This window comes from Acipenser ruthenus, chromosome 26 (genome assembly GCF_902713425.1).
Source record: "Acipenser ruthenus chromosome 26, fAciRut3.2 maternal haplotype, whole genome shotgun sequence".
Classification (NCBI taxonomy): domain Eukaryota; kingdom Metazoa; phylum Chordata; class Actinopteri; order Acipenseriformes; family Acipenseridae; genus Acipenser; species Acipenser ruthenus.
Genome location: NC_081214.1, coordinates 14,732,226 through 14,793,173, shown reverse-complemented (window position 1 = coordinate 14,793,173; position 60,948 = coordinate 14,732,226). Strand labels below are relative to the sequence as shown.

General features: G+C 39.5%; 3 protein-coding genes across 5 annotated transcripts; all 3 read left to right on the top strand.

Annotated features, from left to right (window-relative positions):
- The first annotated feature begins 3,669 nt into the window (after positions 1 to 3,669).
- On the top strand, positions 3,670 to 16,712 carry LOC117430712 (transmembrane protein 185A). Of its 2 annotated transcripts, none has more exons than XM_059000778.1 (7): positions 3,670 to 3,872; positions 9,123 to 9,299; positions 9,922 to 10,129; positions 12,714 to 12,797; positions 13,073 to 13,249; positions 13,363 to 13,486; positions 13,976 to 16,712. In XM_059000778.1, exons 2-7 carry the CDS (start codon positions 9,241 to 9,243, stop codon positions 14,218 to 14,220), a joined length of 897 nt encoding a protein of 298 aa, XP_058856761.1. In that variant the 5' UTR covers positions 3,670 to 3,872; positions 9,123 to 9,240; the 3' UTR covers positions 14,221 to 16,712. The 2 variants fall into 2 exon arrangements, with proteins under 2 accessions (XP_058856761.1, XP_033906973.1); XM_034051082.3 differs by having other exon boundaries at positions 3,670 to 4,042.
- Positions 16,713 to 19,937: 3,225 nt separating this feature from the next.
- Positions 19,938 to 22,209, top strand: LOC117430713 (protein EOLA1-like). Of its 2 annotated transcripts, none has more exons than XM_034051085.3 (3): positions 19,938 to 20,094; positions 20,403 to 20,743; positions 20,920 to 22,209. In XM_034051085.3, exons 2-3 carry the CDS (start codon positions 20,491 to 20,493, stop codon positions 21,141 to 21,143), a joined length of 477 nt encoding a protein of 158 aa, XP_033906976.1. In that variant the 5' UTR covers positions 19,938 to 20,094; positions 20,403 to 20,490; the 3' UTR covers positions 21,144 to 22,209. The 2 variants fall into 2 exon arrangements, with proteins under 2 accessions (XP_033906976.1, XP_033906975.1); XM_034051084.3 differs by having other exon boundaries at positions 19,938 to 20,099.
- Positions 22,210 to 29,001: 6,792 nt separating this feature from the next.
- Positions 29,002 to 30,582, top strand: LOC117430161 (heat shock transcription factor, Y-linked-like). Its single transcript, XM_034049957.1, has 2 exons — positions 29,002 to 29,598; positions 29,824 to 30,582. Exons 1-2 carry the CDS (start codon positions 29,002 to 29,004, stop codon positions 30,580 to 30,582), a joined length of 1,356 nt encoding a protein of 451 aa, XP_033905848.1.
- Positions 30,583 to 60,948: the final 30,366 nt, after the last annotated feature.

Below are 60,948 nucleotides of genomic sequence, written 5' to 3'. Positions count from 1 at the left end.
AAACACTTTTCTCTTGACTTTTTGTTTTTTTGTGTCACAGTTTTGCATAAAATAAACTTGAAAATATCGCACCTCTTATGTCGCATAGCTAATTGATCCAGTTCAGGTTTTAAGATGTGCTGAGGTGTTGATTTGATCACCATAGAACCTGACCAGGTTTTCTTTAGAGCATTTTCCAGTCCTGGGTAGCACTTCTCTGTGTCGAAATAAACTTGAAGTAAAAAGGGTTCTGCCCAAACTCCCAATTGACACAGATTCAGAAACCCCAAATTGTTCAGCTTTATGGCACACTCTGCATGTGCTGGCTGTATTTGACTAATGTGATCTCTGGTTGTAAAAACATGTTCTGCACTGAAGTTAGACTGACAAGCTGGTTATGATAGTTTTCAGCTAGAAAGTCCAAAAGACTGTAATGCACCTTACATGTGTTCACGAGAAGACATTTACAACAGCAGTGGAGTGGTTTCTATGTATTTACATTTCAATTTACAACAGCAATGGAGTGGTTTCTATGTATTTACATATTTTCATGTAGAATAAACTTCACAGCAAATTGGCCAGTGTTAAATTGGAGTCAAATCTAACACTTTTCCAGTGTACATATAGCTCCACACTCCACAGTGTAAAACTTACACTTTTGAAAATGTTTTTAAAAAAATAACACTTCCATAGTGTAAAACATTTAACACTATGGGAGTTAAATTTAGATCTCTCTCAGTGTATAACTAGCACCCCTTTATTGTAAAACTACCTAAGTGTTGGACATTAACACAGCTGTAATGACAAGTATTCTCTCTGTATATAAACTATGCACACTAGCTAGCATAAATTAATAACTTCGTAACTTGACAAATACTGTTTCATTGTCACAAAACTAAATGTTGTAGCGAGCAGGGGAATAATTGCACACACACACCAAGGCTCACAGGTACTACGTTGTTTATTTCGGTAACCAACATCCAAATCAGCACCACGTGCACACGCGACCACATTCAGAAGAGTGCCCTTTCCCCGACTCGCCTCTCAAAGTGACATTGTGACATTCCCATATTACATAAAACAACACAGGACGGTCTCAACAGTTACAGGGTATGGCAAAATAACTAATAGGGGCACTTAAAATAATCACAACATTTATAACAACAATAACAACACAATCTGTAGTATAAATAGTAGTATAAATACAGGGGCCTTAAGCCCATCAGTTCAGTTTAGTTCCAGCTGCCTAAGTGGATACATATCTGCATTTTTCTGAGATGGCATCAAGAGGCTGCAAGCATCCGGCAGACGCATTTTGCTATGTCTGCGGCCAATTTATCAAGACAAGAGCGAAAAAGTACTCTGTGGAAGCATCTGCTAAGATGTGTGAGGCCTACAAGGCATATTTCGGCATGCCTGTTGGGGATCAAGACAAACCCAGGGCACCTCATTTCACCTGCGAGCACTGCAAAAAAACTCTGGAAGGTAAGATGGACAATTGTTGCTCGGAATTTTATGTTATAAAATTTGTTAAAATTTTTAAAATTGTAAAAGTTTTTAATTTTAAAATGTTTTACAATTTTCAATGTTATTGAAAAAATATACCATATATGAAAAATTTTGCGAGAATCTCTTACACATTAGTCATGGGTGAAATAAATGTATTTTTGTAGGATGGTACAGAGGGGAAAAGAGAACCATGAAGTTCGCTATCCCAAGAATTTGGCGGGAACCCACTGACCACTCAAGCAACTGCTACTTCTGCATGGTGGACCCTTCCAAACGTCGGACTGGCAAGAATGCACCTGCTATCACGTATCCGGACCTTCCTTCATCCATCGCCCTGGTGCCACACTGCCATGAGCTCCCCGTACCCACTCCTCCGGAGAGAGAGCAGCCGTCTTTAGAAGAGAGCAGCAAGTCAGAGAGCGAGGAAGACGTTGTAGATCCAGATGACAATTTCAGAGGTGGAGCTGAGGAGAGAAACCCATACTACCCCAACCAAAAAGACCTCAACGACTTGATTAGAGATCTTGGTCTCACCAAGTCCAATGCCGAGCTTTTGATGTCTAGGCTCAAGCAGTGGAACTTGTTGGATGAAAGTGTGCAAGTCGCAGATCAGAGGAAGCGTCACCAACCTTTTTCCAGCTTCTTCACCCGTCAAGATGGGCTCTGCTTCTGCCACAATGTGACCAGTCTGTTCGAGGCAATCGGAATCGCCTGTAACCAGAATGAGTGGCGCCTCTTCATTGACAGCTCATCCAGGAGCCTCAAAGCCGTGCTGCTCCATAATGCTAACAAATACCCGTCTCTTCCCCTGGCTCAGTGCACCTCAAAGAGGATTACAACAGCATCAGGACCTTGCTGGACGCCTTGAAGTACGATGAGTACGGCTGGGAGGTCATAGGAGACTTCAAAATGGTGGCATTCCTGATGGGTCTCCAAGGCGGTTTTACCAAGTTTCCCTGCTATCTTTGCCTTTGGGACAGCAGGGACACCAAGGCGCACTACCACAGGCGGGACTGGCCACAGCGGACCGAGTTCTCTGTGGGGAGGAACAACGTCAAGTGGGAGCCACTGGTGAACCCCCGGAAGGTGCTGATGCCACCACTGCACATCAAATTGGGCCTTATGAAACAATTTGTCAGAGCTCTAGATAAGGAGTCGGCAGCCTTCAAGTACCTTCAAGACTTCTTCCCTAAGCTGTCTGAGGCAAAGGTCAAAGCCGGTGTCTTCGTCAGACCACAGATAAAGAAGATCCTGTCGCAGTGGTTCGGGGCTTCCTGGGCAATCACAAGGCCGAAAACTATGTGGAGCTGGTTGAGACTCTGGTGAAGAACTACGGCACAATGGGCTGTAGGATGTCCCTCAAAGTCCATATCCTTGATGCTCATCTTGATAAATTCAAGGAGAACATGGGAGCGTACTCGGAGGAGCAAGGCGAGCGCTTCCACCAGGATATACTGGACTTTGAACGCCGCTACCAAGGACAGTATAACGAGAACATGATGGGAGACTACATTTGGGGGCTGATTCGTGAAAGTGATTTACAGTATAATCGTAAATCTCGAAAAACTACTCACTTCTAAATCTTTTGTAGTCATTTTTGTATAACTTTAGTATAAATACATGTTAATTTGGATTCATATGTTGTTTTTTTCTGACTTTATGTGAACGAAAAGACACAAATTCGCCCGTTTTCTCATTGGAAATAGGTACATTTCAAAATATCACTGTCCTGGTCACAAAAGCAAAGTTTGTGGGGAATAATAGCCATTTTCTATACTTTTGAGGCATAAGCAATTAGGAAATAACACTTACTACCCAGGAACAAAAATTGTGTTACATAGTGTTATTACTCTGGATTAGTGTACTTAATTTTACATTGTGAAATATACCTTGTTTAGGATATGAAACAACACCACGTGCTGTCAAAATGAAAATGTAACACCCAAAAGCAACACTAAGTAAAATTTAAAAAAATGAGTGTTTTCAGAATAATTTTCTAATCATTTTCATAATTTTTTGGTCCTTCAATAGTTGAATGGCCCGACCCCCCCCCTGAAGCCCATCAACATTAACATGAACCCCCCTCCCCCAAATTTCTGACCTCCCCCTAAAAAAACAACCCCCTAAATTGTGTTCCAATTTAAAACACTTGCCAGCGCATGGTCACTTACTTTGATTTACAGCACGGGGTTGATTTGGGTGTTTATGGCAGATGCATAAGTGTTTGTTTTTACTTGTGTTTACATTAAAATTCGTTTGCTGTTCCGTCTGTAAACCATTCCCCCACCTCATTGGATGCGTTGAGAACTGCGTCCCGACGAACCATAGAATCGTGTGCTGAGGAGTGTTTCCGACAGAGAAGATTGAGCAGAGAGCACAACGCGGTAGGCGGCCAGTAGGAGGTGAACTGTTGGGGAGCTGTGGTACTGGGGACTATAGCGGAAAGGAAGTGCTTTCAGAAGTTTGTAACGTAATAATTGTATTTATAAAATATGAGATAGAAATATTATTCAATCATGAATCTGAGGGGGCTATTCCAGGACTTCAACCCAAGGTGAATCAAATTAAAAACGATTTATTGTCTGGTTTCGTCTGTAGTAATGAAGGCCCAGTATGTATTCGTCAGTTCAGCTAAGCAAGTTACTTAATTTAAGTGTCACGGGCATTTTATTTATGTATGCCATATATTTTGCGTATTTGTTAAAGAATTGTCTCTGTGTGTGTTTTTAATGTTTTGCTTGAAAGCTTAGATAGAGTGGTGTGGGGCTGTGTGCCGTAAGCCTCGGACTAAAATTGAAGTGGATCCCAAAGAATGTGTTAGGAATGTGGGTAGCGAATCAGTGTTGTTGCGGGTGGGTTAAGCATATTTTCATATTACAATCTTCCACTTGCTATCTAGCATCAGTATGCAAATATTATAAATAAATTATAAGTGCAATTATTTACTAATACGAAACAGTTTACAGATATGGTGTATTAAATTAGATATAGTTGTAATATGTTTTAATGTCGTTGTTTTGTTATGAATGTCACAGGAAAGTACAGTTAACTTTACTTATTTAGACTATTTATAAACATTTGGTTCGGGCCACAGAATGAATTGGTGTATTTACTGTTTGTGCTGCGTGATCCGTTGCAGGGAATTGCACGAACAAACGCAGTGCAACAGTACACAGACCCTGCAATGTTATCCTTCGGGTGCCATCACAGACCGATAAAACAACCTTTCGAGGTATGACACAGGCCCGGTTTTTGGGATGGAACCGCATAACAGTCTCGCGTTTTGATTGGTCCATCACACGAGTGGAAACGCTTCTGTGGTGGTGTACTTTTTTCTTTCAAGTAGCATATATCTATAATCGTTTTTGCGATATATTTTAATATAAAATGTATACACTATTGCAGTTTTGTTAGAGGATATATTAGTTTATCTCTTATGTAATCTGCTTACGATTGTAAGTCGCCCTGGATAAGGGCGTCTGCTAAGAAATAAATAATAATAATAATAATAATAATAATAATAATAATCATAGTTTTACATATAGACTGCCCCTGTGTTTATTTACGTCGCAAATTCTGGGCCGCTTTGCTTTTCAGATAACGTCCCAAATTCTGGGCCGCTTTGGTTTTCAGAAAACGTCCCAAATTCTGGGCCGCTTTGCATTTTCGAATTCAGCCCAGTTTTGGGGACTCAGCTGACAGCCGAGTTTCTAAGTCATCCATGCAGTTTACCATAAACTGGATCGTGAATTCATTTGAGAGTAACCCTTAGTACATGAATCAAAGTTAATGTATTTTTTACTCTGCCCAGAATTTTTTTTTTTTTTTTTTTTTTTTTTTTTTTTTTTAATGAAAAAACAGAAATAAAATGTAAATTAAAAAAAACAAAAACGTATTTCTTATTACATGAAGAAACTACATTGCACTGAAATAGATACATGAAAATTAATTTAAGCAGTCGTTTTCCTTTATTAAAGGCTAATATTAAAACACATTTTTGGGAAGGAACATGGTATTCCGAAAAAAGGACATCTCATTTTCTTATGTAACGTCCATCAATATATTGTAGTGTTTCAGGTTCTTTTTGAACAAAAAATGAGACTGCAACTGTGAGTAGATGAAGGCCGTTTATTTTGACAATAATTAAATAATCACAAAATAAAATCATAAAGTGAGGGAAAGGAGACTGGGAGTCGACAGTGAAAATAAATGATTGTAGTAATTTTTCTTTTACCCTACCCTTCCCAGTCTTTTCCCCGCCCCTCTTTTGCGCAAAACCTGAACTCCATTTCCCCTCCACACACGTGTACCACCATGCAACCCTGGCACGCACACACCACCATGCAACCCCTGCACGCATACACCCACTATGCAACCCCTGCACGCACACACCACCATAAGACCCCTGAACACACACACCACCATGCAACCCCTACATGTATACACCCACCATGCCACCCCTGCACGCACACACCACCATGCAACCCCTACATGCACACACCAATATGCAACCCCTGCACGCACACACCACCATGCAACCCCTGCACGCACACACCACCATGCAACCCCTGCACGCACACACCACCATGCAACCCCTGCACGCACACACCACCATGCAACCCCTGCACGCACACACCACCATGCAACCCCTGCACGCACACACCACCATGCAACCCCTGCACGCACACACCACCATGCAACCCCTGCACGCACACACCACCATGCAACCCCTACACGCACACACCAATATGCAATCCCTGCATGCACACCACCATGCAACCCCTGCACGCATACACCCACCGTAGCAATTCTTTGCAAAATATATTTTCGGGTATTCAGCCCCATTCATGTCTATGGCAGTGTTAAAAAAACACATTTTCAGTCATATCTCTCGAACCAGAGCACCTACATCCACCGTTCGAAGGGTTCTAGACCAGCCTGAATGTAATATGCCCAGTTTCGTAGCAATTCTGTGCAGAAAATATTTTCAGGGCGTTCAGCCGCATTCATGTCTATGGCAGGGTTGAAAAACACATTTCAGGCATATCTCTTGATCCCGAGCACGTAGAACCACCATTCAAAGTGATATAGACTCAGGGTAGCACCCCAAACCATCCCCTAAAACTGTGTGGTGGTTCACCCAAAAACTCATGTCATGATGAAAAAATTCACTTTGCCAAGCCGTCCTGGCATCTAAACCGGGTTGAACTTCCTAGGGTCATGTCTGGGGGCCCTCTTTCACAGAGAACCATTTGTTTTCAAATGCTACATTTTCAACAAATTTACACATTTTCAGCATGATGGCATGTCAAGGTTGCATTTCCAATAGCTTTTGAGCTCCAGGTTGGCAAAAAAAGTCTCGGGGGACCCCCGGAACCCTGTGCAAATTTGAGGAACGCAACCACTTAGCAACTTGCAAATTGGTACTGCAATTTAAAGGCCTGTAGTGTCAGACTGGTAGTCCCTAACTGATTCAAGTGTTTTATGAATGATTCCTGCAAACACTGATTTATAAGATAAAAGAGAGATTGACAAACATTTTGCTTTATATGCAGAAATGGGCAACTACAAGAGGGTGTCAAACAAGCTGTGAATGTCCTAGGAGGCTACAGAGTACCTCTGGGTATGAATCCAGATGCTCGCAGTACCTGTTCTTAGATGTCCGAAACCACTGTATCGCTGTATACCCTATAAATATCACTTTTTATTGTGTATTTGAGAAACACAACCAATTACAAACTCCATTTGAATTGTTGTGCTATCAGAATATCAGTGTATAACTTTGCTGGGTATTGCAGTGTATGCTGGGTATCAAAAGGCCTTCACTTTTACAAAAGGCTGTCAAAATTTAAAAAAGGCAGTCAGAGTTACAAAAAATAGGTGTGCTCCTAACCCAATACTTGTCGTTTTAATTCTGTGCATCCAGAATTAAGCCTACTGTTTGTTGTTCTGACCTAAACCAGCAGTTTGTCACCCGAATTTATTAAATAAATGGGGGGGGGGGGGGGGGGGTCATCAGATTATTCTCCTTTTTATTGTAACTGAGGTACCATTCAGTTGAGTGAAAATTGTAAAGGGGTACTCGAGCTGAAACCTCCAGATTGAAGGGGTACAGTTTCAAAAAAAGGTTGAAAACCCCTGACCTACAGTATAAACTATCAGGAATAGATAAGGGAAATGTTGACTAATGCAATACAATAGGATTTATTTGAAGTTGTTGAAGGGCACTGGTCTTTTAAACCCAGAAGTTCTGATAAACCCCATCAGAGCGGCCCAGAATTTGGGAGGTTATCTGCAAACCAAATCAGCCCAGAATTTGGGACGTTATCTAAAAACCAAAGCGGCCCAGAATTTGGGACGTTATCTCCAAACCAAATCGGCCCAGAATTTGGGACATTATCTGAAAAGCAAAGCGGCCCAGAATTTGCGACGTAAATGAAAACAGGGGCAGTCTATATGTAAAACTGTGATTACATTAGAGGTAAACTAATGTATCCTCTAACAAAACTGCAATAGTGTATACATTTTATATTAAAATATATCGCAAAAACGATTATAGATATATGCTACTTGAAAGAAAAAAGTACACCACCACAGAAAGTCAATTCTTACATTCGTGCATAACATGATAATTTATATAAAGTAATCACCCATAGTTTGTTATATCAGTACAGCGTAACACCACATTATATTTTAATGGAAAGGCTGTGGAAAGCAGATCACTCTCTCACTCTCTCTCTGATCACAATGTTAAATACCTGCAAGCTTTTCCACTCGTGTGACGACATATTCATGTGACAGACATGGACCAATCAAAACGCGAGACTGTTATGCGGTTCCATCCCAAAAACCGGGCCTGTGTCATACCTCAACCTTTCTGTGTTGTTTTGAGAATTCAAAGACTGACCTGTTCATATTGACTGTCATGTTGGAGGTAAATTCCTGTTTGTTTTTTTAATTCTGTTTCCATTTCAAAATCAATTTCCAATTCCAATTTTTTCGAAAGGATTGGAATTTATATTTTAGAGACATAATTATGATTGTTCAATTGCTTTTATCTTGAAGCCTATTGGATTGTCTAATAGTGACTAATTGCAAATGTGATCAGTATGTGTTGGAATTGATTAAAGGGAATGGGAATTGTAATTGAAAAACAGGAATTGACCCGCACTGTGGTGGCGGTGTTTTTTACACTATTGGTTTATCACCCCCTAAAGTACAGAACGGACGCTATTTAGCTTAGTCATTTATTTATTATCTGTACCATAACAAAAATGCTTTGGCTGTCCTTTCTTTGATTTAAAGTTAAGGATAAATCAGTAATACCCTTTGAATAAAAATATAAACAGCTGTAAATGTTTTTAAACACTTATAATACAATTACTATATTGAAGTTTGAATTCTACAGCTGCTATCAGCATGCATTTTATTCTGATAGCTAGGTTTGGATTATTGATTAATTCTTTAGATTATATGAGAACAACATATTTTTAAATGACAGATGTTGGGGAAACAGTGTGTTAAATTCTCTGGACTGCGAATTTGTAAATCCTTACTCCCATCCTTGATATATTTATGGTGTTTTTATTATTTTATGTATATTAATTGTATTGAATGGGTGTGTTTTGTTTCAGTAAATTCCTCATCTATGCCTCCCTGCTCCTGTTCTCAGTCCTCCTCTCACTGCGCTTGGATGGCATTATCCATTGGAGTTACTGGGCAGTCTTTGCCCCCATCTGGCTGTGGAAGCTGATGGTGGTTATTGGAGCCTCGGTGGGGACTGGTGTGTGGGCTCGCAACCCTCAGTACAGGTAAGGAGATGCTACTGTAACTAGAGGTCATACAGGTGCTTCAAAGCCATCAAACCCAGTTCTGGAAAACTACTGTATTTAGTTTTTCTCTTTTAATAGGACATGATTTATTTATTTGTTTGTCATGCAGATTAATCATAGATTTGTTCTGTCAGCTGGTTAGTGTTGTGTAGTTTTACACTAACATATGTCCTGGGTTTCAGGGTGGCAGTACAGCCAAAGAAATGACTGAAGCCACGAAAACATTTGTGTTAATTTCCTAATACAGTCTGTGTTGCTTTATCGGGACGCCCAGATAACTTCCAACTACACCCTTCTACCTGAAAAAGATCATGGAAATGAAAAAGATTGAAAAAGATCATGGAAATGATCATGGGAGAATCAATAGCACCTGATTTTAATGGTTGAAAAATCATGTCATTGTCATTTGATGACATAGCACCCAACAGGTAGCCCCAATTTACAGTGATAATCCTGGTAATTTCAGATAACTCAATAAATACTTATTTTTTTAAAAAGGAGGACTAGGTGAGTTTCCAACTCTGCACAAGACTTTTTCACAATTGTTTTAGATCATTACTTTTTATTTATCTTTGATTTCTTTTCTTCTGTCTTCACCCAGGGCTGAAGGTGAAACGTGTGTGGAGTTCAAGGCCATGCTGATCGCAGTAGGGATTCACCTGCTGCTTCTCATGTTTGAAGTCCTGGTGTGTGACAGGATTGAGCGAGGAAACCATTTTTGGCTCCTGGTTTTCATGCCCCTGTTCTTCGTATCGCCAGTGTCTGTGGCTGCCTGTGTCTGGGGGTTCAGACACGACCGCTCCCTGGAGGTTAGTACAGTATTGAGGTCATGAAACATTTTTGATTTCTGATGTAGATTAAACTGTATGTATTTTCTTCCTATTTGGTTCATATACAGTGGTTTGCAGAAGTATTCACCCCCTACCAATAATGTCACATTTTGTTGAATTACAAATAATTGTTGAAGCCTTGTATCTCCCAGGTAGTGACTGAATATTTGCAGGGTTAAGTAAACTGCAAGCTGAATGTGTAGTGATGTTGAGAGGGGTACACAGCTGTATTCTGTGATTCTTTCAGGCAAAATACATTAGTGGTGTCCAGTAAAAATTCACAGTATAAATCCACGTGCAACTGTGATAGAAACCTAACATTTTTTGAACCACATATATCCGCGTATGTCATGTGTACAAACCACAGAAATGCCAATTCCCTTCCATTTTGCACCCTCTTGTTGATAGTATCAGAGTCTGTCTGAGAATCTTTCTTTTTTTTGGTTTTTAACCAAACAATACAAAGAAGAGTAAAATAAATATAGGCCTATAGAATGTAAAGTAGGACAGTGGCTTGATGTAATATGCAGACAAGCGATTTTCAAAACTCAACTAAACTCTTTGAATTTAGAACATGGACAAACTGTAAAACTCTTGTATTAAATAGTTTACAGTACACTGTCATTTAATCTCTTAGCATGAATGGCTAAGGGGTTTGGACTGTGCTCGGGTTTCGCTGTCGCTCGTCACTCTCGTAATTTGCGAATGTTTTTTGAAAGTGACAACAAAAAAAAATGTGGAATCGTCACTAGTGACGATCGTTTCTGTTTGTACTATAAAAAAAAATCCCTTTTGTTAATGTCACACACAACGTCTTGCATTGAGAAAACACCACTGGAATCGGAATAAAGGAAATTATTATGTAATACAGTTCACGTGCAGCATGGTTTTGCTAAGTAGCATTTTCAAAACCATATCATTATGTGCAGTATTAAAATAATGGCAGTATTAAGGACAACGGCATTTAAATACTACTACTATTAAACTGTATCTGTTGGTAATGTGGTTTCTTCTAGCAGTTTTCAAACTGGGGTACACGTACCCCTGGGGGTACTCGAGTAAAATTCTGAAATGGCAGACAACGCATTTTATTCTATTGCAAACTTTTGTCATGTAATCAACGTTTAATCTCCAACACCAGACTGATGTGCTGTGATAGAGCGTTCAGTGCACACATGGCTAATTTACATATTAAATATGTACATTTTAAATAAGCCCTGTTGTTTAAATGTAATATAAACAGTTGGGCGGTTACTGCAGTCTGTCTGGGATACAAAAAAAGACATTTTAAAAAACTAAACGCCTAGTCTTTAACTCGTTTTATTTCCTGTGTGCGTTCATGCCTGCAAGTCGATATTTATTTGTTTCAATGACCCGATTAAAGTTTATTGTAACTTAAGTATTATTGGTTCATTTCAAAATACAGAATGTATGGCCAGTCAGAAACCGCAGTATTGTCATGCGGTCTAGTTTGACATGCCGTTACGTCTGGTGTGAGAGTAGTAAGAGTTTTTAGCTTTCAATTCAGTGAAAAAATGTGGATTGTTTGCTCAATACTAGTACATTACTAGCAAAGGGCGATCAAGACGAAATACGATCAAAGATTAAAAACGCCAAAAATGTCTTGCGACTGAAGCTCTCTCCAATTTCCCTGCCATCATCAGTGATTTGTATGGTAACAAGCAGGGACATCCATTACACTGATACTAGGTAAGCGTTTTATTATTATTTTTTCATTAGCATCAGTACTGTACGTTTTAGTCACCAATAATTTAAAAATGCCAGTAATATGTTTTCGTATTGAGGTCAGCTGTAGAGATGCGTGGATAGTGAACTTTTCTTTGCCTTCTTTTCTATAACTTTATCATCAATATAAATAAGATTGTGGTAAACATGCGCGCGAAAAACAAAACTGTTAGCCAATACTGTAAAATGTCGCAGAAGAAAATCCATTCGTTTTTTCAGCAAGAGTGAAATAGAACAAACAGAACAACAAGTTGTAGAAGATGAAGACTTGGATTCGGAACACCAGAAAAAAAGAACAAAAAAACTCACAAGCGTCAGATAAAAGAAAAAGAAAACAAGCAGCAAAGTTTCAGCCTTATTGCAAAACTCTGTTTCCATGGGTTGTATATAATATTCTAACACTGTTTTTTTTCTTTTTATTGTAAAAAGACATACATGGTATAAGTAATTCATAATGCATTCTGTGTCTGTGTAGCTTTTCAGGGCAAATAAATCTGGTTCTTGAGTTTTAATGTTCTAAAACTTTACAGCTGTAAATTACCAATTTATTTAAACTGTAGAGCATTATTAAAAATAAATTTAATTCAATAATTGTTTTGGTCAATACAGTGCTTTAAGGTATAAAATAAAAACAGGACTCATAACACCCTTGAAAACTTGAGCTGTGCACCAGTAGTGACTACTGAATATCTGGAGTGACTAATGTTTTTAGAAAGTGTTAGTCACTAGTGACTACAAAAATCTAGAACCCAGGGGAAACCCTGACTGTGCTGAACCAGTTTGTTTAACTACACCCTGACTGTTTTTCTTTCTTCAGCTGGAAATCCTGTGCTCTGTAAATATCCTTCAGTTCATATTTATTGCCCTGCGACTGGACAAGATCATCAACTGGCCCTGGCTGGTAAGAGATACTCTGAAACTGTTGATTGCAAATATTACAAGGATTAGTAGTTTTCTGGTTATTACGTTTTTGAGTAAGTAAGCCGCCTTTGTTAATTTCTGTTCAGATATTTGGTTGACTTCAGACTGTTTGTTTTGTGACTGCATTTGGTTTGAATTGATTTGAATGAAGATGTTTCTCCAAACTGACTTGCTCTTCAGACATGTAATTCTGTGTTTTCTTCCATTAAGAGCCCTGTCTGCAAGTAACTATATTGTCTCTCTATCAATTTCTAGGTTGTCTGCGTCCCTCTCTGGATTCTGATGTCATTCCTTTGCCTGGTTGTTCTGTATTACATTGTTTGGTCTGTACTGTTCCTGCGCTCAATGGATGTGATTGCCGAGCAGAGAAGAACTCATATAACCATGGCAATAAGCTGGATGACTATTGTTGTGCCATTGCTAACATTCGAGGTATAGTCCCTTTAAAAAATAATAATGAAACCCAAGGCAAACTTGAAAAAAAAAAACTGATGATTTGAGTTGTTTTGGGGAGTATCAGTAACTTTCTTTCTTTTTTATTGTAGATTCTATTGGTTCATAAATTGGACGGCCACAACAAGTTCCCTTATGTCCCAGTTTTTATTCCTTTGTGGCTGTCTCTCATAACTCTGATGGCAACAACGTTTGGTCAGAAGGGGGGAAATCACTGTAAGTATCGTGGGAAAGAAGCCTAGTGGCTTTAGTATCCTCAAGAGTATTTTTTATAAATGATGTAGCTTTAATAACCCAACCCAAACTAACTAGAACCTCCCTCTCCCTCCTCAACGTAGTGAAGTGTGAAATGTCTAAATTGAGATCGTTCATTCGTTGGCGTTTGGTTAGCCTGCACTGTGTACTGCTGTACTTGTTTAAGTATATTCAAATATACTTTTACACTTGTTTGAAAAATGGTTCAGAAGTACACTGTAGAGGACAGATATTACAGGCAGACAAACACAGTGGAATGAGCCGTGTAAAAGGGAAATTTTCAGTTTATCAAATCACTGTTTATTATTAACTTTCATATTAAAAATATTTGTCAAGGTCTGGAATAACAGCCCCTGTAGAATGCATCATTGTAAATGTATTTGGTTCTAATGGGGGCATAACTTAACCGCTCCTGTTTTAATAATAAACTTCCAATGACCTTGTCCTCAGGGTGGTTTGGTATCCGCAAGGACTTCTGCCAGTTCCTGCTGGAACTCTTCCCTTTCCTCCGGGAGTATGGAAACATCTCCTACGACCTTCATCACGAAGACACTGAGGAGTCTGAGGACACTCCTACACCAGAGGCCCCCAAAATCGCACCCATGTTCCGCAAAAAGACTGGAGTGGTCATCACCCAGAGTCCAGGCAAATACTTTGTACCACCTGCCAAGCTTTGCATTGACATGCCCGACTAATGACTGCTTCAGTCAGACGATCAGAGAAATGAAGTGAGAGTTACCTGCGCTTGGAACTGTAATCAAAGAGGTTTTCTGTGTTTTTGGAATTGCTCTTCACTAGAACTTGGGAGCTGTTGGCTAAACAAAGACACTTCGTTCTCTTCAAAGGAGGGATTGTGGATTATTATTTTTTTTTAATATTTATTTTTACATTTATTTTGTTCTGTCAGGTACTCATCCAATGCGTAATAGATAACGAAAACCTTTTTCTTTACTTGTCTTTGTGTGACAAGTATAAGGGTATTAGCTTTGTGGTCCAGGATTAAAACCATACCCAAAAGTGAAATTGGTGTTTGGGAAGGAAAGGTTGATTTGGAACCAGTAGAACTGTGGGAAGACTTAATGAAAGACTGTCAGTAAGTGAAGCAGTTTGATGTAAGATTCAAAACTCATTCCTGTAGTTTCTACCTGTAACTGTTTAAAACCAGACATATTTTTCCTGTGGTCTTTACTAAAACGACTGAACTTTAGTACCTTGAAAATCCAGTGCAGTTTTGCATGTGTGTCCTCCTGATGATGGGGCCTTTCGTTTTAAAAAATCAATTCTTAGATTCTCTGTAATCCAATTGCTGAGAAAGTTACCTGTTTTACAGGGTTTACAGAAAATCCTAATTTGTTAAACAAAAGCAAGAGGAGTTGAGTTACTGGTAGAATACATGTTAAACCTTTGTGACAGTCTAGCCTGTTGTCTTTTGAAGATCCCTGCCTATAAATGAATAACTACAGAATAACAGACCCCAATCTTTCAAATTGCCTGTAACTCGAATATGAACGATGGGACGTATACTGTAAGCCCAAATTATTAAACATCATACCATTTTGGAAACTGACTAATTTTAGTTGAAAGAAACTGAATTCAAAGGTTTTTGGGCAGCAACTACTGTCTTGTTTGTGTGATAAATCTAGAGTTTCAGTCAGGCACTTTAAATTTGAACAAGAAATGCATTACATGAATCCCTGTACAGTTTCATAACGCACTGAACCCACAAAAAATGATTAAAATGAATAGACCAGGGATGCACCATACATAATCCATCTAAAGTGAAACTTGTGAGTCTGTAATTGCGATCATAATACAATGCATAGTAGAATTAGTGCACATATCGTTTGATTTGGTGGAGCTGGGACTCTAAACATTGTGGATTGTGTAGTATTGAAATTGGACGGAGACCAATATGCATTAATAAAAAACAAGAGAAAAGGTAGGACTCGGCAGAGGCTTTGTTTTACTAACTTTTGACTGAAGCAGCCATTAGTCTGGCATATCTTGTTTTACTAATTTCAGATGGTGTAATGAATCTCTAATTAAAAACATATGAGGTCTAGGTTGAAGAATAGTCCATGCTGCGTGTGTTTCTCTGTTGCTGTAAAAAGGTCTCTTGGCATAACCATATAACCCTTAGTGTGTGCTTTGAATGGACTTGTTGCTGTGATATTTAAGAGCTTTTCAGACTGCAGTAGTTATTTTTGATAGGCACGTTGCTTTTGAACAGATCACAATTGAGAACAATCTGGTGGGGAGATTAGAAGCAGAGTGCATGTACAAAACTACAATGTTTTATTTTAATACCCTGTTCATTTTTTAATAGAAAAGGCACTTTTCTTCATTATGCTTTTTGCCTTTTATTTAAGTTATATTTATACAATGGTTTTATTTTACTATGTTTGTTTCTGTCTTTCATCAACTCGCCAAACAGCTGTACAGTCTTCTGCTTCTGCATATAGGCTTGAGTAAGAACCTACACAGAATCAATTCCCATAACACATAGAGGCTAAAAACTTAATACCTGGGTACCATCTACCCTGTTTAATATGTAATTATGTATTTATTAAGAATTAGATTAGAGTATCGGTAGAATTTTGCAATCACGAATTAAAAACAATTGAGGGTGTGTGTCTTTAAAGGGGCCAGCGCTAAAATGTAATTACTAGTGCGATGCTTTTGTGGACCAGCAATGTTAATTGATACTAAACCTTTAGAATCGGGAGAATTTATATTGTAAAACAATTCTATATTATGTAAAAATAGTGTCGACCAAAAAAATATTATTTTTGTACTTCAGAAAAACAGTGTTAGCAGGATGGCAGTGCAGGAAAAATAATACAGTTAATCAAATTTGTGATCAGAATATGAACATTTGGTCATTATTTGCCCTGTGAGTGTGTGTGTGAGATAGATATAGATAGAGAGAGAGGTGTTTCTGTGTAGGTCAAAATATGCTGTTTTTTTTTTTTGTTGTTTTTTTAAAAGCTTTATGTATTTAACATTTTGTGATTGATGTACAGAAGGAGCTCTCTCAGCAGGTCTGAGAGGATTGCAATGAGCGAGTACCACTGCTGATGTTTAGTGGACCAATTTATTTAGTCATTTTCCATTTTGGAAATTAGTTTATTATGTACTGTTAGTATATAGCTGTGTTCTAAAAAAATAAAACGTGTTGTAATATTGATAGTTAAAATTGTGTCTTTTAATGTAGATTGCAAAGCACAACCAAAAAAAAAAACAGTACTGTACTTCATAATACATAGACAAGCACATGCATCTTCCATGGTCATTTCTCAGTTCAGTGATTCTAATTTCAATAACAGGAAACTACTGCACAAACATGCCCAAAAAATATGCCCATGTGAAAGGATATTCTCAGTACAAAACCTTTCGAAAGCTACAACAAAGGGTAACCATGGAGACATTTCCTATTCATTACCGGCAATCTCAACTTACCAACGCCACTTTCCTACATAAATACAGTCTAATGTAACAGCAGAAATGACAACGTGCTCCAAAATGTTTGTCCTTCATTCCTCTCAGCTTGTGCAATGTAAATGCTTAATAAAAGCTTTTTTCATTTTACTGTTTTGTAGTACACTGAAGAAGTCTTCTTGATATAGTTTCACACTGCTGGTTTCACAGACCATTAGCACTAGTCTTGGACTACCTTACCTAAATTAACATGAGGTACAGTAGTCTCTGTGTATAGGAACACTTCGCCTAAGGGAACACCCTTGTGGTGAAACTGATTTTTCCCATTGTAAATGCACCGGCTAAAAGAACAGGAACTTTGCTTAAAAGAACATCTTTTTTGGCACAGATAGCAATTTGTTCACAACTGATTGTCACAAAGACGGCCAGAGTGGGTTGCGTCAGACCAGAAAGGAATTCAAACACAGAGACGGTGGTTGTGATGAGCTGAGTGCAATGGCTGCACTCAGCGTTTAATAACAAATAAAAGGTTTTAAACAGTACACAAAACAGGACACGGCACTTGCGCCAAAATAAACAGACATACAAAACGACTAAACACTAAACAGACGGTGCAGGACAGACGAACAAACACGGTGAGTACAAACAAAACACTTATTATATTTCACTTTTACGATTTTACTCCTTCTCTCTCACCCGTTCTCCACTCTCTGAACACCTAACCCTGAGTGCAAGAAATGTGCGTCTATATATACTATTGTGCTGGGATTCAATTACTAATTAATTATTCACTTGAATCCCAGCACGTGAATTAATTCTGTGCAACCCCGTGCTCACATATTACATTTAACCAGCACGTGAAGTGATTTGTGCTCTCCTCGTGCCTAAATACAAATCTACACTTTTTAAATACACGTGAAACACAGACCCGTTTATATCCCGTGTACCAATGACTATACACCAACATTAACACACGCACGCAACACACAACACACAAATGCACACAGGGGCGGGGCGCATTGCCACACTGATACAGTACTGTTTTGTAACCTGATAACTCGTCATCAGACTTAATCTTCAGATGTGACTTGTCATGGCGAGAGTGTCTTGAGGCACACTGGTTTATTCAATCTTCCCAGAACCGCTGTCATATCATTGGCTTGTACTGTGATTTCCACAAACGCGCCGCTATTTCTTTTGCTACAAAAAACAGGAAATTGTTGGAGCCTGAAAAAAACCTGACTAAGACATAAGTCGCCGCATAATTTGTTGTTTTCCATTATGTGAAGTTGCTTCACCATTCTGTGAAATAATTTTGTTCATGTCTTGAACATTGCTCCTGTACAGACATTCATAATTAATCTAGAGCTGCTGCTGTATTTTTTTGCTTGCTCAACCCAGGGTTGGAACCCAGGTATGTGGTTTCACACTACACAGAATTGATACCTGGGTAGCCAGAAACCGGGTTGGGACCCGGGTAGGAGTGCCAGTGTGAAAGGGGCTTAAGGCAGCACTATCCAGAAAGTTTGTCTATCGTACTTAACCTAGTTTCTTATAGTTTTAGCTTTTACTTTTGCAGTTTACTGTGCAACTCTGCAAGGGATGTTTTACAAAATATATTAGTTACTCAAGTTATAAAATCAGATATTCAACACAAGCTCACTGTATAAATATTTGACCATACACACCATATATAACATGAACAGTGAGTCCCACAGAAATATCCGGTCCCAGGAAGCTTTTTTAAGTCTCTCTCTCTCTCTCTCTCTCTGGGAGCCAGGCCATTGCATGTGTCCATCCATTTTTTTTTTGCTCCCCTTAACAACACAGCATTTGTTATTGCCATCATTATCAATAACACCGTGTAACAAATTTTTTTTTTTTTTGGTTCCTGGGTAGTAAGTGTTATTTCCTAATTGCTTATGCCTCAAAAGTATAGAAAATGGCTATTATTCCCCACAAACTTTGCTTTTGTGACCAGGACAGTGATATTTTGAAATGTACCTATTTCCAATGAGAAAACGGGCGAATTTGTGTCTTTTCGTTCACATAAAGTCAGAAAAAAACAACATATGAATCCAAATTAACATGTATTTATACTAAAGTAATACAAAAATGACTACAAAAGATTTAGAAGTGAGTAGTTTTTCGAGATTTACGATTATACTGTAAATCACTTTCACGAATCAGCTCCCAAATGTAGTCTCCCATCATGTTCTCGTTATACTTTCCTTCATTGACGAAGCTCACTAGTAAGGAGAAAGTGGCTTGGAACAGCTTTGTCGCAGTGGTTCCGGGCTTCCTGGGCAATCACAAGGCCGAAAACTATGTGGAGCTGGTTGAGACTCTGGTGAAGAACTACGGCACAATGGGCTGTAGGATGTCCCTCAAAGTCCATATCCTTGATGCTCATCTTGATAAATTCAAGGAGAACATGGGAGCGTACTCGGAGGAGCAAGGCAAGCGCTTCCACCAGGATATACTGGACTTTGAACGCCGCTACCAAGGACAGTGTAACGAGAACATGATGGGAGACTACATTTGGGGGCTGATTCGTGAAAGTGCTTTACAGTATAATCGTAAATCTCGAAAAACTACTCACTTCTAAATCTTTTGTAGTCATTTTTGTATTACTTTAGTATAAATACATGTTAATTTGGATTCATATGTTGTTTTTTTCTGACTTTATGTGAACAAAAAGACACAAATTCACCCGTTTTCTCATTGGAAATAGGTAAATTTCAAAATAGCACTGTCCTGGTCACAAAAGCAAAGTTTGTGGGGAATAATAGCCATTTTCTATACTTTTGAGGCATAAGCAATTAGGAAATAACACTTCCTGCCCAGTAACAAAAATTGTGTTACATAGTGTAATCACAGCGAAATTTTATTTAAAGTGCACACCAGAGGGCGTAACATGAAAAAAATAGGATTTCTATATTTGAACATACGACTCTTGCAAACTAGTGGAATCTTTGTTTTTGCCAGTATCACGTGGCATTCTGTAACCAAATAACCTTTCTAGACAGATCAGAGCGTTCCGAACCAAAGAAGATATTCCATATACCTTTCTTTGAACTGCTGGTTGCTGTGGATGCAGAGAAGCTTTCTGTAAACGACACTGCGCCAATGTAAGGTACAACACGTAGTTTTTTTTTTGTTTTGTTTTAAAAAAAAATTCACATTTTGTGTTATATTACACGTATTAATGATTGCATGTAAATAATGATAGTACTAAAAGACTGTCCTTTCCAAATATTTTGATCTGACGCGTAATATCGCAGTATTAAATGTACGCAAATAAACTAAGAATTATGTGATTATTATTAGTATTATTATTATTTGTAGTGACAATGCAATGGTATTTTGTAATACCGTTGCATTTTACAGTCGGATGTAGTGATTGATTTGGCAACGTTGTTTTCTCTTTTCTTTGCAGAAAGGCGCCTTTAACCACCAAAAAAATATAAAAATGCACCAGTGAAAACCGATACAGCATAAAAGCGAGCTGAGCGCTGTACGGTACAATGCAGGTAGGCTGTCTATCATTCAGACAGCCTTATGCAGGGTTACTTCTGAATGGTATCAAAACAATCGAGACACGCTGGAGACCCCTGCTGTCTGAACATAGGAACTGCACTCTGGCGATTCACATCGCACAGCAGGACTGGGAAGACGCGGTGTGGAGAGAAATGCTCACAGACAGACTTGCGATGACAACCGAACAAGTCCAGCAACTGGTGGATCAAGGAGATAGGTTTGGCAGAGGAGTTATTGCAGGTAAAGCCTTGCTGTAGGAGAGTGCAGTACAGTATAATGTTTGCAGCAAACAGCAGAGTGAATGGATTGCAGTTGAAAGGGAGCTGCATTGACTTGTTAAACTCCACTAATGCAGTTCAGCTACGTTGTAGATTTTTCTAACTGTCCGTTAACAGTCCTTTTGCTGTTGTCTACAGGCCTGGTTGACATTGGTGAGACCTGGCAGTGTCCTGAAGAGCTGTCTGCTGAAGAGATGAGGGACCTGGAAACCAAAGCCCTCCTGAACGGCCTGGAGGAGAAGTACCTGACTTTGGTCTCCAATCCCAGGTGGTTGAGGGAGCCGCTGTACTCCAGGGGGCGCAAGGACGTGTGGACAATCGAAATTCCCGAGCGCCTGATTCCATCGCCCTGCTCAGTGTGACTCCTGCCTTAAGACAAGCGCTGTCTCCTGGAATGGGCATTGATGGAGCGCCTTTCATTCATCCAGGGAGTGCTTTAGAAACTCGCGACAGCGCTCAGCAGCCCCCATCGTTTTCAAGAACGTCTGTTTAAACTGTCATGTGCATTGTAAATGAAAAGAATACTGTTGATTTTAAATAGTGCTTGCCCATGCGTATTAAACAGAAGATTTCCTGCCATCTGAAGCCACAGTGCCGATGCTCCAATGATGTTGTCTTGAGGGTGGCTGCGGATTCCAGAATGCAGGACTCCAGTCTCTGTCATGTGCAAAGTACAGTGGTATTCAGGATACTAGAAATGGTGACACTTATATAAGCAGCCCTGTGAGGGGTTCTTGTGTAAATGTGCAATACTGACTCCACCACTAACCAAGAGTAGTCTCTGATTTTGACTGTTTTTACCTGTATATGGATCGGAGATGCATCATAGTTTAAAATGAATGGCATATTAATTTTATAAGTGGTATGATGAAACTGTATAATGTTCTTGGGGCAGGGGAGTCATTATTATTATTATTTTATATTTTTCCCAAAAACTTGTAATAAGCTCCAGGAACTAAAATCAATGGATTTTAAAAAGATCTGCTTTGAAAATGTTTTGGGGACTTGCAGCTAATAAATGAATGATCTGCTGTGCTTGTTTAAAGAACCACACTAATTGAAATAATAACAGATACATCTTAAAAAACAACAGCTTCATATGAGGTATTCAGCTTGTCACATGCTTTGTCTGTCTGGTCTCTCAGTTGCTCGAAGTAGCCTTTACAAAACAACAAGAAATCATCGTCTCTAAATGGCTAACAGGCATAACCAAAATATGTCAGAGTCTTTGTGATCTCCTGACAAGCTATTTCACAGTAAGACATTCAGATAATGAATGAATTGCTCACTTTGTCTAGCCTTGGATGGTTAAAGATGTTTTCATATTTCTGTACAGGTAAATTACAAACTGCTTGTATAGATGATGTAAATGTTGTGCACGTTTATTAAAAAAAATACTAATAAAAAGCAATACAAAAAAGAGTGAAACTGGCGTTTGTGGAATAATAGTAGTTTTTATTGAAGTCCTGACTATTCAAATAATATTCTATGGTATTACAATACTCCAGTGGCTCTTGTTGGGCCTCTAGGTTCCTGGGGGCCCCCCTGGTAGAAGGGGGCCCGCTGGGAGAGGGGCAGTTGCAATTGGTGCAGTGGTGGTGTGGCAGTGCCCGGTGGTGGTGCAACGATCCAGACATGGAGAACGCAGAGGCAGCCGCCATCATGGGCATGGAGAACCAGGGGTTGCAAAAGGGCAGCCAGCTGGCTAGGTGGGCCTGCATGGTGGCCAAGTCGGGGTACATGGAGGAGAAGCCCGGGAAACCCATCATCGTCACCCCTGGAGGTTGAAAGGGGGGCGCAGAATTATATGCAGAGGCAGAAACAGAAGTGGATGCAGAGCCAGGCTTGGAGGCATGGTTACTGGTGCACGCAGAGAAGAAATGTGTCGGAATGTTTCCAGTCATTTCCGGATCCCCAGCAGTGTTTCCTTGGGGCCTTGCTGTGTCTCCTTGTGCTACATTGCTGGTGTCTGCATTGTCGTCAGCCCCAGCCTGTGAGCCTTGATCTTGTGAAAACGTTTCTCCTGTAGAAGGTGCCTCTTGCTGGAGGCTTCGAGCAGTACAAGCTTGTTTATTGTGAGTGGTGCTGTAGGGAAACACACCTTTAATCCTGACTTTTCTCTTCACATTCCCCAGCAGATGGGGATGATCTCTTTGGAAGTCAGCGTTGTAGTAAAACTGAAAGAAAACAATGAAAAAAGAATTGTATGGTGTTTGGTGATAAAAGGGGCTCCAAACCTCACAATGACAGTATTATAAATATTTCATTTCTTGACGTTTTTTTTTCTTTTTAATCTTTTAAGCACATATCCTTTAAATCCCTTATGAGATGGAATTGTAGAAATAGTCTTTTTCATTCCAAGTAAGTTCTCAGGACAAATGCATTGATCATTTGTGATTCAAGGTGTTAATTCTATGTATGTATAATCAGTAAGACAGCACTGTACTTTTAGCAGGGAGTGAAGTGACTTCGATAGCATTCCACCTACATAACGCATAACTATAAATAAATATAAAAACATTTGGATATCAGTATATTTAATTGATCTATAAGGTGGCATTTCTAAATATGGCTGATGCTTAAACCATTAAACAAGGCCTGTCTGGTTGTTTGCATATTTTTAAAGACAGAAATATATGAGAGACAAATGCAATGGTGTGATAAACTTAATCTTTGTAGAAAGCAAGGCTTTTTAAAAGAAAGTTTCATCAAAAGAGTGCTGAGATATGTTGTTATGGGGTGATTTATCTCCTTCAAGCAATAATTTAATGATATCATTTGGATTATGGTTCAATCTGAAATAATACATTCAGAGTATTTGCTCCAGAATTTATTAACTCCTATTTTTTTTAAAAGAAAAACATCTGTTAATAAAAAAAAATAGAACCAAGTAACTATGTATTATAACCTCTTGTGACCCGGAGTACACTGGTTATTAGCGTTTCAAAACAGGTGAGCTTTGATTTATTTGGGTCTCAAGTATCAATAGTTCAAAGGGGAATGCAGTCCAATGAACAGAAGGCTTTGGGGTCTCAAAGGACGGTCTCAAGTGGTTTCAGTTTCATTAGAGTAGAAGGTGTTTTCTTTCAAGAAACAGGAGTTATTAAATAGTAATTACACAGATTGGAAACATGGCTGTGCTGTATGTTCAGATACCTGTGGGGGCTCTTCCTTCCCTGTGGCAGTCTTGTGAAAGCCTTGTCGGATTTTGGTGAAGCCGTGCAGACTGAGCTGACGAATGAATCTTTTCATGCTGTCCGTCTCAAACGCCCTGAAGGGACCGCTTGCTTCCTGGATCTCCTTCTTGAACAAGCTCTCGTCGATCATCACCAGGTTTCCTTCATGGTTCCAGGTGATGGACTTGTAGCTTGCACTCCCCGTGATTTTCCACAGTTTCAGCGGGAAGGTGAGTGACAGGAGATCACAGTCCTGGAGTCTGGGTCTCTTTGGGATGAGAGATTTGGTCAGTTCTGGTACAGTGCTGTCTTCCAGCACGGACCCTGGAGCGGTGTTGCTTTCCTGGTCTGAAGAAGGTCTGTTCTTGATGCTTAGTTTCATTGATTTATTCAATAAATCTATTGTGTTATATTGAGATGAAGAGGTGGTCATTACAACTGACAAAGAGTTAGCTTGTTCTCTGGTGGATCCTTCTTTATCATCTTGTCTCTCTTGGTTTATAGACGTTTTAGGCAATGGCACTTTCAAAACCAAAATGCTTCTAAATGTCCCTTCTGTTGATATACTACAGTTTGAGATGAGTACCAGTAGTATTTCTTCTTAGGATGGGCAGATGAGAGTGGAACTTCCGTGGATGTGTTGGATGGTTCCAAACTCTAGAATGCTGTGACATCAGATGTAATCACTGGGTGCGTTAAGTAAGTGAGCGGCTCAGAGCGGCTCAGTAAAAGAATCAACTTAACGACTCGCTCAGTTCCGCTCCCGCTGAGCCACTCAGAGCGCTTCTGAGCATTTTTCATCAGTGATCAGAGTGAGCGGACGGAATTATTATTATTATTATTTATTTCTTAGCAGACACCCTTATCCAGGGCGACTTACAATTGTTACAAGATATCACATTATTTTTTACATACAATTACATGACTTTTTTACGCTATTTTTACATACAATTACTCATTTATACAGCTGGGTTTTTACTGGAGCAATCTAGGTAAAGTACCTTGCTCAAGGGTACAGCAGCAGTGTCCCCCACCTGGGATTGAACCCATGACCCTCCAGTCAAGAGTCCAGAGCCCTAACCACTACTCCACACTGCTGCCAATGAATGGCCACCTGCAGGAAACAAGTGGAGATCACAGGCAGGATTGACAAATATGTTTGTCAAGAACGATGAACTGGTTTCGATTTATGAAGTTATGTATTAAATTGGCTAAATAAGATGGTAAAAATTGTTGTTTTCGAATTTGTATCATTTAATTTAATTTTAAATGTAGAGCTGTTTTATAGTTATGAATGTATTATTATTAGGCTTGTAGTATAAGTATTATTCATAATTTTCATTATTAACGTCGGTATTGTCGGTATTAAACACAGTCAGATATGAGGTTCAGTCCAAACAGAGCGCCGAACTCAGCAAGGTACAGCAGGGGACAGTAACTTCACACGGGGCCATTTCATCTACCATCGCCTCAGAAACACAAACAAGCAAATAATTATTACACCGTGTAACAAATTCTTTTTTTTTTTGGTACCTGGGTAGTAAGTGTTATTTCCTAATTGCTTATGCCTCAAAAGTATAGAAAATGGCTATTATTCCCCACAAACTTTGCTTTTGTGACCAGGACAGTGATATTTTGAAATTTACCTATTTTCCAGAACATTACAGATAGATTCAGTGCTGAGTAAACTTGGAGTAACTTCTAGTTTCTAGAACTTTCCAGTAATATAAATAGTAGTATAAATACAGGGGCCTTAAGCCCACCAGTTCAGTTTAGTTCCAGTTGCCTAAGTGGATACAAATCTGCATTTTTCTGAGATGGCATCAAGAGGCTGCAAGCATCCGGCAGACGCATTTTGCTATGTCTGCAGCCAATTTATCAAGACAAGAGCGAAAAAGTACTCCGTGGAAGCACCTGCTAAGATGTGTGAGGCCTACAAGGCATATTTCGGCATGCCTGTCGGGGATCAAGACAAACCCTGGGCACCTCATTTCACCTGCGAGCACTGCAAAAAAACTCTGGAAGGTAAGATGGACAATTGTTGCTTGGAATTTTATGTTATAAAATTTGTTAAAATTTTTAAAATTGTAAAAGTTTTTAATTTTAAAATGTTTTACAATTTTCAATGTTATTGAAAAAATATATCATATATGAAAAATGTTGCGAGAATCTCTTACACATTAGTCATGGGTGAAATAAATGTATTTTTGTAGGATGGTACAGAGGGGAAAAAAGAGCCATGAAGTTCACTATCCCAAGAATTTGGCGGGAACCCACTGACCACTCAAGCAACTGCTACTTCTGCATGGTGGACCCTTCCAAGCGGACCGAGTTCTCTGTGGGGAGGAACAACGTCAAGTGGGTGCTGATGCCACCACTGCACATCAAATTGGGCCTTATGAAACAATTTGTCAGAGCTCTAGATAAGGAGTCGGCAGCCTTCAAGTACCTTCAAGACTTCTTCCCTAAGCTGTCTGAGGCAAAGGTCAAAGCCGGTGTCTTCGTCGGACCACAGATAAAGAAGATCCTGGAGTGCAATGAATTCCCCAAGAAGATCACTAGTAAGGAGAAAGCGGCTTGGAACAGCCTTCAAGTACCTTCAAGACTTCTTCCCTAAGCTGTCTGAGGCAAAGGTCAAAGCCTGTGTCTTCGTCGGACCACAGATAAAGAAGATCCTGGAGTGCAATGAATTCCCCAAGAAGATCACTAGTAAGGAGAAAGCGGCTTGGAACAGCTTTGTCGCAGTGGTTCGGGGCTTCCTGGGCAATCACAAGGCCGAAAACTATGTGGAGCTGGTTGAGACTCTGGTGAAGAACTACGGCACAATGGGCTGTAGAATGTCCTTCAAAGTCCATATCCTTGAAGCTCATCTTGATAAATTCAAGGAGAACATGGGAGTGTACTTGGAGGAGCAAGGCGAGCGCTTCCACCAGGATATACTGGACTTTGAACGCCGCTACCAAGGACAGTATAACGAGAACATGATGGGAGACTACATTTGGGGGCTGATTCGTGAAAGTGATTTACAGTATAATCGTAAATCCCGAAAAACTACTCACTTCTAAATCTTTTGTAGTCATTTTTGTATTACTTTAGTATAAATACATGTTAATTTGGATTCATATGTTGTTTTTTTCTGACTTTATGTGAACGAAAAGACACAAATTCACCCGTTTTCTCATTGGAAATAGGTAAATTTCAAAATATCACTGTCCTGGTCACAAAAGCAAAGTTTGTGGGGAATAATAGCCATTTTCTATACTTTTGAGGCATAAGCAATTAGGAAATAACACTTACTACCCAGGAACAAAAACTGTGTTACATTTATTCGCCATTTTTAAAAGTCGCTCAGCGGAGCGTTAGTCATTTAAATCTGCTCAGTGTGCTTTTTGAGCGTTCTCACTCTGAGCGGCTCACTTACTTAACGCGCCCACTGTACTAACTGCTCCAACATATATTATGATGTCATACCTCATGCTTTGCAAAATAGGGATGTATTTATTATTTTATCCCTTAGGATATTTAACCAAAGTGCCTGTCTGGATGTATGTCTCCTAGAAAGTTGTAATACCCCTATCAGATTATAAATCGAAATTATAGATCTACAAATGTGTGTACTATGCATTTCTTTATACATTGTCGAATGTTGTTCAACTTAAAGAAAATTAAATAATAAGTAAAAAATACAAATCAACATTTGGAAGGGTCTCAGCACTATACAATGTACAACCGTTTCTGTAGTGATACATTTTAATGGTATCAGCTGAATATGTATATAAAATGCACAAGCTTTCCAGACCACAGAGGACTTTTATTTAGGTGAGACGTGGAAACTGCTGTAAAGAAAGTTTATCTTCCAAGTCATTTCAGCCTCCAGAAAAAAAACACACAAGTACCAAAATAATGTGCCCTGTACACATTCACTTTTATTGAAATGGGTAAGTATGTCCTGTAAACTAAACTCATATAATTCACTTTCTACATATAAGATGAAGTTCCTCATAGTAAAAGCATTGCAAAAGCAAATAAAGTACAGTTAGAGCATAGGTAAGCATTGTAAGCACCGAGAAAAACACAGTAAGCTTATATATCGATGTAAACTTTTAAACGGCTTTCATTAACATATTAAATAGCTTACTGTTTTTTTTGTTTGTTTGTTTTGTTTTGGTTTTTTTTTGGGGGGGGGGGGGGTTGTAGTGTGTTCAGAGTTTATGTTGCTATGCAAAAATTGCACTGGAATTCTATTGAGAACATAAAGTGTGTACTACATATTGCCGTTTTTTCACTTTTCTTTTTAGTCCACAGTTTATACCGGGTGATTCAAACGTCACTGGACGGAAGGGTCGGGGTATGGTTTATATAGCAGAAGGCTACAACTTTTTTGGCCCTTGAAGATTGTATTTAAAAACACACTTTCTTCAAAATAGACACCTCTAAGCTTTTAGTCCCGCAAGCAATGTTTCGAAGTATCCTGATGTAACTATCACTATTATCTGCTGTATTATTGAATTGTGGTTTGTCACACTTGAACAAAAGTTATTGTATTTCTTGCTCTCATTGTATTACTTGTATTGTAACACTTGAAATGTATTTGCTTACGATTGTAAGTCGCCCTGGATAATGGCGTCTGCTAAGAAATAAATAATAATAATAATAATAATAATAATAATAATAATAATAATAATAATAATAATAATAATAATAATAATAAATCGCTCTCGATAGAAATGTGGAAAAAATATTTTAAATGCCAGCAGTCTGTTACTGAGAAACTCATGATATAAACTATTTTAACGTGGCACATTATAGTAAGTGTGGTAACTGTATGTATTTGACTTAATATATGTTTTACCTTTTTACTTTAAGATTATTATTATGTTAATTTGTGATGATGCCATTTACCATTGTGATAGTTTGCACTATGCTGCAGTCTTCCCATTGTGACGTCTTGGAACACTGTCATTTAACACTTAGCTGCTTTCTGACTTTTAAGATGCCAGTTGCCCTTAAAATTAGTTAGAAGAAGTATCGTTTTACTAATAATATGGCAGCGACTGAGCCAACAGTGAAAATAGATAAAGAGGACATGGAGGTTGCTGACCAAAGTTCAGCAGCGGCTGTGCCTAGCACCTCTTCTCATCAGTTTGAACCTATCGATTCCAACAACAAAACAGTAGCAAAGTCGATTTTCCATTCGGTGTCTTCAATCTGCGATCAAACGGCAGCCGGTGGGGACTCCGAGCTGAGGTCGATGCTGGAGGAAAACGCGTTACAGGTGTTGACAGAAGAGACGGTTCTGAAGAAGCCGCGTCTTGCATTGTGCCACGGCGGACTGATAGTGGACGGCGAGTTTCTCTCCCTTACTTTCCCACGGAAGCTCTGGAAAATCGTGGAAAGCGAGCAGTTCAAGTCTATTAAGTGGGACCAGGAAGGGAACTGCGTGGTGATCGACGAGGAGTTCTTTAAGAAGGACGTTTTGGAAAGGAAAGGCCCCCTCAGGATTTTCGAGACCGACTGCATGAAAAGTTTCATTCGGCAGCTCAACCTTTATGGATTCAGCAAAATCCGCCAAGACTACCAAAGGTCCGCTTCATTGAGTGACTTCCTGGCTGAGGAAAAGGAAGCGGCAGTATTGACCAAGGTAAATAAAACACGAATTAAAAAAAAAAAATATTCAGATGTAACCAAAAATAGTATATGCATGGACACATTATTCTAATATAAATCAAAGCATCTTTTTTATATACAGAAATACATCTTACAAATGATGGTGAGCTACATTTAAGTCATGCCAATAGTCAAACTTGTTATTATATATGTCATTAAAAAATATTGGATATTTAAATAATGTTAAAATGTGTTTCAGTTTCAGTTTTACTACAATCCCAATTTCCGAAGAGGCTGTCCCAACCTTGTGATGAGAATGAAGCGACGGGTTGGAATTAAAAGCGCTCTTCCCATCAGTGGCTCTCAAGACCCAGAGTACAGTGGGGCTGGCCAGCTGAGAGCAGGAACTTCCATGGACCAGATCACTTTGGAGGGGCAGCAAAGTCCCCACCCCCCCTCTGCCACTGAAACAGCCCCCAATATAACAGAGGTGCCTTCAACAAGCGTGGGAGCCAAGGGGGCCAACAGAACTGCCTCCAGCAGCCTGTCTCCACTGGCCACCCCAGGAAGGGCAGGGGATCACGGGGGGAAGGCAAACCACTTACCCCAGCTTCTCCTCCCCCATCACGGCCCACCTGCCCGCTCCACTAGCCATGCCATGGAGGCGAGCAGCAGCACCACCACCGCAGCTGCATCTGTCTACCACTTCATGCCCCAGGTGCCAGCTCCTGGGTTTGGGCCGATGATGGGTTTCCCGGGCTTCTCCTCCATGTACCCCGACTTGGCCACCATGCAGGCCCACCTAGCCAGCTGGCTGCCCTTTTGCAACCCCTGGTTCTCCATGCCCATGATGGCGGCTGCCTCTGCGTTCTCCATGTCTGGATCATTGCACCACCACCGGGCACTGCCACACCACCATCACTGCACCAACTGCAACTGCACCTCTCCCAGCGGGCCCCCTTCTACCAGGGGGGCCCCCAGGAACCCAGAGTACATGGGGCCCAACAAGAACCACTAGAGTACTTTAATAGTCTATTTGTCTGACTGCCAATAAAACTGGAATTATTTCAATATCCGTTTCATTCTGTTTCTTTTAAAATATTCTTTGTTACTAATGTACTTGATATGTAAAACCTATACCCAGCAGGACTTACTGGACTTAGCTGTAAAAACTGTCAGTAACATAGGTATCCCTCACTGAGAATACCAATAAGACCTTACAGGTGTCACTGCCGTAAAAAAGTGGACCACAATGGCCTACATTCACAGCATCTAGAATAGCCTTCCAGAAAGCCCATTTATAGTTTTATCAAAAAGCAGGCAAGAGGTTTCCAAGATATAGCCTTCAGTTGTTCAGCCAGTCAGGTGTCAGTATTGTGTAAATGTATCAGAGCAAGCAATCCTGTGTCACTGCATGTCACTCGTAGTGAGGCATTGTGATGTCATTGCATTCCACCTGTAGGAACATGGTGAAGTGACATCACTGATTGAGTCTAACACAGCGGGTTTCACAGATTGAATCTCTGACACATATTCTGTATTATTATATAAAAGCTGCATCTCCCTGTTTCAAGTCAGTTTCAGCCACAATGCGCACGACGGTCAATAGAACAGATCTTTAAGAGGGCTGATAGCAGATTCAGTATGCAACACTGAATTTACGAGAAGAAAGACTCCAGATTGATCATTGAGAACAGACTTTGTTACAGATCTTGAAGAATCCTTCCAGAGCAATTTAAAGACCTTGCAGATTTGTTAAAATCAGTGCAAGTGCTTCATTTGTTTTACATCTGGATGCCATTTATTCAGCAGAAATCCGATCCCCAGCCACCTGCATGTTGATAATTAAATTCCCTTCTGTCAGAGGTACTCCACACAGTGTGAAGCCTACCTATACATCTTCTACCTAATTAAGTGTCTGAGTCATTTTCCATGCACTGAGATAAACAAATGCATAGCTCTTCTGAGAAACAGTCCAAGTCATTTATCAGTTCATGATGCCGTCAGCTCACATTGCAATAACGTTTAGCAGATTTGAATAGATGTGACATCCTAAAGTAATGGCAAAGATTCATATAATATTATTATATAAAATTAAAGGACTTATAACCAAGTCCTTTAGGCTCAAAGAGTGACCTAATTTTCAAAACATGGTAAGTAGATTATAAATGTACTCCCTTTTAGAAATGTTGAAATATAATGCCTAAATATACATGCAATGCTCTGTTTTGCAGAAATGTGATTTTCATTTTTAGTTCCTGTGCTTCAGAATAAAGCACATAAGTTTTTGCTGCAAGAACGTAAGCTTGTGTCCTTATAGTGTGAGCCAATGTATACAGACCTGACTGTCAACAAGGTCTGCATTAAGCAGTGCTCTAGAATGTAGAAGAACGTAGTAAAGAATGAATTCAGCTTATTGTAGAATTGAACATGCCTGTGTGACACTGCATCTTTAAAACACAGATTATTATTATTATTTATTTCTTAGCAGACCCTTATCCAGGGCGACTTACAGTCATAAACAAAAATACATTTCAAGAATCACAGTACAAGTAATAATACAATTAAGAGCAAGATAAATACAATGACTTTGGTTCTAGCAAGTACAAGTATGACAAAATACGATTCAATAACGGAGCAGATAACAGTGTCAGTGATAGTTACATCAGGATATACTGTAATTAAATACAAAATACTACAGATTAAATAACACTTGACAGATTACAGTACTCTAAAGTACAGGATTAAATGCAGTAAAATAGGGGGTGGATAAGAGCAAGTAAAGCGCAATTAAGGAAGAGTGTCCAGAGGGAAAAAAAGAGGAGTTCTACAGGTGCTGTCTGAAGAGGTGAGTCTTGAGGAGGCGCCAGAAGGTGTTCAGGGACTGGGCAGTCCTGACATCTGTAGGAAGGTTATTCCACCACTGCGGGGCGAGGGTGGAGAAGGAGCGGGTTCTGGAGGCAGGGGAGCGTAAAGGAGGTAGAGCCAGTCTTCTAGTGCAGGAGGAGCAGAGAGGTTGAGTGGGGGTGTAGGGAGAGATGAGGGTCTGGAGGTAGCTGGGTGCAGTCTGGTCAAGGCATCTGTAGGCTAGTACAAGAGTCTTGAACTGGATGTGAGCGGTGATCGGGAGCCAGTGGAGTGAGCGGAGCAGTGGAGTTGCGTGGGAGAAGTGAGGCAGAGAGAACACCAGACGAGCAGCAGAGTTCTGGATGAGCTGGAGCATGCTGGTTATTAAAGGAGTCTGTAATTGTTTAAAAGTCACTGCTCCAATACATTATGCATAGTTAAGTTTAGCTTAGCTAGGTGCTTTAAATATTCTGCCCTAAGTAAGTCTTTCAGGCATTATCTTTGGTGGTTTCCCATTGAGACTAGCACACACAAAGCCAAGGAAGCTAGCTGCAACACACTAACGGACTTGCCAGGAATCAAACTGCAAATGCAAAAGAATATCTGGAATGTAGTTAAGAATGAAGCAAAACAATAGCTTGTCATTGCTTTCCAAAAAAATATTCAACTTTAAGACCCTTATAAAAGTTTAGCACAGTAAATATGCACAGTCATTTTGAAGTTCTTCCATGCTTTCCTCGTGGTTATACTGCTATATTCATATAACATAGCTTACCATGATCTGCCATGTGTTTTTTTAAATGCTTTACCATACCTCTCTTTACAATGCTTACAGTCCTATGCTTTATCATGTTCCATAATGCAGCAGCATCACCTACCAAATTTCAATCCTGTGTGGCAATACCTTTTTTTTCTTAGCATTTAAAAACGGTGTAATAATATTATCATTTATAATATCATGCTGTCGCCTTTTAATTTCATGCACATGTTTGGTTAACGCTGGGGTTGTCCTAGTTTAATATTAGGTGGACTGTATTGCTGCCTCTCTGTATAGCTATGCTAAGCTGCTGGCAAGGCGTGGAGTGGTAATGTCACCACTGAGCACAGCTGAGGGGTATCACTGAAATGAGGGCAATGTAAATCACACAATTAATGATGGGTAATTTACAAACAGGATGTGCGCTCTGCACAGCATACAATACGCTGTGATCAATCCTATATTACTTCATGTTCATTTCAGTTGACAGGCTGCATTTACAATATGTACTATAGCGTGTTACTCCACTAGTGATCTGTTGAGGGATCTGTTGTAAAGCTGTTTCCATTTTGCTGTACTGTAGTGTTCTGCTGTGCACAGGTTGGGATAATTAGCCATGGCATATTGCACCCCCAGCTGATTGTACCATTAAGAAAATGAATGACTTCCATTAAAGTTAGCAAATTACTGCATACTGCAGTGTTTCATCCACTTCCTTGCCTATTATTAGCAATGCAATATTATCACTAGTGCGTGGTCCCCTGTTCTTATTTGAAAGATCTTTTCATTCTTTGTTTCTTTTAAGGTTGTTTGCATGAAAGGGCAAGTAGCTTCAGATCTGCACCCCTGTCACAGTCCCCTTAACGTTGAATGATGTTTATTATCATACTGAGTGCTTCTTGTTGCAGTAACTCAAATGCTGTGCTTTGTATTTGTTGTTCAGTCTATGTTGAGGTGCTTTCACCTGACTTCTGGAGCTGCTCTTCAGTTCCAGCTGTCAACAACAGATATATGTAACATAGACCTGATCAGTCAAAACATCTTCATAGAAGTAAGAGCCAACGCCAGTTAGTGATCTGCCATTTTGACTCAAGTCTCCTTTTGTTTTGCTTGCAATACACTACTGTGCACTAGATGGCGTTGGTGCTCACTGATGTAGAGACACTGGCTGATCTGGACTGCAAAACATAATCTATGGCTGGCAATTAGAATTGAGTAGCAGCCACTGAACTCATAGTCAAAGCCCTTTAATGCAGACTAATCAAAAAAAGTATACAATATTTGAGTAGCTGCAATTTGAACACCATAAAAGCCAAAGGAACAGTATGTGAAACTAGCCAGGTTTTAATTAATGAAATCATTGCATTACCTTATCCATCATGCTCATGCATTCACTGTATTGTACTCAGGTGCGGTTTTGAAAGAATCCAGTAACATACTTGGTTAAAGAAATAGCCTACATGTCTTACTTTCAGGTTACATGTCTTACTTTCAAGTCTCTCACACTTGCACGTCCAAGGTCATTTCACCTACACAATGTAGGAAATGTCTAACTGAAGGTAAGAAATGCAAACGGAAAGCTTTCATTTAGTAGCTGTGACAGGTATTTGAGTTTGTTGAGGTTTGGCAGGGAATGGGTTAACCCCCCTGACCCTGCTTCAAAGGAAGCTTCCCCCAAACCTCCATTCCAGCCATGTGAGAATGGGGCTGGAATGGGGGAAACTGGGACCATGATTGGTTGGTCAGTTGGCCAATCAATTATTCTATTTAGTATATTAAGGTACACCTGCAATTTAAAATATTGCAAGATGAAAAAAATTAACAATTGCAACATAATGTAAAGCACTATATGAGAAACATATTTTAAAATGTATTCTATCTTCTTCTAATATGATACCCTGCTATTTATTGATCACTTCCTCTGCTGTAGGTCAGTCTCACTCTGCACTGTGTCCCAATTGGAGCACATTGCATGCTCAGAGTAGGAAATGCATTAGAAGACGCTGTCATTTCCAACACAAGCCCTATTGAAAGCAATGTTTTGGAGGAGTGCAGGAATCCTATTTCTAAGCTCCACCCTAGTTTCTAAAGAGCCTAAAATATTGTAGTTTTCTTGCAGTTAAGATTGTTCTGTGTAGCATTGGGCTCCAAAATGCCTTTGAATAAGGCACAGTAATTAATCAGTAGACATCAGCAGTCAACATAGGAGAAATGCCTTTGATCTAAGTATGTGACCCTTGCTAGCCAGGTGAGTTTAGCCTAGCTGAACTAATGATATGACTATGAAGCTGAAGATACAGGCACTACTGTGTGCTGAGCCTGCTGAGAGTGTTCTTAAGATTCTGTCCAGGAATCACTCCCTTCAAAGCATGTATGGTCTGTTATCAGGAGCTGAAGAAGCTGCTGAACCTGAAGCAAGCCCTCCTCAGCGGTTCCTCAGGAGATATGAGAGCCGAGAGCCTCGGATTCTGGAGAACGGCCCGCTGCTCATGTCCTTCCTCTTCCACTTTCATTTCAAAGTGGTAAGTGGGGCTTTTCTACTCACTGTACAGCAGTTTAAAGTTGCAGATTAAAGGTACATTGAATGATCTGAAGCAGCCACACATGTTTAGTTCAGACTCTATTTGATTTGACAGTTTATTTATGAGGCAGCTGGTCATATCTGTCAATTACACTATTTTTGTTTCAATTTGTATGTACATTAGTTGGCAGTTGTTTGACTGGAATTTGTGTTTTAAAGTATCCGTTATGTCCAGCTGGGGAAGGCCGAAAACACAAAGGAAAATAGTTTTCTTTTTTTTTTTTCTTGTTTTATATACATTTACAATGAATGGTATTTATTATTGGTTTACAAATGCTTATCAACTGTTTTACACACACTATGTAATGCATAACATGTACTGTACCTGGGCAATACATTTCAGACAACTAAAATCAATGCAGTACAGTATTTTCAAATCTATCAAAGTGTGGTGGGGTTTAATAATGGCACGTTTCTAACAATGGGAGTTCAAAGCCATTTGAAATTAATCCAGTTTGTTCCCGTCTGCAAAGAGGGAACCGGTTTGAATTGGGACTCTGTCATGCCTGGTTAAGATTGTGGCTTGCTGGATGATATGGGATTCTCCAACCTGCTTCTCTGTTAGAAGAAGCTACCTAATGAGCATCCAGTGAGAAAGAGTTAAATTTAGGACTGCTTATAAAATGTAGCTAGAATAGAGGGCTGTGAATAGTGACATTCTCCTAGAGGTAGGAGGATTCTTTTTAAAATGCCAGCTATTGAAAGATGTGATCCTTACACTTGTCTGGTTGCAGATAGGCAGCAGCAGTTTGTTACTGGAACGAGAGGAGATTGAGTTTTACAGACTCAGTGGTCCAGGTAGGAATCATTCTGGCTTGGCCTCACGCTCTCATGTAATTACCTAAGATTTTCTTCTTGTTTTCTGCCTGGCACTCTGTCAAAGTGGTATCACAGTTAAAGGTGTATAAAGCACTACAAGTGAACTGCTGCAGCATGCAGCATAGGAGGCTATGTGGTCCAGTGGTTAAAGAAAAGGGCTTGTAACTAGGAGGTCCCCGGTTCAAATCCCACCTCAGCCATTGTGTGACCCTGAGCAAGTCACTTAACCTCCTTGTGCTCCGTCTTTCGGGTGAGACGTAGTTGTAAGTGACTCTGCAGCTGATGCATAGTTAACACACCCTAGTCTCTGTAAGTCGCCTTGGATAAAGGCACCTGCTAAATAAACAAATAATAATAATAATAATAATAATAATAATAATAATAATAATAATAATAATAATAATAATAATGAGGAGTTCATATCTGTTCACTTCATTCCAAATCACGTTTTCAAAATGTGATGATCATGCATTATGTAGGTGGTGTAGATACGGTATATAAAAAAGGCTCTGTTAAATTGGTGAACTCAATGGAGAGCTGATAAATAACTAAATCAATTATTTCCATTATATTCAGTACTGGGGAAAATGTGATCTTGGAGTATGCATTTCTGTCCTGTCTTGATGAAATGTGTAACAGTCTTGAATTGAGGCATGCTTTTTTCAGTTGATCAGATGAATTCAAGTGCTAATTACTACTTTCAGCAGGTAGGCAGGTGAGATCTCTTTGAATTTTTGTAGTCAGAAGAAAATTTTGTTAGAAAGGCCGTCAGCAAAATTGATTTCATATTTAATTACTTGAACTGAAGGAAGGAATACATTTTCTTTTGTGGCATTAACTAGTACTGAAATTGATACATTGTTTTTTTTTTTTTAAACGAAGTTTGCAGTTTATACCCACACTATATATATTATTATTATTATTTTCTTAGCAGACGCCCTTATCCAGGGTGACTTACAATTGTTACAAGACATCCCATTATTTTTACATACAATTACCCATTTATACAGTTGGGGTTTTATTGGAGCAATTTAGGTAAAGTACCTTGCTCAGGGTACAGCAGCAGTGTCCCCCCACCTGGAATTGAACCCACAACCCTCCGGTTAAGAGTCCAGATCTCTAACCACCACTACGCTGCTGCCCATGTAATGTAAGTAATCATATTTTTTAAATGTGATTGTAAACTCTTTGTATGACCGACCCCACTTGCTTCGCTTGCAGGCATGACTGCGCAAAAAAGTGTGCGAGAAATACACTCTCAATTTGATTAGAGGTATACACTGAACACTCATAAACATACAGTAGAATGTAACGTCTTGTGATTGCCCAATAATTTGTTGATGATTGTAGGGTGTGGTAACTTTATTATTTATTAGAATGAATCAGACAATTCTACTTTTATAATGATCCCAATTACATGGTTTATTGATTAATTAAAGATTATTCTTAACAGATGATATAGTCAATACATGATTACATTTGTTTACATCCATTGGTTATTCAAGATACAGAAACATCACAATTATTGCAACCCATTCTTCATTACCTTCAACCAAGAACGCCCTTTCAGAGATGTGATCAGTCCACTTCAACCCAAGCAATTCACTGAAATACAGTCTCCTTCAAGCTTATATAGTTTTGCATTTCATTTGGCTCTGAACCCGCACACTTTCACCTTAGCTGACACAGCCCTTTCACATATAATGGACTTATACAATAAAGACCATTTTACCATTCTACCCTGTACCCCTGTGGGAACATTACAATAGAAAACTTACATACCAGGCTAACATGGGACTCCTTCCAAATGCATATCTGTACACAGAATACAATATTACATGTTTATTTTAAACCTTACATGATGAGGATGAGAGGCAGGTTGAATTGTGGAGATGCTCGCTGGTTTTCCAATGCACTTTCAAGTCTGGGTATAAGAGACACAGTCTCCATATTTGTTACCAGACCTGTGTCTTTCCCATCAATGATTCCCCGCAGGAGAACAGAGGGGAGACTGTTGGGGGTAATTCACTGGAAACCTCTGTCAATATGTTACTAATCATCAGACCGTGTCTCCTGAGTGGAGTCTAGTCCAGTGCTGCTGTCTAGGAATCCTGAACCCACTGATTGTATGCTGAGCCAAGGCACATTAATAATTCAACCATGTTACAGAGTACTCAAGTGCCATAGTACTCATTTAACTCCATAGTGATGCATATGGTTTTTAATAGTTTTTATGAACAATACATGATTTTCAAAGTGTTTAAATTGTTCTGGAGGAGTAACTGCCTCGTCTAATCCCCCACAAGGGCTGAAATATGCAGCGACAGGGGTATAGCGGAGGCAGTCATATGTACATATGGTAACACTATTTACATTACAGTATATCTAGAGAACCAATTGTCATTTAACAATGCATTGCCATTGGTCACCAACTTTTTTGTCATACTGATGGCTCTAATTTTGAATTTACAGAGTGGCGGGGGATGCATGTTTCTGTCTTGCTTGTTCCATCAGAGAAGCTGTCTTGGTTTTTATTATAAGCAGCCAAGTGTTCTCCAGGATTGCTAATAGTGAAGATCTGTCTTTCCCAACGTGGCTGACACTCACTTGAAACTGGGAGATGCAGCTTTTATATAGTGCAGAATGCTGTTTACCAGACATGTGAGGGACAGACCATTTAAACAAACTGGTTTGTTGACAAGGCCTGATATCTGATCAAGAAGATTGCACAGGCTGATGTATGCAAGCATGCTGAAAACTCTTAACAACCACGTATAATCTCACAGTATGGCTAACTTTGCTCACGGAAAGTAAAACCTGGAATGGTTCAAGCTGCTTTGCACTGGGACACTTTTTGTTCATACCTTCAAATGATATTAACACAGTAGAGTATGTAGCTTCAGATTACATGCTCATAGGTTTCTGTTGTAGCAGCTCTAGTTGCCAAATTCACTTTCACCAAAGACATGTGTAATACAGGCTAGGGTAAGTATAGCTGTATAAGGCAGTGCAATCTAGAGCAGCCACTATGCATCTTGCTTCCTTTTGTATTGCTGTCCGTTCCCAGTAGCTGTTACTAGATGGAGCTGGCAGCCTGAGACTTTGTCTGCTGTTTGTCAGTGTGTGTTCGCATATGGTTGTGCAGCAGAGTGTGAACCCCAAGTGGGCGGTGTTGCCAAGCGGTTACGACTGCAAACATTTCCACAACAAAGCAGCAGCAGCAGCAGCATGGTTTTTCTACAGCAATGCTTTTTCCTGACTGAAAATTGCACTTTAGGTGAACTTTGATTTTGTGTTTTATTATTAAGGACAGTGTGTTATCTAGTCAGTTCTGCAGCATTTCAATGAATCAATCAAGTGGCTTTGCATCCCTTTTAAAAGTTTACCACAGTAAAGTTGCACAGACATTTTGTATTTTTGTAGTTTTTCCCCTGTGCTTTTTTCCTATAGTTTACCAGGTCTTTTTTTTATATACTGTACTTTTCCATACATCTCTGGGCTTTACAATCTTTACCTGTGCTGTGCTATGCTTTTACTATGCAAAACCTTTCTAACTCCGTTCCATTAGCTTCACTACAATTTTCACTGTTCAATTACAATACATTTCCTGTGTCTGCACCTGTTAATGGACTTTGCTCTTTCTTTGCTGTAAAAATCCTTAAACAGATGCTTTACTCTAAATTGAAGCCTTTCACTGCTAAAGGCCTGGGCTCGAACCTAGCTTTGACTTTGCTGTGCAACACTAAGCATGCCTCGAACCTGCCCTGGTGGGACCATCTCTTAGAAGGGGGACGGGGGATGGACTGTAATAGGGAGGAGCCGACACTGGCTCTCAGTGAAGTCAGATGCTGGATGGTACCAGGTTCTCTGTTGGTGCCTTGCAACACTAAGTGTGTGTGAATGTGAGGAAGGTTAATGTCAGGTTGATGCAATGCTTTCTCAGCCAGCTAAGCAGTGTCTTGGCGTGGACACTGTCGTGGTAGAGATACCTGTTTAAGCTTATTGGTGTCCAGATTGTTTGGCAAGCCAAGTTATCATTTAGAGATATCTCAAATGAATTTATAGATATCTCTAAATATTTTAAGATATCGCTAAATCATTTCCAGATATCTGAAATACATTTAGAGATATCTCAAAAATGATTTCCAAATATCTTTAAATGGAGCTTTAAATGAGATATCTAAAATGCATTTTCACATATCTTTAAATCATTTCAAGATATCTCAAAATGATAATTTGGCTTGTCATAAGATTGAGAATTGCAGATTGGTGGCAGTGCATTTTCAATCAGCTACTGTGGGTGCGGCCCGACAGTGACGCTTGTGATTAAGCAAGGCCTGCTTATTCTAAAGAACCGTAGGGGCGGAGCAGGTTGATTTGTTCAATACTAAATTATCTGGGAATGTCCACACTTTGTAAAGTATCTGTTTTGTAGAGAATAGTGAATACAGTTTTGACACTGCCGCTGTATTATTCTATACTCCATGCCAGGCCACATTCTTATAGCAGAGTTTAGGTTTGAAATTCTCTTTATGAGTGTGTACTGGTCTTCACCCATGCTTGTGCAGGAAGCACAGTGTTAAAAAGACCTTTCAATCTAAATACACGGTTGACATCTTTCATATGGGAAAATATCAGAAATGTACAAAGTGATGATAATACCTATTAGATACGATGAATGGAATTGTATCGTAAGTTGTTAAGGTCTACTCCAATACCCCCCAAAAGCAAAGAGATCTTCACTGAAATCGATGTGTCCAAATACCAACCAAAGGGGCTGAAAGAAAGAAAAAGCAATCCAACCCTTTCATCTTAATAATCACTGCCTGATTGAAAATAAAAGTGTGTGGCTGACAGCCAAGGGAGAAAATTCCTTCAATGTTTTTCAGATATGGTAATGAAGTTTTGTTTTGGCTCCGTCTCTTGAAACTAAAAAACATTCAGCTTCACTTTCATGATTATGAGCAGGGAACCCATATGTTACAGTAATGGCCCTTTGATGTTATTAGGGAAGGCGCTGGGTCATATACAGCAGAATGACCCTTGAGCACATGGTAATAATTCGATGAAATTCCTCTGTGAAAACTTAATTATATAGTGCTTCAATCAGGCTGTTTTTTGCATGCTTTGCTTTTGAAATGGCTAATTAATGAGCTTTATATTATAAAAAAGCTTAAAAGGCAGAGTAGCTTTATTCAGAAAGCCAGTAGAGCATTCAGTAGTATACAGTAAACTGTGTTGGAGTGCAGTCTAGACTTCAGTATACGTTTTTATTTTAACCAGAACATAAATCTACTTTTTTACACCTGTGTTTCTTTTTAGTATTGCCAAAAATGCAACAATGAATTGATCATTCAATAGCTTACCAGACTATCATACTTTACAGGACCATGACATATTATGTTACATAACCAGCAGATGCACGTTTTCAGTTGTAAGGTTTTCAGACAAGTACGTTTTTGTGCCTCTTGCTTTTTAATAAGTTTTCTCAATGCATACAGTATATTACTGTGTATAATAGGCTCATGCATATGTGTATTTGACACTGAGGCACCAAGCCTGAATAGTCTTGCAGGGAATATAACTTTAAATATTTTAAAATACACATTGCTTTTTTGTGATGCCATTAAAAACAGGTGAAGAACTATAGCAGAATTCCTATCTATTAAAATAACTTTTCCAAAACGATTACACACAAAAGGGGCCTATTTCTAACCTCAAGCTCATTCCAATTTGCTGACTGAATATCCCCACCCCAAAGTGTGCTGTCCCAGACAGCAGTGTCCAGCGCAGGGACCGTGCAGACACACCAGTCTGCCCTCAAACCCACACATGAGACACAGTAAATGCAGACTGGCTGTGATGACAGCTCTTGGCTCTTGATTACAGGGCTTGGCCTCCTTCAGAAATCCTTTTATGTGGCACAACACGATGTAAGAACTTGTCTTTTACAATTGAATTGCAATTGGGTCATTCTATCTCAAGGGGTGTACTCGATTCTTGTGTCAATGATTGTGTTTAGTTGTTGGAAAGCCCCTGAAAGAAGCTTGAAAAGCATACTGGTAACACTTTACATTAGGTGTATTTACATAGTAGTTACTTGATAAATACATGTGCACTTACATAATTACAATGTTATTAAGCGTGGTTACAATGTACTTTTATTAGATTGGAAAAAATGAAAATGAGTTTTCACTGATAATCCCATGTTAAATATATCATATTAATTCAGTGAAGTGTTTTTGTGAAGTTGCTCTTGTGCTGAAAGGTTCACTGACCTTCAGACCTCACTCCACCTGCTCCTAGCGGAGAAATCCTGCACCCTGGTGTGGAATGAGGGAACAGCAAACACAGCATTGAGATATCTTACTGCATCACATGCTTTATATCTTGGATGATACATAGGTACATACGAATCATTCAACAGTATAGTTCATCTTATTGTTGCATCTGATCATTTCTGATGGCTGTAGACCACCAGTAATAGGGTCTAGATTTATATAATTGTACCAATTCATTATCAATATGTATGTGACTATATAATATATACTGTGTGTATATATTTTTTTTACACATATCTAAAAATGAACATGTATATAGCTATATAATTAACAACTTAAACTTTTGTAACTAATTTATTATCAATACATTCTTGCACTGGGATTTGAAACTAAACAGTAATAAAATCATTACTGGAAAACAGAAAACAGTCCTGATAATGAATGATCTTATTGATTACTATGTCACTGTACAAAACAAACAGAGTTTAAAATATAAGGCAGGGTGGTGGGTCTGATAGTGTGACCTCAGCGTTCCCAGTGAATCCCGGCAGAGCTGCAGACAATGGGTCGGCAGATTTACTGGCTCTTTCAGCTGAAGGCAGCCGCGATCAATATGATTTACTTGTTTGCTAACAGTATCTGGGTGGCTATCATTCAGCCTCAGCCATCAATGCAGTACAAAGCCCCTAAACCATGAAGGAAAGTAAGAAAAGGACAGGAGCCTCAAATATTCACCCAGCCAGTGCAGCCTCTGTTGAAAGGTCCTCAATAAAAATATGTGTCATTGTTCATGGCATATTTAGGAGTTGATAACAGCTGGATTGTTACACTAACCACCCTGGACTGCATCACCCACCTATATGTGCTTATTTCAGCATTACCCCTGAAAATAAGTGGCTGGTACAGGGGGTTCCCTTGCTCTAAAAAAACATGCTTCCGTGTAAGCCTAAAGCTCTCCACACACCGGACGCGATGCGATGCGTCCTGCGATAAAATGGTACTTTCGATTAAGGGCGGCAGGCGCCCGCGATGTGATAGACTCTCCTCTGATTGTATCCAGCTCAGAAAAAATCACACGTATGATAGTCCTGTTATACAGCTAATAAAAATATAGAATACATAATAGCTTTTCAGAATACTTATTTCAGTAAAGGTAAACGAATCATACACACTAGCTATATCCAGTTCCCTGAACATGGACTGCCAGCTGTTCTCCACCGTTGTTTACTGAAGGCGCGCAAGGGAAGCTGTTTCTCGTTGGTCAGTTCCCTAGCTGCCGTGCGACAAAATCGCAAACATAGACATCAATCTTATTTATTTCGCATCGCTTCAGTGTTGCCGGTATCAAAAATACATGTTTCATTTTTTTTGTGGGGGTGCAGTGTGTCGTATGACACATTCATTTGTCCGATCGTGTCAGGTGTGTAGCGGCCTTTAGTGGTTTTAAAGGACACATTCGTTGTGCTTATTGATCTAATCAGTTCCAATTGAATAATCTATCTGTGGGTGTCAGCTGCTATTAGCAGGTAGTTAATGCTGAAGGAATGCTACAGATTAAGGGAACTTTGCTGTTGTTTTTTAAGACTAGCATACTCAAGGAAACATCCATTGTTTTGAGAAACTTGTGTCCCGGTGTAGACCTGGGTTCTAATTTGAGAAAACATTTTTTTTCCTGACAAATTTAGCAGTGGAGACATGTGACTCTTTGAGCATGTGACTATGGAAGAAGGCAGCATCCACAGAACTGTTCAAATAAATGGTGTTATTGAACTTGGCGCTGACAGGTCATGTCTGTTCAACATGAAAAGCAAAGAATACCGTCTTCGTAACCTTTCCTCTGTATTCAGACTGTGCAGCGGGATTGTTGATTGAAAATGGTTGGAACTTGATTATCAATTATTTCTGTTTCTGAGTGGGATATATGGCATATTTAACAGAATATTTTACCTTTTGGGTAGTCTCTGAGCTGTATACAAATGAGCGCCAAGGGTGTGCACTGGTCATTTCTTCCCCCTGAAACAATGAGTTTGCCAGAATTACAATTTCAAATCCTTTAAAGAAACTGTGTCAGGTTCAAATTACCGGTGCACACTGCAGTGTTTAATTTTTATATTGTCCTCATTATAGAACTCCACCCTGCTCAGAGACAGTCCTAGTGGAAAATATGCATGTAACTTTATTAAACATCCATGTGATACATGATAATTAAAAACAAATACCATGGTTTAATAAACATACAAAGTACTATACAAATTAAAAAGGGGAAAATATTCATTTAAAAAGCATGCATTGTAACAGTGTGTGTACTTTACCTTGAATGAAGGGGCATTTTTAACCCATCTTAATAAAGGAAAGTGGAAAATGTATGCCAAAGTCACTGTCTTCTCTTTTTTTCTATTCAGTCTCGTAAATGTAGTTTTATTAACCCACCGTTAGCCCATCTCCAGTGCGGCAGGTATTAGGGCAGAATATTTCTTCTCAAGGACAGTCTCAGTGTGAGATAGCCATGAAGATGGTGTGAGTGATCTCCTGCAGTCGTTTAATAGAAATAAAATCAAAGATAGCCTGCAGGTTCTCTCTCTCACATCGTCCTATTACCGGTAATTGCCTCTTCAGAACAGGAATACTATATTCACATTAACATTTCTATGAGCGCTAGTTGCACCACAGCTACACCAAAACACTCACTAGAGCTAACTTGATGATTCCAGTAAATCTTATCCAATATGAATTACTATCTGTTCAAAGTTCTCACAGTTTCCTTTATAAAAGATATTAAATGAACTACTACAACTACTAGTACTATTGTGCTAACTGTTTGATTCTTTAATGGTATTGTAGTGTTCCTGGTGAGTACCCTCTGAACTATGCAGAACATTCCAAGGTCCCTGTATTGTGGACGACAGTTTCTACTCCAGTCAGATGAGTGGCTTTTTTAGTGTGAGCACCTGTGTGTGGAGGCATTTATTGGTGGCTGGATATATTGATAAATTGCAGAGACAAGCTGGAGCTAGGAGATACTGGAATAGAGCAGAAAGGAGTGTATTAGCTGTGGTCTGGAGCACTACACAAGGGACAGAGTAGAGATCTAGGCTTGTGTGTCTGGTGTCTATGACCTAGTATCCTGCCAGTGGATTCATTAAAGGCTGTGTGGATGGGGATTTTTCAATAACAAGCCCTGGTCTGATTATCCTGGTCGAGACTGTTTATATTTATTTAGTTTATTTATCTGTGTGTGCGACCTCTGTCTGGTTTTCTCAGTATTTTTATTCCCTGCCCAATTTACAGATGGTTCCTTCGAGATATTTCAGTGCTGCACCTCCGCTCCGTTCTTGCTATTGCCACAAGTTTAGCATCACCCTATAGAATGAGCTCATTGTGCTTCATAAAGTCGAATGAAACCTGCTGAATAATGTTACGTTAACATATTGAATTACATAGTGCTTTGTAGTTTTCCGTATACTTAACAAAAAATGACATTTCGAAATCTAAAATCTACTATTATGGCTTCCGGTAGACTTTTGCGATAATATTTTGTAGTTTCTTTGATTACATGATGTTAAATAAAAAAAAAATATGTTCATATAGTTTTTGTTTTTTTTAAATGATGTCTCAATCCTAAAATTCTAGGTGATGGAACATCTTGAGTTATAGGTGTACTTCAAGCATCCCATGAAGGAATATTGAGACATTGAAAACATGTGGAGCGATTAAACACTGAGGAGCTCCTTGGAGTTTTATTAGAACTCCCACTCTCAGATGCCTCACACTTTGGTTCTCTGTTCCTTCATGTTCCGTCATGTGACATCTTGAAACAGCATGCAGGGATGCGGAGGAAGTGCGGCCTCATCGCAAAGGTCAGACCTGCATTTTGTTCTCAAAGCCTCCAACCCTGATATGTGACTAGATGACCTGTCCAAGGTAGGGGACGGATTCTACGTGTCCAGAACCCTGTCCAGCTTTTTAGAACTACTAAGGGACCATAAGACTGGAATTTTGCAGGTGGCCAAAAATGAAATATTTACTTTGGAAGTTGTTTCAAAGTTTTGGAATGTAAACAAACATGATAGCCAACAAGGTCTAGATTCTTTGCACAGCTTTGGAAAAAAGTAGTCTGGGATAACTATAATAAAATTCCTATTCTGTCAATGCAGCAAAGTCCATCCGATTTTCATACTGCTTACATAATGCTGCAACCATGTATAAAAAAGACAGGACTTCTATTGTCATGGAAGCAAAACCAATAATAAAGATACAACTTTAAATGACAAGCCATATTTCTATTTTTTGTATCATACTTCATAAGATAAAAAATCTTCACAGTTGAAGCATACATTTATGTATTAACAATACAAGTAAAACAGATGGTGCAGTCATGCTTCTATTAATATGGTCTATTAAGGGTCATCAGGGACACTAGAAGGTATGTTTCAAAGCTGCCTGCAGATGGCACTGTCCACACATGCTACTGCCCCTTGCCTGGTACCTTTTATACTCTCCACGATGCCTGCTGTGGCAGTGTGACTCTACAGATGCTGACAGCTGTAATATCTTTCTCCGAGAAGACTCCAGTGCTTTCATACAGTGATTTCTATAGCTTTCTCCAGGCCCACAGATACAGAAGTATGCTATCACCCCTTCACAGGGAGAGGCTTGGCTCAAGCACAGAGCCAGTCAGCTCACTGCTGGTCACTTTCCCTTGAAGTCTTGAGTGTCTTGAACATTTGTGCAAAACGTTTGTCTACTTCATTGACATGGTTTCTTACGGTTTGTACCTCCTAGTCTAGCTTGCTATGTAGGTTTTATTAATTGATGTATTAATTTACAAAGCATTTTGCTAATGAAAGGTCACTGCAATGCTTCATCTGGTTTATAAGAGCAGTCTGGCTTTGACAGCTACAGCCTACACAAATCAATAACGTACAATTTACATTGGAGAGCCACATTAAAAACCAGACTGAAGATTGAATTAGCAATAAAACAAGAAGCCCAATTCCACACGTATTGCAGAGATTGGAACCCTGCAGCACTAACAACATTGCTTTAACCCTTAACTTGCCAGTCTCTTTTCAGAATGTTCCTATCAATTCCATAGATGGAATTAATAGGACTAAGTCATGTAGTCTATATCTATTGCTAATAGGAATCTGTAAAACCATCAAAAACAATTTTTCGGGCACCCTGCATGTCCCAGAAGAAATGATCACTGTACAAGTTGAAGGCAACTATATAGCAACACTTGAATTTGGCACACGTATGGGTGTTTTTTAGCTGAAGGACAGGTCTTATCAGTGGAATATAACCTGGAAGTATACAGCATGCCGTTATTGACCATGATTCAGTAATCAGACAGGTTTATAATCTACTGCTACGGATTAGCCAGTGCACCACAGGCTTACAGTTTTTAAGAAGTTGAGGTAATGACACGCACCATTCCAGTGATTTAAATCACAGAAACACCAGCTGACATCTCCGCTCACACAGACAGCAGGGTTTAAATTCTGTGCTGTGGTATGACTTTCATACTCAGATGATTTCAGCTTTTATACACAAGGTGACCAGATGTCCCAGGATGACCTGGAGAATATCAGATTTATTAATTGACTTGACGCAGAGACATGGAGAAGGGTTTGTGCTCAAGTTCTGCCAGGCGTGTTCTGATTAAAAGCTGAGACGCTGTCTGTAACAAAGACCAAGTAAGGAGGAACTAGCGTTACCTGCGTTGGAGATGGATAGAGGAAAAACAAGAATGCAGATGTGCATTCTATCTTAAAAAGTAAATAGCTTCAAATGCGGTATGGTACGGTTGATCTTTGTGATGAATCTTTGAATACAGCAGGCGAAACATGTGCTCTGGTTGGCTGAAAGATGCTCAACAGTCAATAATAACTCAGCTGAACCCAGAACCACTGGGAATGATTGCAAGCATTGTGAAGGGAAGGGACATATGAAGCTACTTTCTATGTAAGCGTACATTCAGTCATACATTCAGTTGGGTTATACAAAATAGCCTAACATAGGTGGCAAATATGGTTGACCAAGTTCAAGTGTGCTTGGTGATGAGACCTTTTCATTGAGATGATATCTTGATTTAAAATGAACTTGGGTTTTTATTAACAATCCTTTAAGCACTGTATTGTGTCTGCACTGTCAAGGTTTAGCTTTGAAATACTCCTCTAGATAGTTTCTATCTGTCCTGGCTTTATTGAATGCAGCTCGATTTGCAGCCTTTGATATAAAGCCTGTCTGCAAGGTTGGGAAAGAAGGGTTTATTGATAACACATCACAATGCAATCTATTATTCTGACAAGTTGTATAAAAATGTACTGCAATACCCCAGTCCATTCAACCACTACTCTTTCATGATTATAGTAGGTAGAATGCCTTGCTTATGGCCACCAAAGAGGCTGATACCTGCTTGCAGAGGGAGGGGAGGGCAGTCATTGGAACAGCACAGGGCTTTACTGCCTATTCTCCACACTGAGACCTGAATGAACCCTGTTTGCAGAGGAAGGGGAGGGCAGTCATTGGAACAGCACAGGGCTTTACTGCCTATTCTCCACACTGAGACCCGAATGAACCCTGTTTGCAGAGGGAGGGGAGGGCAGTCATTGGAACAGCACAGGGCTTTACTGCCTATTCTCCACACTGAGACCTGAATGAACCCTGTTTGCAGAAGGAGGGGAGGGCAGTCATTGGAACAGCACAGGGCTTTCCTGCCTATTCTCCACACTGAGACCTGGTCACAAGAAGGGTGGGCCGATCTAACCTGCAGTACGAGACATTTATGCATGAGAACTGTGACAACTGGAGCATACCTGTACTTGAATTAGCTTAAATAAACTGTGTCTATCCATTTAAATTGTATGATTTATATTACTGAAAGGATACAGGCACAGGCATGATTTCTTAGAATCTACTAGACATCAAAGCAAAGGTATTTTTCTTAAAAATTGTCTGTCATTCTGGTCTTGTGACCAGCTGCAGTGTGTGAAAGATGGCCCAGTATTATTAATACCTAGAAAAGGCAGTTTAAAACACTAATGCTTCTGATTTCTCGAATCCCAACACTTATCATACACCATTAATGCGTGCGTCAGGATTTTTCTTGAATCTGTATGCTGTCTGTTTTTAGACGCAAGATCTGAAGTAGGACAACGTTTACTAATTCTGTAGTGACCTCTCCTAGACTGTCTGTCTGAGATGAAAAGCATATTATTAATTCATATAATGGCCACGCTGGATTTAGTAACACATTTTCCCCAGACCCATATTGGCACACTATCAGCATCTTTTAATGTTTATATATATATATATATATATATATATATATATATATATATATATATATATATATATATATACCTGTATATATTGTCTGGCACACTGAGTGGAGAGCTCCTATTTCTCTGATTAATTCCTAGTTCTTTTTGTTTTAGAGGTTGCTCAGGTATTCTTTTCAAAGTAATCAGCAGCTCATGGTTGTAGTCCCAGTTTCTATCAGATTTCTAACAAATACTTGATAGATTGGGAAAAAGAATAAATTACTCAAACTCAGAAAAGCTAAAAAACGTAGTTTGCAAGTAAACCACTTGGTTTTGCAATTTCAAATCTAAATTGAATTCCTTGCTTCCTTAATTTTGAATGATACAAATACCAAAAATCCTGATTACAACATATTTTTAGAATGCTGGTAGATGTTTTAAAATCACAAACTTTCATTTCTTCAAAGCAGTTAAAGGATTTTTTTTTGTTCGGACTTGTGACTGTTTACATGCACGTACATATTACACACATACTGTAACAGAGGGCTGGCACTGGAACTTTGTTATGGTGTGTGCGTCTGTGGAACTGTGATTGAACAGTGCTGGACAGCATTGCCCTGCAGAGCTGTGTGCGGGACTGAGTTGCACAACCCTGCACCTGTGATTTCCCGCATGTGGGAATGCTCCCCTGCTTCCAGCCCTACTCCCCATTCTGGATTATTGATGCAACTTTGCACGAGCGCTGACCCCTACCAAGAGCAGGGAAAAGACTCCCCGGGGATCACTGAGCGCACCTGGCAAGGGCTAAGGGAAGGGGTGGATAACAGCCCACTGATTGGACAGGGTTTGAAGAGTAAGTAGCGGGGTTCCGAAAAATACAACGTTACACGTCCCCATGTGTTGCTACAACTGTTTAAATACCAGACCTGTAATTTTTCTTTTCACTGTTAACATCGTGACAACTTTTTACAACTTTAAAGTCTGTTTCAAAGCTCTTTTCAAAATGTCCGCTCTAGTGCACTGATAGTGTAAGGATTATTGCCCACATTGTCAAACAGGTAACACAGCAATAACAATCCATGATGTGGTACGAAACAGAAAAGCCTGAGCACTTGCTATGTTTGTTTTTTTGTTTTTTTTAATTGCTCTTCCTGCAGTGATTTAGAGGACAGATCTCAAACCCCAGTGCACTAGAGCAAACATTTTGAAAAGAGCTTTGAAACAGACTTTAAACTTATAAAAGGTTGTCAGGATGTTAACAACAAAAAGAAAAAAGATATATCTTTCAGAACTCTGCTACTTACTTTTTAACTACATTGTTGCAGGGTTAGGGATAGCGGCCACTGATTGGCTGAGGTTCAAGCACAATGTTACAATGTTTATTGGGTTGTGGGCTATAAAAGAGGCAGCCTGTGAGCTAGCCGTGGTGGGGGGATTCCAGTGAGTAGAGAATCGTGTTAAACATCTGTCTGCTAGCCTGTTGCTGAATAAACGAGTTTTGAGAATACCTGCTTCACGCTTCTTTCTTGCTAAAACGCTACAATATCTATATTGATATACTATATATTGAGTCATACATACCTGTATTGCAGACCACTCAAGTGACCCGCATTACGTGGGCAGACTGGCAAATTGACATTAAAACCTGCAGACCCGCGGCAGTCACTGTACAACCTGCTCAACAAAACTGATATGTAAGAGCACTGTTTAGGTGATGTAAAAAAATGATTGAATGTACACTCAATTCATTGATTGGTTCTTAATTCAAGATATAATTTCAAATTAACCAATGTTGTTGTTTTGTTTTATTTGTTTGTTTATTTAGCAGACGCCTTTATCCAAGGCGACTTACAGAGACTAGGGTGTGTGAACTACGCATCAGCTGCAGAGTCACTTACAATTACATCTCACCTGAAAGACGGAACACAAGGAGGTTAAGTGACTTGCTCAGGGTCACACAATGAGTCAGTGGCGGAGGTGGGATTTGAACCGGGGACCTCCTGGTTAAAAGACCTTTTCTTTAACCACTGGACCACACAGCCTCCTTTATTGATTCGAAATGTAATTTTAATAATTTGGGTCAGATTAATCCCCCCCCCCCCCCCCCCACCCCGACCACATCCGCAGCAAACTGGACCAGCATTCCAGCTGATGAAACTTGGGACCTATGCATTGTACTCTTGCCTACAGTATGTATGTGGTGTTGGAGTAGAGACATTTATTACCCATTCAATCCCAAACATCTGTTCACTACATATGTGGGAATCCCTGTGGGATTCTTCCAGCTACCATCTATTCACTGCATGTGCTTCAGCCTTCTGGCATGAGATTACTGATGGAAAAGAAAGATGCTTGCTAGAGATTTCCATGTCAAGTGGATCGTGTGACTCATATAAATACAAGTTATTATTCTTAAGTTAGATCAATGTTGCAACATTTTCATGGTCATTTTGAAAATATAAAATGATACTGTAAAAGGGTTTTCTACACAAAAATTACATATAAGTGAGAAACTCTCATCCGAAGAGACACAACGGGCAAAATGCCTACAAACAAAGGTCCAGACTAGAAGTGGAGAGCACATCCAAAGTTTTCCAAGCATGCCCACATCAACAAGAGGTCAGTTTTAACAGGTTTATTGCACTGAACTGCAATTTGCATCATTTTGTTAGCAAAAGAAAACCACAACTTTTAACAAGCAACTTAGTGGAGTGAGAGCAGGGTGCAACTAAAAACAAAGACAATGTAACCGCACAAGTGGAAAGACTTTAATGAAAGTCTTATTTTCCCAGAACAGCACTAATGAAGGAAGCTGCCCCGTGTCCCTTTAATTCATGCATTTGCTTGATCTCGCCTTGATTATTGGAATGCCTTTCTCACTGATCTGCATACTTTATCCCTTGCCAAGACTGGGGTGGAGCGGAGTGCTGAGTCCTGACTCAAAGGAAGAGCACGATCACATTTCTACAGCCCTGAATAACTTGCATGGGCTGCCAATTAGACTGTCACGGAGTACAACATATTAGTTTGAACCCACATGGTTTATGGTAATATGGTATTTAATCCATCCACCCGGCATCAAGTGTTGCAGGGGGACAGGTAAATGTACACACTCTGGTGTGCCTGATGTACTTGGAGGTTAGACTGGATTCTAAAGAGACCTCTAGACTTTTAAACTTCTCTGTTTTTAAAAAGTCACCAGGATGTGATGACTGAAAGAAAAAATAATACTAAGCGAATCTAAACAAGGAGACTAAATTAGCTTATGTATGATTTCATCCCCTTACCAAGTTGCTCCACGTATACACTTTTTAAAAAAGAAAATGTAAAACTACTAACAGAAATCCAAATATCCTGGAGTTTCACTTGCGGCAGCTGGAGCACTGAATTCCAGATTTTAATGATTGTTCCATGGTTAAAGAAAAGGGCTTGTAACTAGGAGGTCCCCGGTTCAAATCCCACCTCAGCCACTGACTCATTGTGTGACCCTGAGCAAGTCACTTAACCTCCTTGTGCTCCGTCTTTCGGGTGAGACGTAGTTGTAAGTGACTCTGGAGCTGATGCATAGTTCACACACCCTAGTCTCTGTAATTCGCCTTGGATGAAGGCGTCTGCTAAATAAAAACAAACAAACAGTCCTGGAATTTCAGAAGTAGGGCTTAGAGCTGCAACCTGATCCGGCGCTCCTTTTGAAAGGCCTGGGAGATTGTGGTGGCCCTGGGGAAGTGAAGCGAGTGGAGGGGCTCAGAGGTTACATACTCTTCCCAGAACACACAGTGGGCCTGTCCTTTATCACACTGGAGCGTTCTCACAATACAGCAGCTAGTACTTGCCTCTGAATGAGAAACTCTTTCTATAGCGACCGCTTGTGTGTGGACTTTGTGTGGACGGCTTATCATCTTTATGCTATTCGAAGTGTTTTCACCATGGGTTATAGACATACTATCTATCCAGCAATATAGTTTAACATGAACTGTCACTGCTTTTATCTGTTTAACGTTTTTATGAGAACGAGGACCACCATAAAACTCTGACTATCTCACCATGGGAAATGGTTTGCTGTTGTTTATTTTCTGTTTGCGCTAAAAGGATAAATCACACTGGATGTAAACTTTCATTGGTATGACTGGGATGCCTTGGCATCTGCTTCTTCTTTTGAGAAGAACCCTTGATGGTTGCTAGGTTACACAGTTATTTTTAACGGTTTCTACATAATAACCCAATACATTTACATATATAAAATGCTCAAGGTAAAAATATGATAGCTGATTTCAGACTGCTTGGTATTAAGTATTTGCACTGACTTCACTTATTAGATATATATTATACCTTATAGCCTGGAATCATATGCAGCCAAAGTATCTTTATAGAGGCCATCTAGTGATGTGCCACAAAGACTCCTTTAGTTTTAGACGATACAATAACTGTGCAGTAATATAAAAGTACTTTGTCTGCTCTAGCCTGCATTACAAATGCTGCTAACACTTTACATTAAGTGTCTCTAATTATTGTGCATTTATATAGTTGTTACTATTGTTGTTACTAAATACACACACACTTACAATGTTATTATGCATAGTTACAAAGTACTTCAAGTACTTTTTGCACAATTTATGTTAGTGACCATTGTATCAGAAAAGGGTGAGGGGTTAGGGTTAGGCTTCGGCTTAGATAGGGTTAGGGTTCGTTTTAGGGTTAAGGGTTATATCATGCTAAAAGATTTACACAGTAAGTACATTGTAACTGTGCATAATAACATTGTAATTATGTGCAAGCACACATGCATTTACTAAGTAATACACAGTCATTAGAGACACTCAATGTGTCTTAACACTTAACTAAAGTGTTACCCATATGTGTATGGCAGATGACTAGGACTGAACAGTCAAAGTACAGTAACACAGACATAAAAAAGCACAGTAACAAAATAGACACAAATACTATCTGAGTAATTAGACAAAAAACACTTAGAATAATTCAAAACATCATAAATTGTGATATGAAAGAAAAAAAACTAAGAATTTATTTAGGATATTTCTTTTTGTTTGCCTGCAGAGAAAACATCTGCTGTTATTATTATTATTAATTTCTTAGCAGACGCCCTTATCCAGGGCGACTTACAATGGTTACAAGATATCACATTATTTTTACATACAATTACCCATTTATACAGTTGGGTTTTTACTGGAGCAATCTAGGTAAAGTACCTTGCTCAAGGGTACAGCAGCAGTGTCCCCTACCAGGGATTGAACCCACGACCCTCCGGTCAATAGGCCAGAGCCCTAACCACTACTCCACACTGCTGTTCTTTTGGATAACAGACACTGGAAATTAAATGCTTTGTCATCTTTTCTCCAGTTTGTTTTCTCTGTGTATCGGGGAGCTCATTCTCCTGTTGTCTGATTACAGTAATTAACCACTAACTAAGTAAACTACTGCATGTAGCTCCACTTTAATTACTTGAGTAAATCGTCCAATTCTATTAAATAACATGTAAACTAGTTTGTAATGAATGCCTAATTACATTACTTAATGGAACTTAATAAAAAACAAACAAAAAAACTTTGCATACTCTTGTGGGTAATTTGTTATATTGAATATACCTTGAATAATGTGAAATACATTTTTGAATATTTTCATCCCCTTTTTGGGTTTATAATCAATAGACAAAAATAAACTCATTGATGAAAATGATCCTTCTATTCAGTAACACTGGCAGATAGTACTGTCTGCAAATGCATTTCACAGTCTGTACAGTTTGTTGAATTCTAACACAGTAATGTGCAATTTCGCAATCTGAGTTTCTTATAGCATCTTTTTATTTTAAAGTTAGATGCACTCAAATCAATCAAATAATGAAACGAATAAAGACTGCAATAAAGATAACTGATCATCCATAAGTATAAAATACGTGGAGGTAGAACGTGTAGTAAAACTATTGACAAACATTTTCACAGTGTCTTTAATTTGGTTTTGGGCAATGTATACAGTGTTGACATTACTGTACATCATTTTGCACACTGAAGTCTTTTAATCTTTAAAACCAGTAATAAGGATATTAGTGCCATAATCAATTTAATCCTAGCATTTAGTAATGTCCCACACAGCAGTATAATATATATATATATATATATATATATATATATATATATATATATATATATATAGCTGCGAGTTTGCTGAACAAATCCATGGTGATGAAATGCGGGGCAGGCAGCGATTGGGTAGACCGTGGTGCCGGGCTGATCACAGGGAGGAGTTTGGCAGTACAAAGAGGATGCAGCTACCTGAGTACAGCCCCTAACGCGCCGGAGCGCTGTGTTTTGCCTTTTTGCCTGCTTCCATATTCAACTGCTTAAAATACAAGAAAAAACATTAAAATAATACAAAAACCGAAATGTAATGTTTGTACTCACTGGTTTGCTGCCTCATTATTCATGTGTGCTCCCTGACACTGCCTTGCTCTGCCTTGCCTGTCCTCCATGTGATCTGCTGTTCTGACACTGCACCTGTCCTCCATGTGATCTGCTGTTCTGACACTGCACCTGTCCTCCATGTGATCTGCTGTTCTGACACTGCACCAGTCCTCCATGTGATCTGCTGTTCTGACACTGCACCAGTCCTCCATGTGATCTGCTGTTCTGACACTGCACCTGTCCTCCATGTGATCTGCTGTTCTGACACTGCACCAGTCCTCCATGTGATCTGCTGTTCTGACACTGCACCTGTCCTCCATGTGATCTGCTGTTCTGACACTGCACCAGTCCTCCATGTGATCTGCTGTTCTGACACTGCACCAGTCCTCCATGTGATCTGCTGTTCTGACACTGCACCTATCCTCCATGTGATCTGCTGTTCTGACACTGCACCTGTCCTCCATGTGATCTGCTGTTCTGACACTGCACCTGTCCTCCATGTGATCTGCTGTTCTGACACTGCATCTGTCCTCCATGCGATCTGCTGTTCTGACACTGCACCAGTCCTCCATGTGATCTGCTGTTCTGACACTGCACCTGTCCTCCATGTGATCTGCTGTTCTGACACTGCACCAGTCCTCCATGTGATCTGCTGTTCTGACACTGCACCTGTCCTCCATGTGATCTGCTGTTCTGACACTGCATCTGTCCTCCATGCGATCTGCTGTTCTGACACTGCACCAGTCCTCCATGTGATCTGCTGTTCTGACACTACACCTGTGATCACATGCTGCTGCTGGAACTGTTCTTCTCATGCTGTCATCTTACATCTTTGGTTCTTTAAAAGTGAACTTCAAATGTCCTGCAGTTCTGCCTTTTGGCAATGTGTTCCTTAACTCAGCCCTCTGAACTAATTGGAATTTGGCCTTAATTTAAGCCTGTGAAATATATACAACTATCAAATCTTTCTTATTATTTACAATCTGAGTCAGTGTCGCCAACAGTTGAAATGTCTACGTCACTTGGCCAGGATGTGTAATTTGGTCTTCGTTTTCTTTTACCTGAGGAAAGCCAGCGCTTAACACAAGGCTCTGGATCAAACTTTTCAAGGGACGGGCCCTCTGCACTGAATCTCACAAACTTCAACAGTTGCCACATTAAGTGACAGCGTAGCTTGGATTCAATTCTGTTTTGCGCAGAAAATCCATGTTCATATTGGGCAGCTGATATTGGCAGCACAAACATGATTTCCACGAAATGTAGAAGACTTTTTAAAGGGTTCTCTTATTAGCATGACCTCCCATAAACCAATGTATGATTGATCCATAAACTGACCTTTGACTGGTGTTTTAAGCATTCTCCATTCTGGGTGAACTGCATCAGCACTACATCCATTCCTTGCTAAAAGGTCACTACACCAATCCAGTAAGACTTCTAACTGTTCATCACCAAAGTCTACAGGATCATCAGGCCATGTATCATGGCAGAACATTGAATAATTTGGGGTCCTTTTGAAACCCTATCCTCAGTGCAAAGCTTAATCGTGTTGCCAAAGCTGTACTCAAACCCTAACTGTGATTCATCAGTTTCTTCAACATGTGCCTTTAGGTCATTTTTTTAAAATGGCATGGGTCTGGGGGCCCTTAAGTTTAATATCCTGAAACCGAAATGTAATGCCTGACTGACCCTGCTGTTGTGGATCTGGCTCTGGCTGGGAATCCACCAGTCATTGAAACTTATTTGAATTATTGTGTTAATTCAAGCCTATGGGGCAAGCAATGAAAGGATATAATATGCTGTCGAACCTCACTTTTCAAGAGAGCCCCTACCCCCGCTGTAGTGCCCATAGTGGCACTGGCACTATCAGCTCCAAAAGCACTAAGTTTGTCTTGCCACCAAACTGAACATTGATTGTCAACATCTCCAAGCAAATTCTTGGTTGTGTTTAAGATCCCTTGTGCATGACAGTGAACTAGTTCAGCTAAGCCTACCAGATGATTCACTACCACACCTGCAGAAACATGCCTACAGTACACCATACGTTATCTCTCCCAGCTACATCTGTTCCAGTCAGTCAGAAAGGAAATGTGATTTGCACTGTGAACCCCTTTCTGTAAATCACTTCCACTGTAAATCAGCAATGACTGCAATGAACTCAGCACTGCTGTATCATTGTTATATGTTTTAGATACTTCCAAACCATTCTTAGGCAGCTCAGCTGGTAAATCTACTCATTTACCAGTTAATCTATAGATTTATCGATTTTACACATGAACTGTAATATGTATGTATATATAGTGAAATATTTCACTTAATTTAATTTAAGGTTCTAGCTCCTTAAAAAGAGACCCAGACACAAAATGTGAAGTGCTTCAGCACGTTCATGTGATTTTATTAATTACAGAAATAAAATAAAATAATCAAAACAAACCCTAACTCCCACATGGAGTACTAACTCAACCTCTTTTCCTTTAGAACCTAAATAAAATCAGAGGGCTAAGCCATTTACCAATTAAAAAAAACACTAGAAACACACACAAACATAAAGTCACAGTACCTTTTGATAAACCTCACAGGTCTCAATTAGAATAAATCATTACACCTGTGGCTATGCAAACACAGCCACACTCATATTTCTCTGGCAGGGATAGAAATTAACCCTATCCCTGCCAATCCCCAACACATTATATATAATTTTACATGCTTCAGAGTTGTTGCCTTATAATCGCACCTGAAAGTACCTGGGCATGTTTATTACAACTGAGCTCAACTTTAACACTATGCAGATTTATGAAATAGAGCAAAACAGATTAAAAGCTGCACTTGCTTCCTGGTACCTAATACCTTCCTGTGCTGTAGGCCAGATTTACTCCTATTATCTAATTGCAATCCGACCACATGACCAACAGCAGAGGAAGGGGTTAATACCCAGGACTGTTTAAACTTTTTAAATCTATAGTGTGATACAATATAAATTCAAACCACGTGTCTGTATACATGAATATATACAGATGCACTTGTAAAAGCTTTTTTCCCAATAGTTACATGTGAAAGCCTGTATAAGAGAATGTGTCTCGAATTGAACCTGGCTTTTGACCGAACAGCCTTCTGAAATACTGCATGCCTCTCCCCATGCAGCCCCAGCTCTGTGTCTCTGGCTCTGTTGAACAGATTCAGAGCTCTGCTATGGAGCTAAACTAAATCACAGTCCCTGTTCGGAGAAGGAAGCTGACGATTGCAATGAAGCAACATTAGCTGATAGATCCCCCTGCATATCAGTCACGCAGCAGCAGGAGCCTAGCCGAGCCATCAGGCCGGAATGATTCTGGGTCACTTTGGAGAGAGTGCCAGACAGTGATGGATGACTATTGCACTGAAGCAGGCTTTAATCCACTCTACCACCACGCTGGGCTTTGGTCTGCAGTAATGTGATCAAGAGCACCGCGCGAGCAAAGAAAATGGAAATGGAAACAGACACAAATGTGGTAAAGTGACGATATTAAGCAGACAACATCTACCATCAGAAACGGAATTGCTAGTGAAAAGCCAAATAAAGACTAACACACAACTAACCTGGCTCAATTGAATTTGAAATAGCATCTCTTGAATAAGGGACGTGGAGAGATGGTGTGAGAGGTTTAACCCATAGACCAGAAGGCAAAGGACAAGGGTCTATACAATGGAATTGTGTCTACAAGCGAAAGGCAAAAGTGAAATATTTATTCTGGAAGTTGTTTCAAGTTTAATGGAAATGCTATAGAATATATTTGCAGAAATGAACTTTTCTTATTGTGTCCATGTGTATCGAATCCTATGCAGGCCCACTAGTGCAATCTCTGAAGTTGTTTAAAGATTACACTTTATCCATTAAAATGGTTGGAAAAAATGACTTTTAAACTGTCAAGGAAAATAGAAAACTGCCAAGTTGGGCCATTTACATCATTTGTCATCTGACATTCTGGGTTTTTACATGTGCTCCAAAATTGTGCTGACATGTACTGGAATATGTCTATAGCAGCACATTCCAACATCTTTTACAAAATGTCAGGGGGGAAAGAATAGCTACAATAAATCTGTGTGCATTGGCAATTTGTACTTGTCTGGTCAGTAAGTTGCAGCAAGGTGTGGCTGTAGAATATACAGTATTTCCTGGGCCAGCATCATGCTAATTCAAACTTCTAATCTGAACTTCTATCAAACAAAAGGGATTCTATTAGCAGATGTAGGAGCAAACTTCACTATCACAAATCTGTAATGCGTGTGAAACCTTTCCAGCAGTCTCTGTAGAGTTTATTCAAAGGGCTATTACTGATTTGTGTATCAAAAACATAAAACAAAGACTAGACAAGGTCTGATCAGGACTCAGAACAGTACTCAGAATAGTAGTTCTCCAGTCTGTGATAATGGACTTAATCTGA

Bases quoted from the DNA above. Each gene is read 5' to 3' on its own strand.
- LOC117430713 (XM_034051085.3), top strand. From the start codon at position 20,491: ATGCAGGTAGGCTGTCTATCATTCAGACAGCCTTATGCAGGGTTACTT. The intron at 20,744-20,919 runs GTAAAGCCTTGC...TGTTGTCTACAG, and splicing joins TGGCAGAGGAGTTATTGCAG to GCCTGGTTGACATTGGTGAG.
- LOC117430712 (XM_034051082.3), top strand. From the start codon at position 4,005: ATGAATCTGAGGGGGCTATTCCAGGACTTCAACCCAAG. The intron at 9,300-9,921 runs GTAAGGAGATGC...GTCTTCACCCAG, and splicing joins GCTCGCAACCCTCAGTACAG to GGCTGAAGGTGAAACGTGTG. The intron at 12,798-13,072 runs GTAAGAGATACT...ATCAATTTCTAG, and splicing joins TCATCAACTGGCCCTGGCTG to GTTGTCTGCGTCCCTCTCTG.
- LOC117430161 (XM_034049957.1), top strand. From the start codon at position 29,002: ATGGCAGCGACTGAGCCAACAGTGAAAATAGATAAAGAGGACATGGAG. The intron at 29,599-29,823 runs GTAAATAAAACA...AATGTGTTTCAG, and splicing joins AAGCGGCAGTATTGACCAAG to TTTCAGTTTTACTACAATCC.